Source organism: Chiloscyllium plagiosum, unplaced genomic scaffold (genome assembly GCF_037043375.1).
Source record: "Chiloscyllium plagiosum isolate Xiang-an unplaced genomic scaffold, Cpla_swu_hap1 HiC_scaffold_1, whole genome shotgun sequence".
In the NCBI taxonomy this organism is placed as follows: domain Eukaryota; kingdom Metazoa; phylum Chordata; class Chondrichthyes; order Orectolobiformes; family Hemiscylliidae; genus Chiloscyllium; species Chiloscyllium plagiosum.
Window position 1 is genome coordinate 168912969 of NW_028270139.1, and position 72089 is coordinate 168985057.

At 45.9% G+C, this 72089-nt stretch overlaps 2 pseudogenes; both read left to right on the forward strand.

Moving 5' to 3' along the window:
- The first annotated feature begins 5982 nt into the window (after window positions 1-5982).
- On the forward strand, window positions 5983-47491 carry LOC148152288 (uncharacterized; annotated as a pseudogene).
- Window positions 47492-61098: 13607 nt separating this feature from the next.
- Window positions 61099-62017, forward strand: LOC148152289 (uncharacterized; annotated as a pseudogene).
- The last annotated feature ends 10072 nt before the right edge of the window (window positions 62018-72089 follow it).

Below are 72089 nucleotides of genomic sequence, written 5' to 3' on the forward strand. Positions count from 1 at the left end.
GCATATAGTAAAAACCACTGACAATCTGTCATTTTATAACCTGAAGGTATAATACTACGAGCTCTGGCATGCTGATATGAAGTGTCAAGACTAAAGGTGCAAAATTGCACATCATGGGCTGGGACACGTGAAAGGAACAAGCTCAGGTCATCCAGTGGCTTCTGTGCAGACCGAGCGCCTTCAGCTGAACCTAATTTTGGAAATTGAAAGGAATTCAAGTGATGTAAGCAGTCTGTCCATACCTGTATGATTAAGGAAGTACCATGTACCATGCCTCCCTCCTTTGACTGCAACTGCCTGTGCGAGAGGTTCAGACCATCAGTGGAAGCACTAACCATGTTCACCACACTGCCATGGATGACCGCAAAGTAAGTGAGGTTCTTAGCAGTGATAGGCAGAATACTGAGATTGTTGTAGAGAGCAGAAGCACTGCTCTTAATCTGAATGCTCTTCTCCCTCTTGTACATCCTGCAATAACAATCGATAAAATCTTCCTTAGGATAATATAATTTCAAAGAATTCAAGATGAACAGGAAACCTTTTAGTTTATTCTTTCATCAAAACATCAGTAAACCCTTCCACCCCTCAAAACTGTCTTGCCATACAAGATTACACTAAGAGCACAAAGTAGAGGAGTAGAAGTAGAGTCAAGATTAGAGTGGTGCTGGAAAAGCACAGCAGGACAGGCAGCATCCGAGGAGCAGGAAAATCGATGTTTCGGGCAAACCAAAACTAGAGGGCATAGGTTTAGGGGGAGAGGAGAAAGGTATAAAAGAGACCAATGGGGCAACTTTTTCACGCAGAGGGTGGTGTGTGTGTGGAATGAGCTGCCAGAGGATGTGGTGGAGGCTGGTACAATTGCAACATTTAAAAGGCATCTGGATGGGTACATGAATAGGAAGGGTTTGGAGGGATATGGGCTGGGTGCTGGCAGGTGGGACTAGTTTGGGTTGGGTATCTGGTCGGTATGGACACGTGGGACCGAAGGGTCTGTTTCTGTGCTGTACATCTCTATGACTAAATGACTATAACTAGAAATAGTTACCAGTCACACTCACCAACCAGCTGCTTTATTTAGGCAAAAGTAACCTCTCTCCTCCTTCTACTGAATCCCTTGAAATACCAACCTCCAGGATTCTATCCTACTTACAGTATCAGGTGCTAAGTCACACACAGTTAGTGACTGCTTGCAGCATTCAACATAAAGGGACGAAATGGGAGCACCCAGTGGAAACCTGTGCAGACACAATGGGACTGTGTAAACTCCACACAGTTAGTCACCCAATGCTGGAAATGAACCAGAATCCCTGATGCTGAGAGGCAGCAGTGCTAATCACTATCCCACACTTTTCAACACAATACAGGCCCCCTCTATAAATAAACCCAAAAACAAAGAGATCCCTGTAATTGAACCCCGACACAGAGTCCCCCCCCGGCATAATTAAATCCTGATAGAGCACCCCTTAATTAAATCCCGACACAGAGCAGCCCCCCCGTAATTAAATGCCGATAGAGCCCCCTGTAATTAAACCCCAAGAGCCCCCGTAATTAAACCGCAACACAGAGCCCCTTTTAAATAAACCCTAAACACAGAGCTATGTATAACATGCATAATCCCATCTCCTTGTATCCATTAGTGCTCATATAGTTCTTGTAGTGAAAGGGATCGTAGGATATCGGGGGTGAGGGGGGGGGGGGGGGGGGGGAATTAGTGCATTAAACGCAATAATCAGCCATGATCGTACAGAATGGTGGAGCAGGCTCGGGTGGTCAAATGGCTACTCCTGCTCCTGCCTTTTCTCTTTCTCCATAAACCTGCTCAAATCTTGCAGCTACAGAATCTAAACTTTGGATTTCACTTCAATGCCAAACGTGAACTGAATTAGGAATAGGAATCAGTTCCGAAGACTGGTCACTGGACCAAAACATTAACTCTACTTCTCTCCACAGATACTGACAGACCTGCTGAGTTTCTCCAGCAATTCTATTTTTGTTTCTGATTACCAGCATCTGCAGTTCTTTAGTTATTTTTGTTCAGGCTAAATCAGGTTCCTACAAATTAAAGATTTAGATACTTCCTTAACAAACAAATACATAGACTCAGTCCAAACTGAGTGGAGAAGTTCTGATTTTCAGTTAGGCATAGACAGAGAAAATTGGCACAGGAGTAGGCAATTTGGGCCCTTCAAGACTGCACCACCATTCAATATGATCATGCAATCTCAATATCCCATTCCTGCTTTCTCTTCACATTCCTTGACCCCTTTTGCCGAAAGAACCACATCCAGCTTAAATATATCTAAAGAACTGGCCCCAACACCTTTCTGTGGGAGGGAATTCCACAGGTTCACAACTCTGAGTAAAGAAATTCTTCCTCAGAAATTCTTCCTCATCTCAGTCCTGGATGGCTTACACCCTTATTCTTAGACTGTGACACCTAGTTCTGGACTTCTCCAGTCTCTCTCTCTCTCTCCTCTCTCCCCCCGACTCTGGGAGGAGGGTCAGTCTCTCCCTCGCTCTCTCCAGGAGGGGGGTCAGTCTCTCCCTCGCTCTCTCTCTCTCTTTCTCACACATTCTAGGTGAGTGTCAATGTCTCTCTCTGTCTCTCAGGGGGTCAGTCTCTCTGGGAGGATGTCAAGCTCTCTCTGTCTCTCGGGGGTTCAGTCTCTCTCTCTCTCTCTGGCAGGGGGTCAGTCTCTCTCTCTCTCTGGGAGGGGGTCAGTTCTCTCTCTCTCTCTCTCTCTGGGAGGGGGTCAGTCTCTCTCTCTCTCTCTCTCTGGGGGGAATCAATCTCTCTCTTTATTGTCTCTGGGGAGGAAATCAGTCTCTCTCTCTGGGATGGGGGTCAGTCTCTCTCTCTCTCTCTCTCTCTCTCTGGGAGGGGGTCAGTCTCTCTCTCTCTGGGGGGAATCAATCTCTCTCTTTATTGTCTCTGGGGAGGAAATCAGTCTCTCTCTCTGGGATGGGTGTCAGTCTCTCTCTCTCTCTCTCACACACATTCTAGGTGAGTGTCAGTGTCTCTCTCTGTCTCTCGGGGGGTCAGTCTCTCTCTCTGGGAGGGGGTCAGTCTCTCTGTCTGTCTGTCTGTCTCTCTCTCTCTCTCTCTGGGAGGATGTCAAGCTCTCTCTGTCTCTCGGGGGTTCAGTCTCTCTCTCTCTCTGGGGGGGGTTCAGTCTCTCTCTCTCTCTGGGGGGGGTTCAGTCTCTCTCCCTCTCTGGGAGGGGGTCAGTCTCTCTCTCTCTCTCTGGGAGGGGGTCGGTCTCTCTCTCTCTCTCTCTGGGAGGGGGTCAGTCTCTCTCTCTCTCTCTGGGAGGGGGTCAGTCTCTCTCTCTCTCTCGGGGGAATCAATCTCTCTCTTTATTGTCTCTGGGGAGGAAATCAGTCTCTCCCTCTGGGAGGGGGGTCAGTCTCTCTCTCTCTCTGGGGGGGGGTTCAGTCTCTCTCCCTCTCTGGGAGGGGGTCAGTCTCTCTCTCTCTCTCTGGGAGGGGGTTGGTCTCTCTCTCTCTCTCTGGGAGGGGGTCAGTCTCTCTCTCTCTCTCTGGGAGGGGGTCAGTCTCTCTCTCTCTGGGGGGAATCAATCTCTCTCTTTATTGTCTCTGGGGAGGAAATCAGTCTCTCTCTCTGGGATGGGGGTCAGTCTCTCTCTCTCTCTTTCTCACTCTCTCTGTGTCTGGGGGAGTGGGGGGGGGGAATCAGTCTCTCTCTCTCTCTGTCTCTAAATGGGGTCAGTCTCTCTGTCTCTCTCTCCCTGTGTCTGGGGGGGTGGGGGTGGGTCTGCCTCTCTCTCTCTCTCTCTCTCTAGAAGGGGGTCAGTCTCTGTCTCTCACTCTGTGTCAGGGGGTGGGATGGGGGTGAGTGTGAGACGATCTCTCTCTCTCTCTAGAAAGGGGTCAGTCTCTCTCCCTGTGTCTGGGTGGGGTGGGGGTGGGGTGGGTCTGCTCTCTCTCTCTCTCTCTCTCTCTAGAAGGGGGTCAGTCTCTGTCTCTCACTCTGTGTCAGGGGGTGGGATGGGGGTGAGTGTGAGTCGGTCTCTCTCTCTAGAAAGGGGTCAAGTCTCTCTCCCTGTGTCTGGGTGGGGGTGGGTCTATCTCAGAAAGACAGAAAGGCTGTGGATGCTGTAAATCAGAGACAAACTGAAGTGCTCCCGTGGGTCTGAGAAGGGTCGCTCCACCCAAAACGTTAATCTGATTTCTCTCCAGCGTCTGAGGTTTTCCGCAAGGGTCGGTCACTCACTCACTCACTCACTCACTCACTCACTCACTCACTCACTCACTCACTCACACTACTCCTCCTCCCCCTCCTCCTCCCCACTCCCCACTCCCTCTCCCCTCTCCCCACTCCCCTCTCCCCACTCCCCACTCCCCTCTCCCCTCCTCCCCTCTCCCCTCTCCCCTCTCCCCACCTCCCCACTCCCCTCTCCCCACTCCCCTCTCCCCACTCCCACTCCCACTCCCCTCTCCCTCTCCCCTCTCCCCACTCCCCACTCCCACTTCCCACTCCCCACTCCCCTCTCCCCCTCCCCACTCCCCCTCCCCATCCCCTCTCCCCACTCCCCACTCCCCTCCCCACTCCCCACCTCCCATCTCCCCATCCTCCCCCCACTCCCCCCACTCCCCCCACTCCCCCCACTCCCCACACTCCCCCTCTCCCCACACTCCCCCCAGAGAGAGAGAGAGAGGGGATATACCCAAGAGAGAGGGGGTAAATACCCCAGAGAGATAGAGGGGGTATATATCCCAGAGAGAGAGAGAGAGGGGATATATACCCCAGAGAGAGGGGGTAAATACCCCAGAGAGATAGAGGGGGTATATACCCCAGAGAGAGGGGGTAAATACCCCAGAGAGAGAGAGAGTAAATACCCCAGAGAGAGAGAGTGTAAATACCCCAGAGAGAGAGAGAGAGGGGGGGGTAAATACCTCAGGGAGAGAGAGGGGTAATACCCCAGGGAGAGAGAGTGTAATTACCCCAGAGAGAGATGGGGGGGTAAATACCCCAGACAGAGAGAGGGGTAAATACCCCAGGGAGAGAGAGAGAAGGAGATAGAGGGTAAATACCCCAGACAGAGAGAGGTAGAGGGGGTAAGTACAAAGCTTATGAGAAGATTTGTAGCTCGGGTGCTCATTGTTGTGGTTCTGTTCACCGAGCTGGGAATTTGTGTTGCAGACGTTTTGTCCCCTGTCTAGGTGACATCCTCATTGCTTGGGAGCCTCCTGTGAAGCGTTTCTGTAATGTTTCCTCCGGCATTTGTAGTGGTTTGAATCTGTCGCTTCCAGTTGTCAGTTCCAGCTGTTCGCCGCAGTGGTCGGTATATTGGGTCCAGGTCGATGTATTTATTGATTGAATCTGTGGATGAGTGCCATGCCTCTAGGAATTCCTTGGCTGTCTCTGTTTGGCTTGTCCTATAATAGTAGTGTTGTCCCAGTCGAATTCATGTTGCTTGTCATCTGCGTGTGTGCCTACTAAGGATAGCTGGTCGTGTCGTTTCGTGGCTAGTTGGTGTTCATGGATATGGATCATTAGCTGTCTTCCTGTTTGTCCTATGTAGTGTTTTGTGCAGTCCTTGCATGGGATTTTGTATACTACGCTGGTTTTGCTCATGCTGGGTATCGGGTCCTTTGTCCTGGTGAGTTGTTGTCTGAGTGGCTGTTGGTTTGTGTGCTGTTATGAGTCCTAGTGGTCGCTGTCAGTTTGGAAATGCTCTTGATGTATGGTAGTGTGGCAAACAGGACAAACAGGAAGAAAGCTAACGATCCGTATCCATGAACACCAACTAGCCACGAAACGACATGACCAGCTATCCTTAGTGGCCACACATGCAGATGACAAGCAACATGAGTTCGACTGGGACAACATTACTATTATAGGATAAGCCAAACAGAGAACAGCCAGGGAATTCCTAGAGGCATGGCACTTATCCACAGATTCAATCAATAAGCACATCGACCTGGACCCAATATACCAGCCACTGCAGCGGACAGCTGGAACTGACAACCGGAAGCGGCAGGGACAGACCACTATAAATGCCGGAGGAAAGATCACAGAAGCGCTTCACAGGAGGCTCCCAAGCACTGAGGATGTCACCTAGACAGGGGACGAAACGTCTGCAACACAAATTCCCAGCTCGGCGAACAGAACCACAACAGGGGGTAAGTACCCCAGAGAGAGAGGTGGTAAATACTACACAGAGAGAGGGGTAAATACTCCAGAGAGAGAGAGAGAGAGAGGGGGTAAATACTGCAGAGAGAACAGGGTAAATACCCCAGAGAGAGATATAAGGAGATAGAGGGTAAATACCCCAAAGATAGAGGGGTAACTACCCCAGAGATAGGGAGAGAGGTTACTTACCAGAGGATAAATAACCCAGAGACAGAAAGAGGTATGGGTAAATGCCCCAGAGATGAAAGGTAAATACCCCAGAGATAGAGAGGGGTAAATACTCCAGAGGTAGGGGGGGGGGAGAGTAAATACCCCAGAGATAGAGGATAAATAACCCAGAGAGAAAGAAATGGTGGTAAATACTCCAGAGTTCTGGGGGTAAATACCCCACAGATAGAGGGGTAAATATCAACGAGGTAAAAACAATGACTGCAGATGCTGGAAACCAGATTCTGGATCAGTGGTGCTGGAGGAGCACAGCAATTCACTTTTCGGATGCTGCCTGAATTGCTGTGCTCTTCCAGCACCACTGATCCAGAATAGAGGGGTAAATACCCCAGAGATAGAGAGAGAGGTGGTAAATACCTCAGAGGATAAATAACCCAGATAGATAGAGATGGGGGGTAAATACCCCAGTGATACAGAGAGCGGGTAAATACACTAGAGAGGAAGGAAGTAAATACCCCAGAGATAGAAGATAAATAACCCAGAGAGTGAGAAAGAGATAGAGGGATAAATACCTCAGAGTGATGGGGGTAAATACCTCAGAGAGAGAGAGAGATAAGGAGATAGAGGGTAAATACCCCAGAAAGAGGGAAAGAGAGGACTAAATACCCCACATAAATAACCCAGAGAGAAAGAGAGAGGGGTAAATACCTGTGAGAGAGAGTTAAATACCCCAGAGAAAGAGAGAAGGTAAATACCCCAGAGAGAGAGGGGGTAATTACACCAGGGAAAGAGAGGCTAAATATTCCAGAGAGAGAGGAATAAAAAACCCTTATAGAGAGAGGGTAAATACTCCAGACTTAGAGGGTATCAATTCTCCAGATATTGGAGAGACAGGTAAAAAGCCCAGAGATAGAGAGGAGTAAAGTACTAATTATAGATGGAGAGTGGTAAATACTCCAGAGATAGCAAGGGGTAAATGTCCCAGAGTTACAGAGGGATAAATACACCCAAAGTTAAAGAGGGGTGTATCTACTCTTAATAGTGATGAGGGGTAAGTACACCAGAGATTGAGAGATGGGAGTAAATACCTCTTACAAATAGAGGGGTAAATATCCTGAGGCTTAAAGAGGGGTAAATACTCTCTTATAGATAGAGGGGTGTAAATACAACCATTGTGAACAGGAGAGGGGTTAATTACCCCCTTATTGATAGAGAGATGGAATATACTCCCACAGATAAAAAGGGCTAAATACCTCTTAGAGAGGTAAATATCCCCAGAGATAGAGGGGTAAGTGCCCTCTTGTAGAGACAGTGGTAAACACCCCCAGAGAGTGAGGGTGGTGTAAATACCACAAATAGATAGAGATGTAAATTCCCATCTCCCCCCCCCCCCACCCCGAAGAGAATAACTAACCCTCAGAGACAGTCACCCAAAGCTGGAGTCAAACCCTGGGATTGTGAGACAGCAGTGCTAACCACTGAGCCACCATGCCATCCATACCCCCTCAGATTGATTGACGGGTCAATTTTTTAAAGTTCATTTGTGGGCTGTGCATGTTGCTGGCTGAGCCAGCATTAATTCCTGTCTCTGGTTGCCCTTGAGAAGGTGGTGCTGAGCTGCCTTCTTGAACCCAGAGAGATAAATAGGTACATATCCCAGAGCTAGAGAGAGAGAGAGACCAAAGGGGTAGCCATGGGCACACGTATGGGCCCCAGCTATGCCTGTCTCTTTGTTGGCTACGTAGAGCAATTGATCTTCCGTAATTACACCGGCACCACTCCCCACCTCTTCCTCCGCTACATTGATGACTGCATTGGCGCCACCTCGTGCTCCCGCGAGGAGGTTGAGCAATTCATCAACTTCACCAACACGTTCCACCCTGACCTTAAATTTACCTGGACCATCTCTGACACCTCCCTCCCCTTCCTGGACCTCTCCATCTCCATTAATGACGACCGACTTGACACTGACAATTTTTACAAACCCACCGACTCCCACAGCTACCTGGATTACACCTCTTCCCACCCTACCTCTTGCAAAAATGCCATCCCGTATTCCCAATTCCTCCGCCTCCGCCGGATCTGCTCCCAGGAGGACCAGTCCACCACAGAACATACCAGATGGCATCCTTCTTTAGAGATCGCAATTTCCCTTCCCACGTGGTTAAAGATGCCCTTCAACGCATCTCGTCTACATCCCGCACCTCCGCCCTCAGATCCCACCCCTCCAACCATAACAAGGACAGAACGCCCCTGATGCTCACCTTCCACCCTACCAACCTTTGCATAAACCAAATCATCCGCCGACATTTCCGCCACCTCCAAACAGACCCCACCACCAGGGATACATTTCTCTCCCCACCCCTTTCCGCAAAGGCCGTTCCCTCCGTGACTACCTGGTCAGGTCCACGCCCCCCTACAACTCACCCTCCCATCCTGGCACTTTCTCCTGCACCGCAGGAACTGTAAAACCTGCGCCCACACCTCCTCCCTTACCTCTATCCAAAGGCCCTAAAGGAGCCTTCCACATCCATCAAAGTTTTACTTGCACATCCACTAATATCATTTATTGTATCCGTTGCTCCCGATGCAGTCTCCTCTGCATTGGGAAGACTGGGCGCCTCCTAGCAGAGCACTTTAGGGAACATCTCCGGGACACCCGCGCCAATCAACCACACTGCCCCGTGGCCCAACATTTCAACTCCCCCTCCCACTCTGCCGAGGACATACAGGTCCTGGGGTAGGGAGGGAAATATATCCCTGGTGGTGGGGTCTGTTTGGAGGTGACAGAAATGTTGGCGGAGGATGCGGTTAATGCGAAGGTTGGTAGGATGGAAGGTGAGGACCAAGGGGGTTCTGTCCTTGTTACGGTTGGAGGGGTGGGGTTTGAGGACGGAGGTGCGGGATGTGGATGAGATGCATTGGAGGGCATCTTTAACCACATAGGAAGGGAAATTGCAATCTGTAAAGAAGGAGGCCATCAGGTGTGTTCTGTGGTGGAACTGGTCCTCCTGGAAGCAGATACAGTGGAAGTGGAAGAATTGGGAATACGGGATAGCATTTTTGCAAGAGGTAGGGTGGGAAAAGGCGTAATCCAGGTAGCTGTGGGAGTCGGTGGGATGGTAAAAAAATGTCAGTATTAAGTCGGTCGTCGTTGTTGGAGGTGGAGAGGTCCAGGAAGGGGAGGGAGGTGTCAGAGGTGTCTATTACTCACTTCTCTCAAGGATATTTACCCTCTCTCTATCTCTGCGGTATGTACCACACTGTTTCTAAATAGAGAGAAAGAGAGTGAGAAGAGGGCCAATACAAGAGGGAGAGAAGAGGTGGGAAAAATACAAGCGTGAGAGAGAGAGCGGAGAGGGCAGTTCTTGGGGGTATAGGCTGGTGTGATGATGGGGCATTATCAATGAAGTGAGGGGCGGAAGGTGTGTGTGGTACGCACATGAGTACTCGCAGGGGGGCAACACCCACAGACACTGCAATTGGAGAAACTCAGCAGGTCTGGCAACATCTGAAATAAAGAACAGTAAAGCACAGGAATAGGCCCTCCAGACCACAAAATCTGCACCAACGTAGCACCTTTCTAAATTAAAAACCAAATGCCTCTACGTGGCCTGTATCCTGCTATGCCCAGTGGTGCTGGAAGAGCACAGCAATTCAGGCAGCATCCGAGGACAGGCAAAATCGACGTTTCGGGCAAAAGCCCTTCATCAGGAATAAAGGCAGAGAGCCTGAAGCTCTCTGCCTTTATTCCTGATGAAGGGCTTTTGCCCGAAACGTCGATTTTGCCTGTCCTCGGATGCTGCCTGAATTGCTGTGCTCTTCCAGCACCACTGATCCAGAATCTGGTTTCCAGCATCTGCAGTCATTGTTTTTACCTTGTTTTTACCTCCTGCTATGCCCAGCCTATTCATATATCTGTCAATATACCTCTTAAACATTGGATCAAATAATGCCCAAATCTGCAACCTATTTATATCCTGTTGTACTCTCTTTCAATCCATCCTCACTATCTGCAGCCACTCCCCCGCCGCACCCCAAGCATTGTGTTATATGGAAACTTTACATTTTCTTCTAAATGATGTATACATCATATAACAGGGATCCAGCACTGATTCATGAAAAACATCGCTGGTCACAGATCTCCTTCCACTGTTAATCTCTGACCAAGTTCTGTATTTATCTTACCAGTTCACTGTGGATCCCAGGTGACTTCACTTTCTGCATCAGCCTGCCGGGAGGGACCTTGTCAAAGGCCTTACTAAAATCCCTGTAGACGAGATCCACTACCGTGCTCTCATCAATCATCTTTGTTACATTTTCAAAAATCTCAATCAAGTTTAGGAGACACGACCTTCCCCATACAAAGCCATGCTACCTATTGCGAATAAGTCCATAATCTTCCAAACGTGAGTAAATCCTATCCCTAAGAATCTTGCCCAATAACATCCCTACCACTGATATAAGGCTCGTCAGCCTGTAACTTCAAGATTATCCCTGTCGCCCTTCTTTAAAAAAAGGAACACCATTGGCTAATCTCCAGTCCTCTGGCATCTCTCTTGTGATTTAAAGATTGCAAATATTTGACACAAAGCCTCAGCAATTTTCTCCCTAGCCTCCCTCAATATTCTGCGACAGATCCCATCAGGTCCTGGGGATGAGTCTACCTTAGTGTTTTTCAAAATACCCAACACTTTTTTTATTTTGATATGACCCAGTATATCCACATACCCCTCTTTAAAGTCACCATCCACCAAAGGGGCTGCACTGCTGCCTCACAGCACCAAGGACCCAGTGCGTGTATGGAATGAGCTGCCAGAGGAAGTAGTGGAGGCTGGTACAATTGCAACATTTAAGAGGCATCTGAGTGGGTATTTGAATAGCAAAGGTTTAGAGGAATATTGGCCAAGTGCTGGCAAATGGGACTAGATTAGGTTAGGATATCTGGTCAGCATGGACAGGTTGGACAGAAGGACAGAGGTTGGACAGATGCTGTACACCTCTATGATTCTCTAAGTTAAAATCAGCCACCTTAACAACCTGACTGAAAATAACAAATGCTGGAGATCACAGCGGGTCAGACAGCATCCGTGGAGAAAGAGCAAGCTAACATTTCAAATCAAGATGACTCTTCATCAGAGCTAAGTGGGCAGCATTTATCGTATATTTGATATGCTGTTTTTGCTGTATTTGGCGGGTGGGGTTGCGGAGTGTGGCAGTGGTTGATGTTGATAGTTCTGATTAAGTGATCAGAATGTGAGAATGGCAGAACACTGGTGTGTGGAAGTGCCAGACTGGAAAGAGAAGACAGTCCCACTGGGTTGGTGGGGAGCGGAGAGAGGACATGGTGACAAAGAATATAACAAGTAAAGCTAAAAGAATGGGAAGAAACGGGAGTGGGTTCACAACCTGAAGGTGTTGAACTCAGTATTAAGTCCAGAAGGCTGTAAAGTGCCTAGTCTGAAGATGAGATATTGTTCCTTCAGTTTGCACTGTGATTCACTGGAACACTGCAGCATGCTGAGGACAGACAAGTGTGTATGTGACTAGGACACTATGTTAAAATGACATAAATAGGAAGGTCAGGGTCCTGGTTGCACACAGACCAGAAGTGTTCTGCAAAGCCATCACCCAGTCTGTGTTTGGTTGCTCCAATGTAGAGTAGGCCACATTGGGTGCAGCAAATACAATACAGAAGATTAGAGGAGGTTCGGGTGAAACGCTGCTTCACCTGGAAAGACTGTTTAGGCCCTTGCAAAAGGGAGGAGGTGAAGGGTTGGGGAATTGGAAAGGAGACTGGTGGCGTTGGTGATTGTGGAATGGACTCAGGTGTCCCAGAGAGAATGATCCCTTCAAATGCAGACAGGGGGAGTGTGGGGAAAATGTGTTTGGTTGTGGCGGAATGCTGGAGCTGTCTGAAATGGTGGAGAATGATCCTTTGAATGTGGAGGCTGGTGGGGAGAAAAGTGAGGACAAGGGGTACCTGAGAGTGATGGGAAGGGGCAAAGAGTCCTACAGCATGGAGACAGAGCCTTTGGCCCAAACTGGTCCATGCCAACCAAAATATCCGTCCATGCTAACCTCATTTCCCTGCACTTGGCCCATATCCTTCTAATCCATGTATTTGTCTTTTAAATGTTGTTAATATACCCACCTCAACCACTTCTGCTAGCAGGTCATTCCATGTGCATACCACCCTCTGTTTAAAAACAATGCCCCTAAGGTTCGCTTTTATTCTTTTCTCTAACCTTAGACTGATGCCCTATATTCTGTGATTCCCAACCTTGGGAAAAAGATTGAGTGGATTCACTCTATCCATGCCTCTCATGATCTTATTCGCCTCTCTAAGGTCCCTCCTCAGTCTCCTATGCTGTAAAGAAAAAAGTCCTAACTTGTTCAACCTCTCCATTTAACTCAGGCCTTTGAGTCCAGGCAACATCCTTGAAAATTTCTTATGCACCCTTTTCCAGTTTAATAACATCCTTCTTATAACAAGGTCATCAAGGGCCGCCTCACCAATATCCTGTATAACTGTATCATAACTTCCCAACTTCTATACTCAATGCCCTGACTGATGAAGGCCAGTGTGTCAAAAGCCTCCTTCACTGCCCCGGTCACATGTAACTCCACTTGCAGAGAACTGTGAAACCTGAACTCCATGGTCCACTACACTACCTGTCTGTTCTTCCTCTTAGCCTTATTGAGCTTAGTCTCTAACATCTCAGTCGTTTCACTTGCTGACCTACAGCAGTGGTGGACTCTCCCTCTTTATGGGCATTTAAGCGGGCATTGGATAGGTATATGGAGGATAGTGGGTTAGTATAGGTTAGGTGGGCTTGGATCGGCGCAACATCGAGGGCCAAAGGGCCTGTACTGCGCTGTATTCTTCTATGTTCTATGTTCTATGTTCTATGTTCTATGCTCTGATTCCCATCCCCCCACCACAGCAGTTTAAACCCTTCTGAGTGACGCGAGCAAAGTTAACTTGAAAGAAAGCAGAGTTAACTTGAAACATTAAACATTAACTCTGCTTTCTTCCCTCAGATACTGCCAGAGCTGCTGAGTTTCTCCAGCAATTTCTGTTTTTGTTTGAGATGTTCAGCATCCGCAGTTCATTGGTTTGTAGGGACAACACCCAGTGGAGAGGAGGGTGCGCTTCCTGGGAGGGTGGTGGAGAAGAGTGAGCCAATACCAGTGAAAAGAAGGAACAATACTAGGTGGGGAGAGTGGGATCATACTCCATTGGCAAATTTGGGGGGCGAAGGTGCATTATCTGAATGAGAGTATGAGCAATTTCCCGGGAGAGAGGGGCAGAGAGTTGAGTAATACCTAGATGACTGCCAGAGGAAATGGTAGATGCAAGCAGTTACTGCCTTTAAAATACATTTGGACAGGTACATGAATAGGAAAGGTTCAGAGTGATATGGAACAAATGCAGGCAAATGGGACTAGTTGAGTTTATGAAAACTTGGTCAACATGGAGGATTTGGACCGAAGAGTCATACAGCTTGGAAACAGACCCTATGACAGTGGACAATACCTGGGGTAGAGAGAAGGTGATACTCCGGAGGGAAGCAATACCTGGGGTAGAGAGGGGCTCAGCAGTGACACAAGGACTGCACACTAAACCAAATCAACCTCATTGTTACTAGATTCGTAACACCAGCAGAAACCTGAACCAACATGCAGCTACAGAGAACAGTAACCTTCTAACTATACTGCCATATACTACAATTTCATTCATTTTTAATACAGACCCCACACCCCACACTGACTTGAATAAGATGCTTTGACCAGTTTGCTCATCCACCCTGCAAACCTTCCCTATGGGCATTGTGGATCTACCTACAGCATGTGGACTGCTGCAGTTCAAGAAGGCAGCTCACCACCACCTTCTCAAGGGCAACTAGGGATGGGTAATAAATGCTGGCCTAGTTAGCAACCACCACGTCCCACAATTGCTTATAAAGAAAATGCTCTCATTCACATAAATTACAAAGACATCAAAGGGAAATGGGCAAAGAGGGAAGACAAATGTAATGTTGGCTTTTATTTTAAGGGCAAAGCGTATAAAAATGTAGTTTTGCTAAAGCGATAGAAAGCACTAGAGTCATACAGCATGGGCACAGGCCCTTTGGTCCAACTCATCCATACCAATCAGGTTTCCTAAACTGAAGTAGTTACATTTGCCTATTCTTGTACCTATGCAAATGTCTTTTAAATAATGAAATTGTTCCTGTATCCACCATTCCCTCTGGCACCTTGTTCCACATACTCACCACCCTCTGCCTGAAAAAGTTGCCCCTACCCCTTCAGGTCTTTGTTAAATCTTGCCACTCTCATCTTAAACCTATACTGTCTCATTTTGGACCCACCGTTGGAATACTGTGAACAGTTTAGGATCCCATATTTAAGGAATGGTATACTAGCATTAGAGATGGAAATGTGTTGCTGGAAAAGCGCTGCAGGTCAGGCAGCATCTAGGGAACAGGAGAATCGACGTTTCGGGCATTAGCCCTTCTTCAGGGCTGCGCTTTTCCAGCAACACATTTCCATCTCTGATCTCCAGCATCTGCAGACCTCACTTTCTCCATACTAGCATTAGAGGCAGCCCAGAGAAGGTTCACTAGACTAATGTCACATATGGAGGGACTGTCAGAGTAGAAAGGTTTCCCCTTGTGGGACAGTCTAGGAGCAGAGGGTGTAATCTCAGAATAAGGAGTCACACAATGAAGACAGCAGGATTTCTTCTCTCAGAGGGGGAGTGAACCTGTGGAGTTCCTTGTTGCAGAGGGCTGTTGAAGTGGAGTCATTAAGCATATTCAAGGCTGAGCTGCAGGTAATTCTGGGATAACGCTTGTTTCGTCAGCGCGATTTGGCTATACCTTTACCGAAGAACTGGGAACGGTATTTTGGAGAATGCTTACCTCTGTTTGCAGTAGTGTGGTTCCAGAAGGGATTGGTTCACGAGCTTCATTGTGTGCAGCCTCTAATGTCAGCTGCCAACAGAGCAGCTTTCTGTGAGAGGTACTGTACAGAGAGCAGCTTTCTGAGATTTTTTAAAATGTACTATGTAAATTTACTTCTGTTTTGTTAATAAATATGATTTGAACCTTCATTCAGGCTGTGCTATACTTTGTGTTAGACTTTTGGGTGATTTTTGAGCGATCGTGAGAGTTTTGTTTTTGGTGGTCTGCCCCTAACCTTACTTTTCCCATGGGGCGCATTATTTCTATTCAGTGAGGTTTTGCTGGAACGCAACAACGGTTATTGGGGAAAAGCAGGATCTGAGCATTATCAGATCTCACTGAATAAATGGAAAAGTCGATGTGTGTGGACATTGAAGCATTCTTGGAGGTTTTTAAACAAATTTTTTATTCTTTCAAACAAAGGGAACGATGTCACGTTCTGCGGCACAGAGGTCTCGTCTAGAGAAAGGCCGGACCGTGTCAGCAGCTGTGAGCACTCCAGCGTCTGTGGTAGAAATCATACCTGGTCGCTTCACGGAAAATGACTGGCTCTCTATGGTTAGCACTGAAGATGCAGAATGTCAAATTGGGGACATCATCGATGACATTGTGAATCAAGTATTGGATGGTTGTTACAGAGTATACATTGAAAAACAGGTAAGGCTGATGGAGGCTAGGGTGAGCGCGGGTCACGGTGTTAATGTGCCTAATGGATAGTCCCTGTGGGATAATCTGCGAGGTGCAGGATGGTGTTAAGGGACTTGGTGGTATAGAAGGGGGTGTGGCGGTGATAGTGATTTGATGTTTGGAGGAACCCAGTGACTTTCAAACTAATGGAGAATGGTCCCAATGTTTGGCTGGGGAGTGAGGATATTCACAGTGCCTGTCTAGGGAGAGGGGATGGTTAGACCACGTGTTGATGAAGTGGGGATAGTCGCATTGGAGAGAGGAGACTGTCGCAATGTCTGTCCGGGGAGTGAGGATGGTCACAGTGTCTGTCAGGGATTGGGAATGGTTACAGTAACTGGGGAGAGGGGGATGGTCGCAGTGTCTTTCTGGGGAATGGAGGATGGTCACAGTGTCTGTCTGGGATTGGGAATGGTTGCAGTAACTGGGGAGAGGGGGATAGTCGCAGTGTCTGTCTGGGGAATGGAGGATGGTCACAGTGTCTGTCTGGGATTGGGAATGGTTGCAGTAACTGGGGAGAGGGGGATAGTCGCGGTGTCTGTCTGGGGAATGGGGAATGGTCACAGTGTCTTTCTGGGGAGAGGAAATGGTCGCAGTGGCTGTCTGGGAAGTGAGGATAGTCGCAGTGTCTGTCTGGGGAGAGGGGGATGGTCACAGTGTCTGTCTGGGGAGAGGGGATGGTCACAGTGTCTGTCTGGGGAGAGGGAATGGTCACAGTGTCTGTCTGGGGTGTGAGGACAGTCGCACTGTCTATGTGGGGAGAGGGGATGGTCACAGTGTCTGTCTGGGGAGAGAGGATGGTCACAGTGTCTGTCTGGGGAGAGGGAATGGTCACAGTGTCTGCCTGGGGTGTGAGGACAGTCGCACTGTCTGTCTGGGGAGAGGGGGATGGTCACAGTGTCTGTCTGGGGTGTGCGGACAGTCGCACTGTCTGTCTGGGGAGAGGGGATGGTCACAGTGTCTGTCTGGGGAGAGGGGATGGTCACAATGTCTGTCTGGAGAGAGGGGATGGTCACAGTGTCTGTCTGGGGAGAGGGAATGGTCACAGTGTCTGTCTGGGGAGAGGGGATGGTCACAGTGTCTGTCTGGGGTGTGAGGACAGTCGCACTGTCTGTCTGGGGAGAGGGGGATGGTCACAGTGTCTGTCTGGGGTGTGAGGACAGTCGCACTGTCTGTCTGGGGAGAGGGGATGGTCACAGTGTCTGTCTGGGGTGTGAGGATGGTCACACTGTCTGTCTGGGGAGTGAGGATGGTCACAGTGTCTGTCTGGGAAGTGAGGACAGTCGCACTGTCTGTCTGGGGTGTGAGGATGGTCACACTGTCTGTCTGGGGAGTGAGGATGGTCACAGTGTCTGTCTGGGAAGTGAGGACAGTCGCACTGTCTGTCTGGGGAGAGGGGATGGTCACAGTGTCTGTCTGGAGAGAGGGAATGGTCACAGTGTCTGTCTGGGGAGTGAGGATGGTCACAGTGTCTGTCTGGGGAGAGGGGGATGGTCACAGTGTCTGTCTGGGGAGAGGGGATGGTCACAGTGTCTGTCTGGGGAGAGGGAATGGTCACAGTGTCTGTCTGGGGAGTGAGGATGGTCACAGTGTCTGTCTGGGGTGTGAGGACAGTCGCACTGTCTGTCTGGGGAGTGAGGATGGTCACAGTGTCTGTCTGGGGAGAGGGAATGGTCACAGTGTCTGTCTGGGGAGTGAGGATGGTCACAGTGTCTGTCTGGGGAGAGGGAATGGTCACACTGTCTGTCTGGGGAGTGAGGATGGTCACAGTGTCTGTCTGGGGTGTGAGGACAGTCGCACTGTCTGTCTGGGGAGTGAGGATGGTCACAGTGTCTGTCTGGGGAGAGGGAATGGTCACACTGTCTGTCTGGGGAGTGAGGATGGTCACAGTGTCTGTCTGGAGAGAGGGGATGGTCACAGTGTCTGTCTGGGGAGTGAGGATGGTCACAGTGTCTGTCTGGGGTGTGAGGCTAGTCGCACTGTCTGTCTGGGGAGAGGGAATGGTCACACTGTCTGTCTGGGGAGTGAGGATGGTCACAGTGTCTGTCTGGGGTGTGAGGACAGTCGCACTGTCTGTCTGGGGAGTGAGGATGGTCACAGTGTCTGTCTGGGGAGAGGGAATGGTCACACTGTCTGTCTGGGGAGTGAGGATGGTCACAGTGTCTGTCTGGGGAGAGGAAATGGTCACACTGTCTGTCTGGGGAGTGAGGATGGTCACAGTGTCTGGGGAGAAGGAATGGTCACACTGTCTGTCTGGGGAGTGAGGATGGTCACAGTGTCTGTCTGGAGAGAGGGGATGGTCACAGTGTCTGTCTGGGGAGTGAGGATGGTCACAGTGTCTGGGGAGAAGGAATGGTCACACTGTCTGTCTGGGGAGTGAGGATGGTCACAGTGTCTGTCTGGAGAGAGGGGATGGTCACAGTGTCTGTCTGGAGAGAGGGGATGGTCACAGTGTCTGTCTGGGGAGTGAGGATGGTCACAGTGTCTGTCTGGGGTGTGAGGCTAGTCGCACTGTCTGTCTGGGGAGAGGAAATGGTCACAGTGTCTGGGGAGAGGCGATGGTCGCACTGTCTGTCTGGGGAGAGGGGATGGTTACAGTGTCTGTCTGGTGAGAGCGACCCCAGCGAGTTTGGAGGGCCGTTCAATTCAAGTGCTGTCCCCTTGTCTCACTGCCCCATTCATACCGATCCTTCTCATTTCCTTGTCCTTTCCTCAGCTGCTGCCATTCACCATCAGTCAGGCGAAGGATGCCATCCTGCGAATTATTGAGTGGCAGTGCCTGATGTATGATCCAGGAGAGCGAAACGTGGCACTGGATCCAAACTGGCAGGAAGATGATGAACCCGTTGCTTATCTCACCGATTCCTGGGCTCAGGGCTCAGTGCCAGTGGTGAGGAAAACTTCAACACCAACTCAGGTGGAACAGGTAGAATAGACCCAGATCAAAGTTGCTGTTCAACAACAATTACATCGTTGTTTTGTTCCTGAACTGACAATGCAAAGAATTTCAGTAAACATGAACATGGAGTTGTTGGGCTGTTGAAACCCAACTGGTTCATTGGTATCTTTTGAGATAGGAATCTCGTGGCTGAAACCTTTAGCTGGTCTGGGTCTATGTTATATGTGACTCCGTCCCGGCAGTGTGGTTAAATCTTTACTCTCCTCAGAAATGTTTCTGCAAGGCGTTTACTTGTATGCAAAACCAATACGAGATGTCAGCCATGTCAGTGAGATTTGTATGTGGTGTTTGACTTTCAAAGAATTCCCCTTGAGTTCAACCGATCGTGGAATTAAACTTTGATGTGCTGGAGACCAAAATTATAGCAGCCCATTGGTGGTGTAAGCTGCAGCAAGTTATAGAAGACCCTGCTTTCAGCACCTAGATCCTAATTTGGGAATTTTATCCAAACCCTCATTGCCTTCCTCCTTCTGTTTCTAATATTCCTGCTTCAACTTTTGAAGATCCTTGAACTGGTTTTGTATAATGCAGGCTGCTTAATATACACAGTCTCTCACATTGCAGGCTTAGCTCAGCATAGCTGATTGTCATTGCTTTTAAAAGACAATGGTCTGGCATGAGGTTTGACTTCAGAGTGAGGGTCCAATTGTGCAGTGTGCCCTGTTGTTTTGAGCATGTATGCAGTGACCTCTCAGTACCTGAAGTTATCATGAACTGGGACAGTTATAGATTCATAGAGTCATAAAGATGTTTAGCACAGAAACAGACCTTTCAAGTCCAACTCATCCATGCCAACCAGATATTCTAAATAAATCTAGTCCCATTTGCCAGCATTTGGCCCATATCCCTCTTAACCCTTCCTATTCATATACTCATCCAGATGCCTTTTAAATGTTTCACTTGTACCAGCCTCTACCACTTCCTCTGGCAGCTCACAGAGTTCAGACTGACCCACCATCCGTCACTCATCAGATCCCCACTCAGCAATATTAACTTCACCCTCTGTGACCCCCCTGCCCCAACTCTCCATGACTCCTTCTCTCCACCCTCAGAAAACTCTGCTCCTAACCTTCAGAACTCCATACACTGAATGCTGTCTTGAGACTCCTATCGACTCTCCAAGACTCCCTCAACTCTCAACGTGACTCCCTCTGTTCTCCCAGTAACTCCCTCTGCTGTTCCCATGACTCTCTCTGTGAGGGATAGGAAATATTTGCTGTGCCTTGCTAGGACTCCCTCAGTACTGAACCTCCGACAGTGCCGCACTCCCACAGTATTGACCCTTTGACAATGTAGCACTCCCTCAGTACTGACTCTCTGACAGTGCAGCACTCCCTCAGTACTGAACCTCCGACAGTGCCGCACTCCCACAGTATTGACCCTCTGACAGTGCAGCACTCCCTCAGTACTGACTCTCTGACAGTGAGGCACTCCATCAGTACTGACCCTCTGACAATGTAGCACTCCCTCAGTACTGACTCTCTGACAGTACGACACTCCCTCAGTACTGACCCTCTGACAATGTAGCACTCCCTCAGTACTGACTCTCTGACAGTACGACACTCCCTCAGTACTGACCCTCTGACAGTGCAGCACTCCTTCAGTACTGACCTTCTGACAGTGCGGCACTCCCTCAGTACTGACTCTCTGACAGTACGGCACTCCCTCAGTACTGACCCTCTGACAGTGCGGCACTCCCTCAGTACTGACCCTCTGACAGTACGGCACTCCCTCAGTACTGACCCACTGACAGTGCAGCACTCCTTCAGTACTGACTCTCTGACCCTCTACATTGCACCTTCTGTTCTGACGTGTCGATAATGGAACACTCCCTCAATATTGACCCTCTGACACTGAGACACTTCCTCGGTTCTGACCCAGTCCTGACCCTCTGACACTGAGACACTTCCTCGGTTCTGACCCAGTCCTGACCCTCTGACAGTGAGACACTCCCTCGGTTCTGACCTAGTCCTGACCCTCTGACAGTGAAGAGTTCCATTAGTACTGGTCCTCTAAGAGAGCATTGCTCCTCCAGTATTGACCCTCTGACAGTGTATCACTCCCACAGTACTGATCCTCTGACAGTGCGGCACTCCCTCAGAAACAGCCCCCTGACAGTGCACGGCTGCCTCAGTGTTGAACTTCCAACAATGCAGAATTCATTCAGTACTGACATTTGACAGTGTAGAACTCCCACCATCCTCCACTCTGACAGTACGGCACTCCATCAGGACTGACCCTCTGACAGTGCAGCACTCCCTCAGTACTGACCCTCTGACAGTGAGGCACTCCCTCAGTACTGACTCTCTGACAGTGCAGCACTCCCTCAGTACTGACCCTCTGACCGTGCAGCACTCCCTCAGTACTGACCCTCTGACAGTGAGGCACTCCCTCAGTACTGACCCTCTGACAGTGAGGCACTCCCTCAGTACTGACCCTCTGACAGTGCAGCACTCCCTCAGTACTGACTCTCTGACAGTACGGCACTCCATCAGTACTGACCCTCTGACAGTGCAGCACTTCCTCAGTACTGACCCTCTGATAGTGAGGCACTCCCTCAGTACTGACTCTCTGACAGTGCGGCACTCCCTCAGTACTGACCCTCTGACAGTACGGCACTCCATCAGTACTGACCCTCTGACAGTGCAGCACTCCCTCAGTACTGACCCTCTGACAGTGCAGCACTCCCTCAGTACTGACCCTCTGACAGTGAGGCACTCCCTCAGTACTGACTCTCTGACAGTGCGGCACTCCCTCAGTACTGGCCCTCTGACAGTGCAGCACTCCCTCAGCACTGACCCTCTGACAGTGCGGCACTCCCTCAGTACTGACCCTCTGACAGTGCGGCACTCCATCAGTACTGACCCTCTGACAGTGCAGCACTCCCTCAGTACTGACCCTCTGACAGTGAGGCACTCCCTCAGTACTGACTCTCTGACAGTGCGGCACTCCCTCAGTACTGACCCTCTGACAGTGCAGCACTCCCTCAGTACTGACTCTCTGACAGTGCGGCATTCCCTCAGTACTGACCGTCCGACAATGCATCACTCCTTCAGTACTGACCCTCTGACAGTGCAGCACTCCATCAGTACTGTCTCTCTGACAGTACGGCACTCCTTCAATACTGACCCTCCGACAGTACGGCACTCCCACAGTAGTGATCCTCCAATGGTGAGGCACTCCCTCAGTACTGACCCTCTGACAGTGAGGCACTCTCTCAGTACTGACCCTCTGTGTGGCACTCCCACAGTACTGATCCTCTGACAGTGCGGCACTCCCTCAGAAACAGCCCCCTGACAGTGCACGGCTCCCTCAGTGTTGAACTTCCAACAATGCAGAATTCATTCAGTACTGACATTTGACAGTGTAGAACTCCCACCATCCTCCACTCTGACAGTACGGCACTCCATCAGTACTGACCCTCTGACAGTGCAGCACTCCCTCAGTACTGACCCTCTGACAGTGAGGCACTCCCTCAGTACTGACTCTCTGACAGTGCAGCACTCCCTCAGTACTGACCCTCTGACCGTGCAGCACTCCCTCAGTACTGACCCTCTGACAGTGAGGCACTCCCTCAGTACTGACCCTCTGACAGTGAGGCACTCCCTCAGTACTGACCCTCTGACAGTGCAGCACTCCCTCAGTACTGACTCTCTGACAGTACGGCACTCCATCAGTACTGACCCTCTGACAGTGCAGCACTTCCTCAGTACTGACCCTCTGATAGTGAGGCACTCCCTCAGTACTGACTCTCTGACAGTGCGGCACTCCCTCAGTACTGACCCTCTGACAGTACGGCACTCCATCAGTACTGACCCTCTGACAGTGAGGCACTCCCTCAGTACTGACCCTCTGACAGTGCAGCACTCCCTCAGTACTGACCCTCTGACAGTGAGGCACTCCCTCAGTACTGACTCTCTGACAGTGCGGCACTCCCTCAGTACAGGCCCTCTGACAGTGCAGCACTCCCTCAGCACTGACCCTCTGACAGTGCGGCACTCCCTCAGTACTGACTCTCTGACAGTGCAGCACTCCCTCAGTACTGACTCTCTGACAGTACGGCACTCCCTCAGTACTGACTCTCTGACAGTGCGGCACTCCCTCAGTACTGACCCTCTGACAGTGCGGCACTAACTCAGTACTGACCCTCTGACAGTGAGGCAGTACCTCAATACTGACCCTCTGACAATGAGGCAGTCCCTCAGTAATGACCCTCTGACAGTGTGGCACTCCCTCAGTACTGACCCTCAGATAGTGAGGCACTCCCTCAGTACTAACCCTCTGACAGTGAGGCACTCCCTCAGTACTGACCCTCCAACAGTGCAGGACTCCCTCAGTACTGATCCTCTGATAGTGCAGCACTCCCTCAGTACTGTCTCTTGGACAGTGCAGCACACCGTCAGTACTGACCCTCCAACAGTGCAGCACTCCTTCCGTAATGACCCTCCAACAGTGTGGCAATCCTTCAGTACTGACCCTCCAACAATGCAGCACTCCCTCCGTAATGACCCTCCGACAGTGTGGCACTCCTTCAGTACTGATCCTCCGATAGTGCAGCTTACCTCAGTACTGATGCTTCGTGCTGTCTGCTCAAGAATAATGATTACTGATGGCAGTCATATGAAATGACTGGAATTGAGGCAGAGAGATGAAAGTATTTCAACGTCCATATTTGTTTTGAATTAGGAAATCTATGATGAGGCTTCTCGAGATACCATCTGTTTGGTTATGGAGGATCAAGGACACTCTTATGATCAGTTCTTTGGCCGCAATGCTAAATCGGAATGTGGGAGCACTCAGCAGGAACATGGCGGTGTGCAGCCTCTACCTTCAATCTGCAAAGAGCTAATGGGCTATCACCTGGATTCTGAAAAGGTAATCAAGTGCCAAAACAGAACTCTGTGCTAATTTGCACATTGGTACTGTCAATTCAGTCCTTAAGAATTTTTGACATACTACCTGAACAGTGTGCAAATTAGCATAGGATCAAACAGAGCAAGAATTGAATGCAATGCGCAGAGAGGTGAGCAGAACACTCAGTTCATGTGGCATTAGCATTAGCATCAGAGTGAAGAGAAGCTGTCGATGAGATCCAATTAACAATGTTGTGGGTGGTTTGTGGAGGGAAGGGGAATTTCATAAACCTCAAGTAAAAAGTTAACTCCATAGACTCCAAATGGTATAAAAACTATCAGAGGAAGAAACAAATCATCGAGGGCCGAAGGTACTGCGCTGTCATGTTCAAAGAAATTAACAGTAGTAGCCAGTCAGTGAATTGAGCTATCAGGGAAAATGGTAAAAACTTAAATTTAGTCTATAGAATCATCAGATGTTGGAGCAGAAGGAGGCCAATCAGCCCATTGAGTCTGTACCGCTATTCAGTGAAATCAAGGCTGGTCTGATCACCCTCAACTCCACTTTCCTGACTTTCCCCATAATACTTGATTCCATTCCTGATGAAAAATCTATTTATCGCAGCCTTGAATACACTTAACAAACCAGCCACAACACATCCATGCGGTCACGAATTACACAGCACCTATACATGACCTCACACTGAACTGTGAGCGCAGTAGTGACCTATACACGACCTCACACTGAACTGTGACCGCAATAGTGACCTATACACGACCTCACACTGAACTGTGACCCCACACTGACCTATACACGACTTCACACTGAACTGTGACCGCAATAGTGACCTTACACAACCTCACACTGAACTATGACCTATACATGACCTCACACTGAACTATGACTGCAATAGTGACCTATACACGACCTCACACTGAACTGTGACCGCAATAGTGACCTTACATGACCTCACACTGAACAATGACCTATACATGATCTCACACTGAACTGTGACCGCAATAGTGACCTATTTATGACCTCACACTGAACTGTGACTGCAAGTGACCTATACACGACCTCGCACTGAACTGTGACTGTCACACTGACCTATATACGACTTCACACTGAATTGTGTCCGCAATAGTGACCTATACACAACTTCACACTGAACTGTGACCACAATCGTGACCTTACACGACCTCCCACTGAACAGTGACCTATACAGGACTCACACTACATGACCTCACACTGAACTATGACCGCAATACTGACCTATACACGACCTCACACTGAACTGTGACCGCAATAGTGACCTTACATGACATCACACTGAACAATGACCTATACACGACTTCACACTGAACTGTGACTGCAATAGTGACCTTACACGACCTCACACTGAACAATGACCTATACATGACCTCACACTGAACTGTGACCGCAATAGTGACCTATTCATGACCTCACACTAAACTGTGACTGCAACAGTGACCTATACACGACCTCACACTGAAATGTGACTGTAACACTGACCTATATACGACTTCACACTGAACTGTGACCGCAATAGTGACCTATACACGACTTCACACTGAACTGTGACCACAACATTGACCTATACACGACTTCACACTCAACTGTGACTGCAATAGTGACCTATACACAACCTCACACTGAACTGTGTCCGCAATAGTGACCTATACACAACCTCACACTGAACTGTGACCGCAATAGTGACCTATACACAACCACACACTGAACTGTAACCGCAATAGTGACCTATACACAACCACACACTGAACTGTGACCGCAATAGTGACCTATACACAACCACACACTGAACTGTAACCGCAATAGTGACCTATACACAACCACACACTGAACTGTGACCGCAATAGTGACCTATACACAACCACACACTGAACTGTGTCCGCAATAGTGACCTATACACAACCACACACTGAACTGTAACCGCAACAGTGACCTATACACAACCTCACACTGAACTGTAACCGCAACAGTGACCTATACACAACCTCACACTGAACTGTGACCGCAACAGTGACCTATACACAACCTCACACTGAACTGTGACCGCAATAGTGACCTGTACACAACCGCACACTGAACTGTGTCCGCAACAGTGACCTATACACAACCGCACACTGAACTGTAACCGCAATAGTGACCTATACACAACCTCACACTGAACTGTGTCCGCAACAGTGACCTGTACACAACCTCACACTGAACTGTGACCGCAACAGTGACCTGTACACAACCTCACACTGAACTGTGACCGCAACAGTGACCTGTACACAACCTCACACTGAACTGTGACCGCAACAGTGACCTATACACAACCTCACACTGAACTGTGACCGCAACAGTGACCTGTACACAACCTCACACTGAACTGTGACCGCAACAGTGACCTGTACACAACCTCACACTGAACTGTGACCGCAACAGTGACCTATACACAACCTCACACTGAACTGTGACCGCAATAGTGACCTATACACAACCTCACACTGAACTGTGACCGCAATAGTGACCTATACACAACCACACACTGAACTGTAACCGCAACAGTGACCTATACACAACCTCACACTGAACTGTGTCCGCAATAGTGACCTATACACAACCTCACACTGAACTGTGTCCGCAACAGTGACCTATACGTGACCTCACACTGAACTGTGGCCGCAACAGTGACCTGTACACGACTTCACACTGAACTGTGACTGCAACACTGACCAATACACGACCTCACACTGAACTGTAACCGCAACACTGACCTATACATGACCTCAGACTGAACTGTGACCGCAACAGTGACCTATACACGACTTCACAATAAACTATGACAGCAACAGTGACCTATACACAACTGCACACTGAACTATCAGTAAATGTTGATATTGCCCAGACTGTGAAGCTAGAGGTGGTTTTACAGACTTGGAGAGGTGGTGCAAAAGTCCCCTGACGACAATGCACTTACCAATGCATATGCCCCAATGATTTAACCAATGGAATACCTGGTCCCAGTGATCTCTTTGTTTGCCACATCCATCACCTCAGCACAACGGCTGCTGCTTGCTCTGACGCCTTACATCATTGTTGTTCTGCTAGCTTCCTCCTCAAAGGACAGAATTCATGGTGCCTGATGATGTCTGGCTGGTTGACCTGAATCCTAACATATTGAAGATACTATAATCATTCCAAAGATTTCGGAAAAGCAGTTGATATTCGGAGGAAATGGACCAGAAGCCAAGCTGAAGGAAACCCCAGGAGCAGGGTCTGTCCCTAATGGGAAATAGGGAGTGTGAGAAACCATCGAGAGAGCTGGGACCCACAGGAATGGCCAGAGCAGTGTCGGCAGTGCCTCTGGGCTTGGAGGCCCGACGTGTGGACTCCTGAAGTGGCAGCGAGGTTTCGGCTGTAGTAACGGTGGTGAGGGGACTCTTGGCTACAGTAGGCCTGGATGTGGACTCTTTCGGCAGCAGCAGGTCACTGAGTGCAACCGTATCAGTGCCTGGAACAGGCGTCCCAACTGCGGTTGGCCCAGAGCGGGCATCTTGCAGAATTCCTAGATGTGAGAGGTAATTTCGGTTTAAACTTTAAGATGTGCCTGGACCACAGACTGATCTATAATAAAAGACAAAACTTTTGTTTCTTTTCTAACAACCATTTTATATACTCAAAAGTAGAATAGTTTAAATTGTGCAGAATGCTGACAATTTGTGAGTGATAGTAAAAACAAGCAGGCTCTTGATTGATGAAGCCATTCACACAGCAGGGAAGGATAAGACTCCAGGATGGGAGAACGACTTGAGACATCTGTTTCAGATTAAAGCCTTTGACTGATAAGACTACAGGGTGAGAAAAACAACAAACTTTGGAGACTCTGGAGCCTTTTGTTGCAGACTTTGTGATAAAAATAATGATGTTTTTAAGAATGTGAACCTCATGGCTTGTTGGAGCCAAGGAGAGGAGGGACTTGTGCTATATATAATGGAGACTTTGTAAGCCTCAGCGCGCCTTTTCTTTAAGGGTGCCCGACTCTGCAGACTTGACTTGTTAATAAAACTTTGTTTTCCTGAATTTGTCTAGAGCGATTATTGAGAAGCGATTTTCGTTTCTAACAACTTGGGGGCTCGTCATCCGGGATCAACACTCCGGCCGCAAGGGGAGTTGAGGAAGGATATCGGAGAAGGTGCACCCTGCTGAGTTCAGCAGTCCCCGATTCCTTGCTTGTCGCCCCGCGCGGTTTGAGCGAGTGATATCCGGGAGGCTCAGGAAAACAAAGGAGGGGTGTACCCGAGGCAGTGGGGACGGTTAACGATCGAGTAATTTCGGTGCACCGAACCCAGGTAAGAAAAAACTTGCGGGGACCGTGTTTCCGGAGGACTGGGTACCTACGGGGTGCCTGTGGATTTTTTCTACAGAGACGTGGGACTCAGGAATCTAGAGACCGGGGCTCGCCTGTGAGGGATTTTGCAGAGACCGTGTTTGAGGAGGAACGTGTACCTACGGGGTGCCTGTGATTTGTGTCACAGAGACGTAGGACACAGGAATCCAAAGACCGGGGGTGCCTGCAAAGGAACCTGGGCGATCACGGGACTGAAGGTCCGGGAATTGGCTACATTGTGATAGATTATCACGGGAAAAATATGAAGTCCTCGGAAATGGGAAATAAGGGATCTAAGGTGATTAAGGGAAAGGTAGGCTTAAACAGGGACAATGACACATACCCCGGGGTACCTGACGATAGTCCGTTAGGGAAAATGCTAAATAATTGGGATCAGGGTGGAAGAAAGGGAAAATCTAAAAGGAAGATGGTAAAATACTGTCAAAAGTGGTCCCAGAAACCTATTCAGGGCGACTCAGTGTGGTGGCCTAGATTCGGTACTGACGAAGACTGGGTCCGGCAAGCCGTCATTTTATATGTCAATTCAAAACCTGATGTTAATCTGGAAGAAAGTGATTATGCCCTTTGTTGGCTGCCGGTTACGATATCTTGCCAAATGCAGGTAACTAATAAAGACTCGAAAGGGCAGAAAGAATGGGACCCTTTAGATCACTTACCGCCGCCCTACGTGACCCCGTCTGCCCCACAGAATGTTCCTTCAGGTGACGACGATTCAGGGGAAGGGGAAGAAAATGGGGAGGAACCACCAGGTGCCTCAGGAGTACAGACTAGATCTCAAGCTGAAAAGAGTCACAGACGGAACTCTGTCCCGATTGCAAGAATGAATCCACTCCGGGAAGTGCCCATGGGAGGCGAGGAAGGAAGGACGGGATATGTGAACGTTCCCTTGACGAGTACTGAAGTACGGAATTTCAGGAGGGAGATGAAGGGTCTACTAGAGGACCCCATGGGACTTGCTGAACAATTGGATCAGTTCCTGGGTCCGAATACTTACACGTGGGAAGAGATGTGTTCCATCATGAAAACATTGTTCTCTAGCCAGGAGCGTCAGATGATACGACAAGCTGCGCTCTTGGTCTGGGAGAGAGAGGGGGGAGAAGGAGGGGAGCAGAAGTTTCCCCTCACCGACCCCGAGTGGGATAAGAACACGGAGGGAGGACGGCGCAACATGAGAGACATGCGGGAATATTGGATAAAAGGAATAAGACACGCAGCCCCGAAGGGGCACAATTTTACCAAGGCCTTTGGTAATCATCAAAACCCGGAGGAAACCCCTACGGACTTCCTAGACAGGATTAGGAAGTTTGCAGCAGTTTGCTGGGGTGGACCCTGAGACGGACGTGGGGCAACAACTCATACGGGTAGAGTTTGTATCAAAAGCCTGGCCGGACATTGCCCTATTGAGGATACGTACGGCACCTCGCCGAGATGTCGGGGTTTCCCCCTATGAAATGCTGTTCGGATTACCGTATTGGAGTAAGGTTGATGGATGTCCCACTCTACAAGGGGGGGGATGTATTTATCCGAACCTATTTACTGGCCTTATCCCGTTCTTTTGCAGAACTCCGGAGGAAAGGTCTCCTGGCTCAGACTCCGCCGCTCGACTTCCTCCTGCATAAGGTGGAGCCCGGAGATTGGATACTTGTTAAAACCAGGAAGGCCGAAAAGCTCCAGCCGCGGTGGGAAGGACCGTTCCTGGTTCTGTTAACAACTGAAGCAGCTGTTCGGACGAAAGAAAAAGGGTGGGTCCACGCATCAAGGATAAAGGGGCCTGTTCCGCCTGAAGAAGAAAGCACCTGGACATGCGAGCAAGGGGACAAGCCGTTGTCGGTAAAACTGAAAAGACAGCAATAATGAACTCTACTTGGACTGTATTGGTGGGGATATTGATCAGTTTACTCCTGTATGTGGGGGAGGGTGAGGGGAGATGTGACAAATGTCGAACTACAGTAAGACTTGGGACTCGAATCTATTCGGGATCATTTGTGTCCCATTCCTATGTGGACGATAGGTGTTACGATGTGAGTGCACGCCATGAATGTTGGGAGGATGGGAGACCCTATTATCAGGTATATAATAAAGGATACGGTGGCAAAATCCATGGATGCCCTATAAATGACCGCTGGGTGTGTATTAGCAAAACTGGGAGGTGGGACCTATCCTCCGTGTTGCTCAGGGAGCAGGTTGACAGAGTCAAGGAGACCAAGATACAGATCCCTGATCGGGGGTTGGGGAAAGAGCAAGACCGTCAGGGAACGGTCGTGCTCCCTAAAGTGCCATCTGTATACGAAGAGGTAGAAGGACAGATTGAACTCCCTGATGTTACACAAAACCTGTTTATTGATCTCACCTCTAGAATTAGCCACTGTTTTAAATGTTAGCATTGCTGGGTCTGTGGGGGGCCGCATATGTCGGAACAATGGCCGTGGACTGGTCAAAGCTTAGACATAGGGGAATTGCTGCAAACCACTTGGACTCATGACAACGACAGAAAAAGCCAGGGGTGGAGACTGACAAACAGCCCTGAGGGCCAGTTCTGTATTGAAGGCAAGGGGACCGTGAAGGTAGGGATTAGCCCCTGTCAGAATATATTGGATGCAACCACGCGAGTATGGTGGCCTGAGAATATTGCTTGGTACATTGCACACCGAGATCATCAAAATTGCATTCGGTTGCGTTCTGATTCCTCCTCTTACGAGCTAAGTGCTGACCCTTCCGATGGCATGAAAAGAGTGTGGAGCGGTGGTTGTCAGGGGAATCAATGCTGGAATAATCCTGTCCAGACTCTGCCACGGGGTCAACAATCCGAATACTGGAATTGCAGTGGTCCCGGTCCTTATGAGGGCGTCCCTGGGGTAAAGGAGTTGTGGGATGACGTTGTGAGGCAGGGAGGGCCTGCTCCAGATGGCCTATTTTGGATATGCGATAATCAGGCATACTCCAAACTGCCCATGGGATGGGCTGGGGTATGCTTCCTGGGTCTAATACGACCTGCGTTCTTCCTATTACCGCGGGAGGAAGGCGATGATTTGGGAGTTAAACTCTTTGACTCCCTGCGTAGGTCGCCAAGGGAGATCCAAGTCTGTGATTGGGGGGATGAGTGGCCACCGGCCCGGATTATTGAATACTATGGGCCGGCTACTTGGGCACAGGACGGATCATGGGGATATCGCACTCCTATCTATATGCTAAATCGAATTATCAGGCTCCAAGCAGTCGTAGAGGTCATTACTAACCGGACTGCCCTGGCCCTAGAGCTGTTGGCTCAGCAGCAGGATCAGATGAGGGCTGCTATATATCAAAACCGACTTGCCTTGGATTATCTGTTGGCCTCGGAGGGGGGTGTGTGCGGGAAATTTAACCTGACAAACTGCTGTCTAGAAATTGACGATAATGGTAAAGCGGTTTTGAAAATTTCCGATGAAATTCGGAGATTGGCCCATGTGCCAGTACAATCTTGGCGTCCTCTTAGTGGCATCGGATGGTGGGATGGTCTCCTAGGTGGTAGCTGGTGGCGCACGGCGTTGCTGGTGGTTGGGGGAGGCATGATTCTTCTTCTCGTATTACCCTGCCTAACTCCCTGTATTCAGTTTTTAATTCAGAAAAATATTTCCCGACTCCAGGCAGTGGTGGTTCCACAACATGGGACACGGGAACTTAAAGTGATGTTGCTGCGAAAGACCAAGGATTTCCCGGGCCCTTGAGGGAAGGGGGGGCTTATCTTGGTCAGGCACATCTTAAAGAAAGAAAAGGGTGGAATTGTGAGAGGTAATTTCGGTTTAAACTTTAAGATGTGCCTGGACCACAGACTGATCTATAATAGAAGACAAAACTTTTGTTTCTTTTCTAACAACCATTTTATATACTCAAAAGTAGAATAGTTTAAATTGTGCAGAATGCTGACAATTTGTGAGCGATAGTAAAAACAAGCAGGCTCTTGATTGATGAAGCCATTCACATAGCAGGGAAGGATAAGTCCTTGACTGATAAGACTCCAGGATGGGAGAACGACTTGAGACATCTGTTTCAGATTAAAGCCTTTGACTGATAAGACTACAGGGTGAGAAAAACAACAAACTTTGGAGACTCTGGAGCCTTTTGTTGCAGACTTTGTGATAAAAATAATGATGTTTTTAAGAATGTGAACCTCATGGCTTGTTGGAGCCAAGGAGAGGAGGGACTTGTGCTATATATAATGGAGACTTTGTAAGCCTCAGCGCGCCTTTTCTTTAAGGGTGCCCGACTCTGCAGACTTGACTTGTTAATAAAACTTTGTTTTCCTGAATTTGTCTAGAGCGATTATTGAGAAGCGATTTTCATTTCTAACACGAGAGCTGTGTTGGGGACCCAGACCAAGGAAGCTGAACTCTATTTAAGCACTTTACTTTTATTCTTTTGTGAGAAACAAAGCTCATGTATCAATAAGTTTCAGTCCGAGTCAAATGCTGAAGCAGCAAACTTTTATTGAAAAGTTCTTGCAAGACCGGTCTAACAAGTAGGCACACCGATCCAAAAATTACTCCACAATTTATACAATTTAATTGAGCCTCTCTTGGTACTTCCCCGTTTACTTAATTGGCCTAGCATATTACGTGTCAAACCTATCACTATTCCTTATTGTGTTCTGCCCCTGCCTAGCTGCGCTCCGCCCTTGTTTACTTCTCCCACTACTTTAAGCCTGGCGACCCTTACTCTTATTTGTTTTATCCCTTATTTGCAGCTAACTTGGCTCGTTCTGATGCCTACGTGGAGGCAATATGCCAAGGTGGCATAATTCAATGTTCTTTCCCTCCTTACCTATTTGTCTGTAACATATTCCATTGTTTGCATGCACGTTTTAGCTAACTCAGCTCTTGGCTGAAAAAAATTATACAATTGGGTAAGTTAGTTCATTACCTTGCAGAAGCAATTATGTATTCCCTTTATATAGTTTCATCTTTGTATGCACGTTTTAGCTAACTCAGCTTTTGGCTGAAGCAATTATACAATGGTGTAGGTTAGTTCATCACCTTGCAGAAGCAATTATGGCTGCAGAAACAACACTGCTTTACCTATATCCCACAATTTCATACCTCAAAATTGTGCATCACTTTTCGCTGTTATCTCTCTCAATATACGTGACAAATCATTCATTCAGATTCATTGCCATCTGAGAGGAGAAATTCTTCCTCATCTCTGTGTTTAATGGGCGAAACCATAATTCTGAGTTTATACCCCCTCGTCCTAAATTCTCAAAATGGGAAATGACCTCTCTCCACAGCTCCCTGTCGAGCCTCCGGAGAATCTTAAATAGAAGCCAGGGGCAGGATTATGCCATTCAGCCCCTCAAGCATGCTCCACCCTCCACCAGGATCATGGCTGATCCTCGATCTCAATGCCCACTTTCTCCTTTGATGCCTTTAATATTTAAAGATGTATCTATCTCTCGTTTGAATATTCTCAGTGACCTGGCCTCCTTTAGTAACAAATTCAATAGGTTCATTACCCATTAATTGAAAACATGTTCTCTCTTCTCAGTCCTAAATAGTCTACCCTGTATCCTGAGACTGTGTCCCTGGTTATGGACTTCCCTACAACGGTCTACTCTATCTAGTCCTGTTGGTATTTTCTTCATTTCAATCAAATCCCTTCACATAGTTTTAAACTCTAGTGAATATCGACCCTGTCAAAACAATTTCTCCTCATAAGATGGTCCTGCCATCAGTCTAGTGAACCTCCACTGCCCTCCCTCTAGTACACATGTCATTCAGTCATAGAGATGTACAGCACGGGAACAGACCCTTTGGTCTAATTCATCCATGCCATCTTGATATCCTAAATTAATCTAGTCCCATTTGCCAGCATTTGATCCAAATCCCTCTAACCCTTCCTATTCATACACCCATCCAGATGCCTTTTAAATATTGTAATTATACCAGCCTCCACCACTTCCTCTCACAGCTCATTCTGTACATGCACCACCCTCTGCATGGAAAAGTTGCCACTTTACGTCCCTTTTAAATCTTTCTCCTCTCACCCTAAACCTATGCTCTCTAGTTTTGGACTCGCCTACACTGGGAAAAAAAGACCTTGACTATTCACCCTATCCATGCCCCTCATGATTTTATAAATCTCTATAACGTCATCCCTCAGCCTCCGATGTTCCAGGGAAAACAGTCCCAGCCTATTCAGACTCTCCCTATAGTTCAAACCCTCCAACCCTGGCAACATACTTGTAAATCAAGTTTCACATCTTTCCGAAAGCAGGGAGACCATAACTGAATGCAGTGTTCCATAAGTGGCCTAACCAATGTTTGGTATAGCCACAAGATGACCTCCCAACTCCTATATTCAATTCACTCACCATTGAAGGCAAGCATACCAAATGCCTTTTTCACTGTCCTGTCTACCTGTGACTCTACATTCAAGGAGCTATGAACCTGCACTTCAAGGTCTCTTTGTTCAACAACACTCCTCAGGACCTTACCATTAAGTGGATAAGTCCTGTTCTGATTTGCCTTTCCAAAATGCAGCACCTCACATTTAGAACAAAGAACAAAGAAAATTTACAGCCCAGGAACAGGCCCTTTGGCCCTCCAAGCCTGAGCCAATCCAAATGTGCTGTCTAAACCTGCCGCCCAATTTCTAAGCATCTTGTATCCCTCTGCTCCCCACCTACTCATGCATCTGTCCAGATACATCTTAAATGAATCTACCGTGCCTGCCTCTATCACCTCTGCTGGAAATGCATTCCAGACACCCACCACCCTCTGTGTGAAGTATTTATCTCAGTTAAACTCCATCTGTCACTCCTCGGTCCATCTGATAAAGGTCCCATTGTACTCTGAGATAACCTTGTTCACTGATCACTGTACCACCAATTTTTGGTGCCATCTGCAAACTTACTAACTATACCTTCTATATTCACATCCAAATCCTTGCGGTACACGACTGGTCACAGGCCTCCAGTCTGAATCCTCCCACCACCACTCTTTATCTGCTACCTGCTAGCCAATTTTGTGTCCAAACGCCTAGCTCTCCCTGGATTCCATGTGATCTAACCTTGTTAACCAGGCTACATTGCAGAACCTTGTGAATGCCTTACTGAAGTCCATAGAGGTCACATCAACCTCTCTGCCCTCGTCAATAACCTTTGTCACTTCAAAAAACTGAATCAAGTTAGTGTGACATGATTTCCCACACACAAAGCCATGTTGACTATCACTCATCATTTAACCTTTAGAGAATCCTTAACTAGGATTCCCAAGTTCCTTTGTGCTTCAGATTTCAGAAGCCTTTCCTCATTTAGAAAATATTCTCCGCCTCTATTTTTCCTACCAAAATGCATAACCCCACACTTTCTCACGTTGTATTGCCTCTGCCACTTCATTGCCCCCTCACCTAGCATGTCCAAGTCCTTCTGCAGCCTCTCTGTTTCCTCAACACTACTTGTCCCTCAACCAATCTTTAAACCATCTGCAAACTCATCAACAATGGCCCTCAGTTCCTTTGTCCATATTGTTATTGTTAAAAGTTGTAGGCCCAACACTGATCCCTGCAGAACTCCAGTAGTCACTGGCTGCAGCCCAAAAAAGACCCCTTTATTCCCACTCTCTGCCTTCTGCCAGGCAGTCAATCCTCTATTCACACCAGTATCTTGTTCCTAACACAATTAGCTCTTACCTTGTTTTGCAGTCTGCTGTGTAGCATCTTGTCAAAGCACTCCACATAGATCACACCCACTGGCTCTTTTGTCTAAATTGCTCATTACCTCCTCAAAGAATTCGAATGGATTTTTCAGGCGTGACTTCCTCTTGATGAAGCCATGCTGACTCCTCCCTATTTTACCATGTAATTCCAAGTACTCTGCACTCTCATTCTTAATGATGGACTCCAAAATCTTACTAACCAGTGGATAGTTTCCTGTCTTCTGCCTCCCCCCACTTCTTAAACAGGGATGTTATATTCTTTCCAGTCACTTTCCAGTCCTCTGCGACCCTCCCTGACTCCAGTGATTTTTTTGAAAAATCACCACCAATGATGCCTCTGCAATCTCCTCAACTGGCTCCTTCAACTTTGGGCTGTAGTCCATCTGGTCTGGGTATTTATCTGCCTTCAGATCTTTCAGTTTCCTCAGCACCTTCTCTTTAGTGATAGCCAGTGCACTCCCTTCTGCCTCCTGACTCTCCACCATTTCTTTGTTCTCTATTGCTACTTTATCCAGCCTCATTTTCCGTGGTCCAATGTCCACTTTTGCCTCTCTTAACTTTTAGATATCTAAAAAAAACCTCTTGTAATATTTTTATTACTAGCTAGCTTACTCTCATTTCATTTTCTACCCCAGTATTGATTTTTTTTAGTTCTCCTCTGCTGGCTTTTAAAGACTTCCCAATCCTCTGATTTCCCACTAAACTTCACCACATTGTTTTGCTTTTACTTTTACCTTTGTGAGGTCCCCGGCCTCCCTTTTCAGTTACTTCATCCACCCTTAGTCTGCTTTTTCCTTCCTTGGGATGAATTTCTGCTGTGCCTCCCAAATTACTTTCAGAAACCTCTGCTATTGCTGCTCCACATCATCCCTGCTAGGTGGCCAGCTCCTTCCCAACGACTTTGTAGTTATCTTCACTTAATTGTAATACCGTTACATCTGATTCACTCTTCTCTCTCAGTGCAGGGTGAGTAGTATCATTTCATAGTCACTGCCCCCTTGGGGTTCCTTCACCTCCAGGTCCCTAATCAAGTCTGCCTCATTACACATCATGACATCCAGAATTACCTGTTCCCTACTGGGTCTACCACAAGCTGCTCCACAATAACATCTTATAGACTTTTCATAAGTTCCTTTTCTTGATATCCTCTACCAACCTGATTTTCCCAGTCCACCTGCGTATTGAAGTCCCTCATGTTTTTTGTAATTGTGCCTTTCTTATATACCTTTTCTATCTCCTGATTTATTTTTCTGCCCCACATCCTGAGGACTTTTAGGACGCCTGTACACAACTCCCACCAGGGCCTTCTCATTAGTTCCTCAACTCTGCCTAAACAGATTCTATACCTTCCAGCTCTATATCATTTCTTGCTATTGATTTAATTTAATTTCTTACTGACAAGATAACTCATCTCCTCTATCCATGTGCCTGTCCTCTCGATAGGATGTGGATCCTTGGATATGCAGTTCCCATCCAGAATCCCGTTGCAGCTATGTCTCTGTAATACAACATCAATTTCAGTCTGCACTATAAGCTCATTTACCTTGTTTCATGTGCATTTAAGTACAACACTATCAGTCTTGTGTTGACTGTCCCTTTCTCATTTTTGTCCCTTATCTGCTGTGCCTGAAGGTAGATTCTATTGAGAGATGGGGAACTTCTTCAACCCAACCCAATCTAGACCCACCTGCCAGCACCCGACCCATATCCCTCCAAACCCTTCCTATTCATATACCCATCCAAATGCCTTTCAAATGTTGCAATTGTACCAGCCTCCACAACATCCTCTGGCAGCTCATTCCATACACATACCACACTCTGTGTGAAAAAGTTGCCCCTTAGGTCTCTTTTATATCTTTCCCCTCTCACCCTAAACCTATGCCCTCTAGTTCTGGACTCCCTGACGCCAGAGAAAAGACTTTGTCTATTTACCCTATCCATGCCCCTCATAATTTTGCAAACCTCTATAAGGTCACCCCCCAGCCTCTGATGCTCCAGGGAAAACAGCCCCAGCCTATTCAGCCTCTCTCTATAGCTCAAATCCTCCAACCTTGGCAACATCCTTGTAAGTCTTTTCTGAACCCTTTCAAGTTTCACAACATCTTTCCGATATAAAGGAGACCAATGTCCTGTACAGCCGCAATATGACTCCCAACTCAATACTCTAACCGATAAAAGAAACTATACCAAACGCCTTCTTCACTATCCTATCTACCTGGAACTCCACTTTCAAGGAGCTATGAACCTGCACTCCAAGGTCTCTTTGTTCAGCAACACTCCCTAGGACCTTACCATTAAGTGTATAAGTCCTGCTAAGATTTGTTTTCCCAAAATGCAGCACCTCGCATTTATCTGAATTAAACTCCATCTGCCACTTCTCAGCCCATTGGCTCATCTGGTCCAGATTCTGTTGTAATCTGAGGTAACCCTCTTCGCTGTCCACTACACCTCCAATTTTGGTGTCATCTGCAAACTTACTAACTGTACCTCTTATCCTCGCATCCAAATCATTTATGTAAATGACAAAAAGTAGAGGACCCAGCATCGATCCTTGTGGCACTCCACTGGTCACAGGCCTCCAGTCTAAAGAACAACCCTCCACCACCACCCTCTGTCTTCTACCTTTGAGTCAGTTGTGTATCCAAATGGCTAGTTCTCCCTGTATTCCATGAGATCTAACCTTGCTAATCAGTCTCCCATGGGGAACCTAGTTGAATGCCTTACTGAAGTCCATATATATATCACGTCTACCGCTCTACCCTTATCAATCCTCTTTGTTACTTGTTCAAAAAACTCAGTCAAGTTTACGAGACATGATTTCCCACACACAAAGCCATGTTGACTATCCCTAATCAGTCCTTGCCTTTCCAAATACATGTACATCCTGTCCCTCAGGATTCCCTCCAACAAGTTGCCCACCACCGACATCAGGTTCACTGGTCTATAGTTCCCTGGATTGTCCTTACCACCTTTCTTAAATAGTGGCACCACGTTAGCCAATCTCCAGTTTTCCGGCACCTCACCTGTGACTATCGATTATACAAATATCTCAGCAGGAGGTCCAGCAATCACTTCTCTAGCTTCCCACAGAGTCCTAGGGTACACCTGATCAGGTCCTGGGGATTTATCCACCTTTAACCGTTTCAAGATATCCAGCACTTTCTCCTCTGTAATCTGGACATTTTGCAAAATGTCACCATCTATTTCTTTACATTCTATATCTTCCATGCCCTTTTCCACAGTAAATACTGATGCAAAATACTCAGTATCTCCCCCATTTTCTGTGGCTCCACACAAAGGCTGCATTGCTGACCTTTGAGGGGCCCTATTCTCTCCCTAGTTACCCCTTTATCCTTAACGTGTTTGTAAAAACCGTTTGGAATCTCCTTAATTCTATTTGCTAAAGCTATCTCATGTCCCCTTTTTGCCCTCGTGATTTCCCTCTTAAGTATACTCCTACTGCCTTTATACTCTTCTAAGGATTCAGTCGGTCTATCCTGTCTATACCTTATAAATGCTTCCTTCTTTTTCTCAATTTCTTTAGTCATCCAGCATTCCCTACACCTACCAGCCTTTGCTTTCACCCTGACAGGAATATACTTTCCCTGGACTCTAGTTATCTCATTTCTGAAGGCTTCCCATTTTCCAGCTGTCCCCTTTACCTTTGAACATCTGCACCCAATCAGCTTTTGAAAGTTCTTGCCTAATACCGTCAAAATTGGCCTGTCTCAAATTCAGAACTTCAACTTTTAGATCTGGTCTATCCTTTTCCATCACTATTTTAACTCTAATAGAATTATGGTCGCTGGCCCCAAAGTGCTCCCCCACCTCAGTCACCTGCCCTGCCTTATTTCCCAAGAGTAGGTCAAGTTTTGCACCTTCTCTAGTAGGTACATCCACATTCTGAATCAGAAAATTTTCTAGTAGGAACTTAACAAATTCCATCTAAACCCTTAACACTATGGCAGTCCCAGTCTATGTTTGGAAAGTTAGAATCCCCTACCATAGCCACCCTAGTATTCATACACATAGCTGAGATCTCCTTACAAGTTTGTTTCTCAATTTCCCTCTGGCTATTATGGGGTCTATAATACCATCCCAATAAGGCAATCATCCCTTTCTTATTTCTCAGTTCCATCCAAATAACATCGCTGGATTTATTTCGGGGAATATCCTCCCTCAGTACAGCTGTAATGCTATCCCTTATCAAAAACGCCACTCCCCCTCCTCTCTTGCTTCCCTTTCTATCCTTCCTGTAGCATTTGCATCCTGGAACATTAAGCTGCCAGTCCTGCCCATCCCTGAGCCATGTTTCTGTAATTGCTATGATATCCCAGTCCCATGTTCCTAACCATGCCCTGAGTTCATCTGCCTTCCCTGTTCGGCCTCTTACATTGAAATAAATGCAGTTTAATTTATTAGTCCTACGTTGTCCCTGCCTGCCCTGACTGTTTGACTCGCTTGTGTTCTTAACTGTACCACTCTCAGATTGATCTCTTTCCTCACTACCTCCCTGTATCCCTCGTTGCATTAGAGCCAGTCTCAATACCAGAAACTTGGCTATTTGTGCTACGTTCCCCTTCGAATCCATCACCCCCTACATTTTCCAAAATAGCATACTTTTTTGAGGGTATAGCCACACTCCTGCACTAGCTGCCTACCTCTCTTACCTTTTCTGCATTAACCCATCTATGTGACTGTGTCTGAGACTTTCCCTCCTTCTTATAACTGCCATCCATCTATTGCTGTTTCAAATTCCTCATTGCTTCTGTCTCTCCAACTGATCCATTCAATCTGATAAGATTCACAACCAACAGCATTTATTGCAGATATAATCCACAGTCACCCGTTTTAAACTCCCACATCTGACAAGAAGCACATATCACTCTAATAAAGGCCATTTAGGCTCCTTCACAATCTACAGACCCAGAAAGTAACACCGTCTTATTCCTCTACAAAACACTGCCCCAGGTTAAATTAATAGTTTTGGCTTATATTTTAAGTTTAATCAAGAGACATATCTCAAAAAACATATAATCAAGAAAGAACCCACTCTACTCACTACTGCAGTCTTTCTGTAGGCCACACTTAAAACAATTCACTTATCTGATTCTGTGCTGTGAACTTCATCCAAATAGTTCCTTCAAGATCAGTTGTGAATTTCACTGTTTGTTAATTTTCCCAGACGCACTCCAATGTCCAGCGATACGTGAATTCAAAGAGCAAAGGCAGTAACTGTGCAGGTACATTGTGATGTCAGTTTCTTTCTCTCTCTGTCTCCTGCACTGACCTCATGCTGTGCTTCCTTTGTCTCTTCTTCTCTTCTTCTCCCTTTTAAAACTGCTGTTGTTTTGACTTTTTTTTACAAAGTTACAAAACAATGCAACAGCATATAAAATAGTAATTGCTGCTCCTGGAATTCGAGGAAATCACCTCCACCTAAAATACCTCAAAAAAGGAGCAGCTGTTACATCCAGAAAGTTTTCCTGTCCTCCATCTTGGATTACCCAGAATCCTCTTTCTTTGTAGATCTTTGTACAGAGAGGAGGAGAACTTCTTCAAGGTAGGCATCTTTGGAAGAGGCTTCGCAGTAAGGTTGAAATCAACTGGGAGACAGTGCAGATGCTGGAGATCAGAGGTGAGAGTGTCTTGCTGGAAAAGTACAGCAGGTCAGGCAGCAGCTGAGGAGCAGGAGAATCGATGTTTCAGGCCAGAGCCCTTCATCAGGAATGATGAAGCCACCCCCTTCATTCCTGATGAAGGACTCTGGCCCGCAGTGTTGATTTTCCTGCTCCTCGAATGCTGCCTGACCTGCTGTGCTTTTCCAGCAACACACTCTCACCTCTGATCTCCAGCATCTGCAGACCTCACTGTCTCCTAGTTGATTTCAACCTTACTGTGTAGCCTTTTCCAAGGTTCCTACCTTGAAGACGTTCCCCATCTCTCTATACAAAGATCTCAGTGAGTCCCTCTCCTCTGCCCTGAAGCTCTTCAGCCACTCCCTCACCACCCGACTCCTGGAGGATGAACACCTTACCTTCTGCCTTGGAACCCTTCAACCCCAGGGCATCACTGTGGACTTCACTAATTTCCTCATTTCCCCTCTCCCCACCTTTCCCCAGTTCCAACCTTCCAGCTCAGCACCATCCTCATGACCTGTCCCATCTGTCCATCTTCCTTCCCAGCTATCCGCTCCACCCTCCTCTCTGACCTATCACCTTTACCCCCACCTCCATCCGACTATTACACTCTCAGCTACCTTCTCCCCAGCCCCACCCCCTCCCATTTATCTCTCCACCCCAGAGATTCCCAGCCTCATTCCTGATGATGGGCTCTGGCCCGAAACGTCGATTTTCCTGCCCCTCGGATGCTGCCTGACCTGCTGTACTTTTCCAGCATCCCACTGTCAACTCTGATCTCCAGCATCTGCAGACCTCACTGTCTCCCTGTAAGCTAAGATTGTTATATTTGGAGCAGAGAAGATTGTGAGGGGTATGATGGATAGAAAGCAGCTGTTCCCCTTAGTTACAGTATCAATAATGAGAGGGAAAATTTTTCAGATCAAGGGCGGGAGGTTTAGAAAGGATTTAAGAAGATGAATTTTCACCCCAGAGGGTGGTGGTCTGGAATACACTACCTGGGGAAGGTAGCTGAGGTGAGAAACCTCACAACCTTTAAAAAGTCCTTTGATGAATGCTTAAAATGCCATAACATTCAAGGCTACAGGACAAGTGCTGGAGAGTGGGATTAGTGATCATAGGTCAGTACAGATTCAAAGGGCTGAAGGGCCATTGTACTGTGAGATCTTCTGACTCTTTGTGTTCCAATCTCATGCTAATAAGTTTTTCGTTTCCTTTGAGTCGAGTGAGAAAAGACAGTGAGTTTGCTTGTGTCTGTGTGTCTCAGAAAAGTAAGGAGTGAATCACATCCAGTGAATGGGTGAAAGTTGCCGAACAGAAACATTTGTGACCTGGTCACTTAAGTAAGAGGTTGAGTGTAATATGTTACCATGGGTTAAGGAATGGTTAATGGAGAGAAAACAGATAATGATTAAACATTTTTTTTTAGGGTTACTAGCTGGGTAACGCAAAGATCAGTGCCAAGCTCTCAGCTATTAATGGCTTGGAAGGAGGAACTGGGTGTAATATATCCAATTTGCTGTCTATACAAAACTAGATGGAGCTCTAAGCTGTGAGGTGGAGGACTAAGAGGCTACAATGGGACAAAGATACATTGCGTGAATGGGCCAAAGATAGCAGATCGATCATAATGTGGGAGAAAATGAGATTGTTTTTCTATTACTCCTACCCAAGCAAATAATGTCAGAACTGTCAAATGTTGATGTTCAGAGGAATTTGTTCTGCAAACCTGCAGCTACAACAATCCTGAGAGTACACAAACCTGCGTGTAGATAAACCTGTGAGTACACAAACCTACGGGTACACAATCCTGCAGGTACACAAAACTGCAGGTACACAAAACTGCGGGTATACAAACCTGCGGGTACGCAAACCTGTGAGTAAAGAAACCTGCACGTACACAAACCCATGGGTATGCAAACCTGTGAGTGAGCAAACCTGCGCGTACACAAACCTGCAAGTACACAGACCTGCAGGTACACAAACCTGCGCGTTCACAAACCTGTGCATACACAAACCTGCGCGTTCACAAACCTGTGCGTACACAAACTTGCAGGTACACAAATCGGCACGCACTAAAATCTGCGGGGACACAAACCTGCGAGTACGCAACCTTGCATGTACACGAACCCATGGGTACACAAAACTGTGGGTACAACAAACAAAATTGAAAATGTAAACAGTATTTGGCCCTTTGTTGTAATTGGGTTAGATTATGAGTAAGAAAGCCTTGCTCTACTCAGGACTTTGGTGATTACTGCTTAGCTTTTTTTTCTCCTCACCAAAAGAATGCTGCACTTTCTTTTGAGAGATGATTAGGTTGACGCTAAACCTACTGAACTCAGGAATCAGAGTGAAAGATTAATTCACTGGAGTTTAGGAGAGGTGAAACATGGTTTTGAGAGACCTTCGAGGAGAAAGTGAGGACTGCAGATGCTGGAGATCAGAGCTGAAAATGTGTTGCTGGAAAAGCGCAGCAGGTCAGGCAGCATCCAAGGAGCAGGAGAATCGACGTTTCGGGCATGAGCCCTTCTTCAGTCTGAAGAAGGGCTCATGCCCGAAACGTCGATTCTCCTGCTCCTTGGATGCTGCCTGACCTGCTGCGCTTTTCCAGCAACACATTTTCAGTTTTGAGAGACCTTAGCAGGGTAGGGGCTGTGGAGAGTCTGGAACAAAAACATATTGTCTCACAGTAAGGAGCAAGATATTTCAGACTGAAGTGAGATGAAATATCTTCACTCAGAGGCTAAGTGTGATTATCTGGAACCTTGTAGCTCAGTTATCAGCAATAATGTGGAGCGGGCTGGAGGCACTGACTGTCTATGTTTTTAATGCTTTTCTGATATCTGATGGGCAGGCATACAGACTTACAAAACAGGAGCAGAAATACACCATTTGGCACCTCGAACCTACTCTATCAGTCATTGTGCCTCTGTTTGAGTTTCAAATTCCACATTCCTAGCTACCTCTGGTTACTCTTCATTCCACAGCATAATATGAATCTGTCCATCCCCAATCTAAACAATATCCTTTGAACCCCATCTTCACAACTTTCTAAGGCAAAGTTCCAATATTGCATAACCCCCTCAGAGAAAAAACATTCTCCTCAGTTCTGTCCTATTTCTGGACTGACGTGTAAGATGAAAAGTCCTTTACACATCCACCGTGTTTAGACTATTCTGAGTGTTCAAACAAGTCACCCCTCCCCCCCCACCCTCCTAAATTCAAGTGAAAACAAGGCCAACCTTTCCCCATAAGACAACCCACTCATTCAGAGAATCAATTTAGAAAACCTCCTCTGACCCCTTTCCTCACTTCTTTCCTTTAAAATGAAGGTGAGGAGGAATGACCTCTCTCAAAAGGTCATGCATCTGTGAAATTCTCTAACCCGGGGAGACCAATCTTCAGCCAAGACTTCTGTAGGACTGTTCAAAACTCAAAATGAAACTTTTTAAAAATCTCCTCCTTTAAGCTATGGATGCTTAAAATAAAATTCCAGAACCTTGCAGGATTGCAAAACAATCTACAAACCGACAAACAAATATCTATTAGTGGTGCCCACAAAGAAACATTAATTCTAAAGGTGAGTCCAAACACTTTAAAAGTTGGTATCACTTGTTTGCAGGAAGCACAAGCTGACTGGTTTATATTTATAAAGGTCTATGATTTATTAAAAGTTCACCCTAACTGCTGAAGAAGCTATTAACTGGTTTTCTTCAAGTTAAGAGAACAGAGAGAGTTCCTGAGCTTGTGGAGATCTTATGTCTTCTCCCTAACCCGTTTGCAGCTGCAAGCTGTTTACCGACCTGGGAACCAATCAGGTGGGCAGAAGGCCTTTGTCATCGATAACTATTCACTGGCACACAGACCAATCAGCTAGGTTTGCCAGCTCAATCTCCATTTGTACACATCCCTCGGTTCCAATGCATCTGCAAATCCTCAACTACTGCTCGAACCAACAGCTGTTCGGTCTGTCTCCTCTTTAGATTTATTCAATGTCCTGATGTTCACTACACTCTGGGATAGAGACTTTCACAGATTCATGACCTTTTGAACGAAGTTACTCAGCTTTGTTTAAAAATCCCTTGATGACAGTCAGGTTACCTGCTGACCACAAAGTGTCGCAATCCTTCAGCAATCTTTGGTTTTTCGAATTATGCTTTTCCTATTCAGTCCACAATTAAAAATACAGAAGAAGAGAATGACTCGGTACGAGACTAATCCCATTTACGGGCTCTCGGTCCATAGCCTACTATGGACCCTGACATTCTAAGTGCTCATCCAGATGGTTCTACCAGCCTCTGGGTGAAAAATATTCTTTCTTAGATTACCTCAAAATCTCTTCCTCCTCACATATGGCCTCTAGTTCACTCTAATTACATCCGTTCGGTCTATCCTATTTGTCTATAATGTGGAGGAGCCAATGGGTGGACAAAGTTAAAATTCACACAACACCAGGTTATAGTCCAACGGGTTTATTTGGAAGCACTAGCTTTCGGAGCGCTGCTCCTTCACCAGGTAGCATCTGCATAATGAAGGAGCAGCGCTCCGAAAGCTAGTGCTTCCAAATAAACCTGTTGAATTATAACCTGGTGTCGAGAGTGTGTTGCTGGAAAAGCACAGCAGGTCAGGCAGGAATTCCTGATGAAGGGCTCCCACCCAAAATGTCGATTTTCCTGCTCTTCAGACGCTGCCTGACCTGCTGTGCTTTTCCAGCAACACACTCTCAACTCTGATATCTCCATCATCTGCAGACCTCGCTTTCTCCTATAACTTGGTGTGTCTGTTTGTCTACATAACTGTGAACTGCACCCGCCCCATTCTTTCCAAAGCTTTCATATCCTTTTATTTATTATGAACCAGTTTTCTAATTGATGTGTTCAGGAGGATATTATTACACATCTCTGGTGTAGGTAGGACTTGAACCCGGGTCTCCTGAGACACCGTGTCTTCATATCATTCCAAAGGCATGGTGACATATTTGACTACAATTTGGATTGTGTAGTTGATTATTATTTTAAAAAAAGTGAGTAACCTGTCCATTTCTGGTAACCATTTTGTTCTTGTGTTTTCCCATCAGAAACCTGATGAAGTTATTGAAGCTGAGAAACCCGAGGAATTGGCAATACCAGATGAACCACAAACACAGCCCAAAGTCCTGAAGAAAAGACACAGATATAAGCCCCATCGGGGAGCTCTCAGTTCAGCCAAGCTGAAGGACATTACCAAGTCTTTGGCTGAGACAGAAAAGGATTTGTTCCAACAATTCGACTCTCCACCCTGTATTGAAGAGCTCCCTCCCCCTCCCTGTGAGATTTACAGAATGACATCCTATTTCCAGAATGTTCTCAAAATCCAGCACAGTCGACTACCGTTAAACAACAGCGTGACCTTTGATGAGTTTGGGAATGTCATTTCCATTCAAAGGTTGAAGCCGAGCCAATTCCCCAGGAAACAGCTCAGGCCAGTCTTCCAACTGCTCGACGTGGATCTGGAGCTGGAGACACACAGACCATTTGTGAGAGAAGCCCTGAGACCTTTGGTGTTTTGAAGTGGCAACTTTGGGAAGAAGTTCATCCCCGTCAGGTACAAGACGAGGAGAATCTTGCAGAAAATTCCCGGGAATGACAAGAAATTGAGCCTGGGACAGACAGAAGATAGGAGGGTAAAGCTTCACAGCTCGAACAGTGACAGACCAATTGGCAGAGGTGCTGCAGCCCAGCGGCTGCGATTGAGAGAGCCATGTGTTATCTCCACCACTCCAGAGTTCATTGAGTTCATCCCCGATGGGACCTAGGACAGAAACTGTTCAAACTGTGGCCAAAATCCTGAATACGATGAGGAACAGTTAAGCAGATTAAGACCTATCTGCAACAGCCTGGCCAAACCCCCATTCCTGGTTGACAACCTATCCAAAAGCATTTTACAGTAACTCCCTCGGGCGAATTGTTGAACACAGCCCCTTCCTTCTGTGAACATTCTCTACTCAACATGTCCTCTATGGCTGCCTCTACCTACTGGGTACATTACCCCAGTTGCCTTGATGTTTTGCATGACATAAAATCTGTACCTCTAGCCAATAAAAAAATAAGAATTATGGACAAGATACCTGAATCCCTTCTTGGAATTCTCACAGACAGACAGAGCCGTTCAGGGAACAATCTGCTAACAGTCAGCATCATCACACTATGTAATAGTTACTGTTCTGGTAATGACACCACACTCATTACCAATCCTTTCCTGCTATCACTCTCAACCCATCCCTGGCTCCTTACATTTGTCCATGGATCAGCATAGTGGAGCTTCTCTACACTGAATCGACACTTCTGCAAATCCAGGACTTTGGAAACAAGCACCCAAACTCTAAAAGTCCCTGGATTGTGGGCCATCATATCCACAGTGTTTCTGAATCTCTGAGTAATAAATTAATCCAACACAGCCCTCATGTGGAGAGCTGATGCCTGAGCTTTCCAATCAGTTTGTCTCTTGCAGCAGTTCGACTCTGGATTGATCACTGTGGTGAGGAGAGGCCAAGGTTTCAGTCTCCACTGCTAATTTATACAGGCCCCCGTCCAAATCCCTGGAGCCTGGGAGACTGTTCCTCCCACTGCATCCCAATACTTGAGATGAATTCATGATTATGAAATTGGAGGTCACCAGGTGCTATGGAATCAAGCGATTTCTTTCTTTAGTATTCTGTCTCAAATACAGCATGGGGTTCGTTACACCATAAAGCTATCTCTACACTGTCCACATTAAACACTCAAAGGACAGGTACAGCACAAGGTTAGATACAGAGTAAAGCTACCTCTACTGTTTTAAACTGAATTGCTACCTCTAAACTGTACCCATCAAACACTCCTGAGACTGGTACAGTTAAATACAGAGTAAAGATCTCACAGGGTTAGATACAGAGTAAAGCTCCCTCTACATTGTCCCCATCAAACACTCCCAGGACAGGGACAGCACGGGGTTAGATACAGAGTAAAGCTCCCTCTACACTGTCCCCATCAAACACTCCCAGGACAGGAACAGTAAAAGGTTAGATACAGAGTAAAGCTCCCTCTCCACTGCCCCCATCAAACATTCCCAGGACAGGGACAGCATGGGGTTACATACAGAGTAAAGCACCTTGTACTCTTTAGACTGAAAGTAAAGCTTCCTTGACACTGTCATCACAGTACTCCTAGAACATGGGGTTAGATACAGAGTAAAGCTCCCACTACACTGTCCCCATCAAACACTCCCAGACAGGGATAGCATGGGGTTAGATACATATCCACTGTTAATTTCCCCCGCCTTGTTCCCCCGCCTTGCCCTGCACTTTCCTCTTCAGTTGCTAGTGAATGAAAAAGGGGTAAATTGGTTGGTGGCAGATTAGTGTCAAGAAGTGTAATGGGATTAATTTTGGAAGATGAAACCAGAAAGACAATTAAAAAAAGATACAATTCGGTACGGGGATGCAGGAGCAGAGGGCCTTGGCTGTATAATGTCACCAACATTAAAGGTGGTTTCAGTCCTTAAACCAGGACAGGTGAGCAAACAATATCCTGGGCCTTAACAATAGAGTATCAGAGAAAGAAGAGGATATGGAACCTATATGGGAGAATGAATTGTGCAAACTGAAATATTTGGCTGACTGTTGTAGGGAGCTGCTAGAGTAGTGGTATTGTCGCCAATTAGTAACCAAGAGCTCCAAGTTAATGTCCTGTCAGCATAGGTTCAAATCCCACAACAGTATGTGCTGAGGTTTGAATTCAATGAAGTACTGAATTAAAAATCTGTGATCATGAGACTACTGTTGTTAAAAACCTTTTCATTCAATAATGCTTTATAGAATAAGAGAAATCCACCCTGCGTTAATTGCTGATGGCACTAATTGCCTCTGTCAGAGTTAGTACAGGGCCTGATGTCCATCTTCAGGAAGGTTACCAATTGGTGAATCAGCTCACCTCACGTTCTATCCTCTGCCAAGTGACACACACATGACTTGGAAAAGCATAGCTTGATTAGAGATAATCAGCATGGCTTTGTGAGGGGCAGGTCATGCCTCACAAGCCTTATTGAATTCTTTGAGGATGTGACAAAACACATTGATGAAGGTGAATGTGGTGTATATGGACTTTAGCAAGGCATTTGATAAGGTTCCCTACGGTAGTCTCATTCAGAAAGTAAGAAGGCATGGAATACAGGGAAATCTGGCTGTCTGGATACTTAATTGGCTGGCCCATAGAAAACAGAATAGTTGATGGAAAGTGTTCAGCCTAGAGCTCAGTGACCAGTGGTGTTCTGTAGGGATCAGTTCTGGGACCTCTGCCCATTGTGATTTTTATAAATGACTTGGATGAGGAAGTGTAAGGGTGAGTTAGTAAGTTTGTTGATGACACTAAGGTTGGTGGAATTGTGGGTAGTGTGGAGGGCTGTTGTAGGTTGCAACGGGACATTGACAGGATGCAGAGCTGGGCTGAGAAGTGACAGATGGCATTCAACCTGGAAAAGTGTGAAGTAATTCATTTTGGAAGGTCAAATTTGAATGCAGCTTACAGGGTTAAAGGCAGGATTCTTGGCAGTGTGGAGAAATAGAGGGATGGTGGGTTCCACATCCATAGATCCTTGACAGTTGCCACTCAAGTTGATAGGGTTATTAAGCAGGCATATCATGTGCTAGCTTTCATTAGCAGGGGGACTGAGTTTAAGAGCTGTGAGATTATATTGCAGCTGTATATAGCCCTGGTTAGACCACATTTGGAATATTGTGTACGGTTCTGATTACTGGTCCCCCATAGAAAAGATGTGAAAGCTTCAGAGAGGGTGCAGAAGAGATTTACCAGGATGCTGCCTGGACTGGAGGGCATGTCTTATGAAGAAAGGTTGAGGGAGCTAGGGCTTTCCTCATTGGAGCGAAGAAGGATGAGAGGTGACTTGAAGGAGGTGTACAAAATGATGAGGCAGAGAGAGAGTGGATAGCCAGAGACTTTTTCAAAGACAGAAATAGTTATTACAAGGGGGCATCATTTTAAGGTGATTGGAGGAAGGTTTAGGGGAAATATCGAGGGCCGAAGGGCCTGTACTGCGCTGTAATGTCAGAGGTAGGTCTTTACACAGAGAGTGGTGGGTGTGTGGAATGCAATGCCAGCTGTAGTAGTAGAGTCAGAGACATTGGTGACATTTAAGCTACTCCTGGATAGGCACATGGAAGATAGGAGAAAAGGAGGACTGCAGGTAGTACAATGTAGGTTCGTTTCATCTTAAAGTAGGATGAAAGGCTGGCACAGCATCGCGGGCCGAAGGGCCTGTACTGTGCTGCACTCTTCTATGTTCCATGAGAGCCAGCATTGTCAATTAAGCACAAAGGCTCAGGTATTTCATTCGGCTGCAGGCGCTAGTTGTTTGGGCTCTCAGCCAAAAATACCTCATTCAGTTCTGAACTACTGCCAGACCTGCTGAGTTTCTCTTGCACGTTCTGTTTTGATTTCAGCTCTCCACAGTATTTTCATTAGAATATATTAAGGAGTTTGGCTGAGAGCCCAGACAGCTATGAGGTGAACGTATTTAGACAAAGCAGCACTTTGGTCTTGTCTGTCAGGCAATGTATATGTTTTGTAAATAGCATCTAAAATTACCAAGTTAACCGACTTGAACTGATTCAAGCTAATATACTAAAACTATTCCTGATGAAGGGCTTTTGCCCGAAACGTCAATTTCGCTGCTCCTTGGATGCTGCCTGAACTGCTGTGCTCTTCCAGCACCACTAATCCAGAATCTGGTTTCCAGCATCTGCAGTCATTGTTTTTACCTACAAGGCTGTGGTCAGGCCACATTTGGAATGTTGTACACAGTTTTGGGCCCCATATCTTAGGAAGGCTGTACTGGCCCTGGAGTTCAGAGGAGGTTCACAAGAATGGTTCCAGAAATGAACAATTTAACATATGAGGAACTTTTGAGAACTCTGGGTCTATACTCGATGGAGTTGAGAAGGATGGGGGTCATCTAATTGGAACTTACAGAATACTGAACAGCCTGGACAGAGTAGATGTTGAGAAGATATTTCCATTGGCAGGAAAGACTAGGACCCGAGTGCACAGCCTTAGAGTAAAGGGAAGACCCTCTAGAATGGAGATAAGGAGAAACGTCTTCAGCCAGAGAGTGGGGAGTCTGTGGAAATCACTGCCACAGAAGGCTGTGGAGGCCAGGTCATTGAGTATATTTAAGACAGAGATTAGATTAGATTACTTACAGTGTGGAAACAGGCCCTTCGGCCCAACAAGTCCACACCGACCCGCCGAAGCGTAACCCACCCATACCCCTATATTTACCCCTTTACCTAACACTATGGGCAATTTAGCATGGCCAATTCACCTGACTTGCACATCTTTGGAGTGTGGGAGGAAACCGGAGCACCCGGAGGAAACCCACACAGACACGGGGAGAATGTGCAAACTCCACACAGTCAGTCGCCTGAGGCGAGATAGATAGGTCCTTGATTATCAAGGGGATAAAGGGTAATGAGGAGAATGGGTTTGAGAAACTTATCAGCCATGATTGGCAGAGCAGACTTGATGGGCTGAATGGCCTAATTTCTGCTCCTACGTCTTATGGTCTTCTGGTAACCCACGTCTGCTTACACTTCACTGGGGTAAGGCTGCAGAGCTATATTATGATGTCCTTATTGAGTTCCAACTTGCATTCAGAACCTAATCACAACTTGGGGGCTGCTTTTAAATGTAGAACGGGGTGTCTGTTTGTACTGGTGAGAAACGAACAGAGCAGAAGAAGAGTTCTGACAGAGATTCATACAGCAGTTGAAATGTTATCTCTGTTTCTGTCTGTACAGATGCTGACAGACCAGTCGAGTTTCTCCAGCACTTTGTGATTTGTTTTACATCTCCAGCATTGGCACAGTATTTTGAAGAGGTTTTCCATTGTCTTTGAAAGGTCTCTGACTTATCCAATTCACAACTTACAGCCTCTGCTAAAGAAAGTGGAAGCTGTTTTTCTCAGCTTTGAAGTGGATTACTGCAAATAATTGTGTGACAATACTACAGCTTTTAAAGGTGTACTTTGTCCCTTTTTTATGAAGAAGGGTTGAGACAGAGGTGCTGTGTGATCTGCTCACAGCCAATAAAGTAAACACCTTGTGAGGCCATGCATTTTTAAAAGCTGGAATAATAGAAGCAGCCTGAATGGGTGTGGTCATGCTCCCAGAGAACCAGGATTTTTAGTTTTAGCTTTCAGCAGTTGCTGGGGTCTTGAAGCTGGATGTGGAAGCTCTTACACCTGTCTGTTACAGCTAAAAGCTGGGATTCTCTGGCTGCTGCTCGAGACAATCTATTTTACTGAATTTGCCTTTGCTAAGGGTGTGTTTATAGGATTTACTATATTGGAACAGTTAATTATTAGGAGTTAGTATATATACTACTTTGTTAAACATTTCAATAGAGTTACAGTTAAGTCAGTTCTATTATTTTGTCTATATTTTAACGGTCGTGTAAAAATAAAGTGTGTTTTGCTTGACATCGAGTAGTTTGACCAATCGAATTGCAGCTGGACCACAGCACCTGACCCTCACCTTTAAAATAAGGAAAAGTTAGGGTCTAGGCTATCTTCTTAATATATTTTAAGGGAGTTTGGTCTGGTCTTGAGAGCGAGTTGTTTGGGTGATGCAGACCTGCGGTTTTCTCTCTGTTGTGGAGGTGTCAGTGTTGGACTGGGGTGGACAAAGTTAAAAGTCACACAACACCAGGTTATAGTCCAACAGGTTTATTTGGAAGCACTAGCTTTTGGAGCGCTGCTTCTTCATCAGGTAGCTGTGGGACAGGATCATAAGACACAGAATTTATAGCAAAAGATTACAGTGTCATGCAACTGAAATGATATATTGAGCAAACCTTGATTGATGTTAAGTCTTTACCTTTTAAAATGGGTTGCAGGTTTCGGTTCATTAACATGTCATTCCCAAAACTTCTTTTAAGTCACATTCTCGAGATAAGTTAAGGTTTTATTAAAAAAAAGGTAACGTCTCAGCTCAGGCAATGCATTAAAGGTGTAAGGTTAGAGTCTGTGTGTGTCCCAATCTTAGTCAGACTGGTTCTATTTCCCAAGTAAGAATTTATAAAATGTTTTATATGGATTGACTGCTTGCACGTTATGTGCTTTTTGAGCAAAATAGAATGTATCTGCAAATATAATTCTGTAAATGCAAATTCACCATATAGATTTATATGTGTGTGTGTGCATGAGAGAGAGTGTGAGTGTGTGCGAGTGTGCATGAGACAGTGTGTGTTTTGCATGTGTGCATGCTTGGTAGAGTGTGTATGTGTGAGTGTGATGAAGTATAAGCCTGTAAAAGGTGTGTGCATGGGAGTGAGTCTGGGGGCTGTATGTGTGTGTGTGTGTGTGTGTGTGAGAGAGGATGTGCGTGAGTGTGTGAGTATGTAAGAGTGTGTGTGTGTGAGAGAGGATGTGTGTGAGTGTGTGAGTATGTAAGAGTGTGTGTGTGTGTGTGTATGAGAGAGGATGTGTGTGAGTGTGTGAGTATGTAAGAGTGTGTGTGTGTGTATGAGAGAGGATGTGCGTGAGTGTGTGAGTATGTAAGAGTGTGTGTGTGTGTGAGAGGATGTGCGTGAGTGTGTGAGTATGTAAGAGTGTGTGTGTGTATGAGAGAGTGTACAGTGTAGTGGGGTCACCTGTAATGTGACATAACCCAAGGTCCCCATTGAGGCCATTCTGTGTGTTATGATCCTGTCACACGGCTACCTGATGAAGGAGCAGTGCTCCGTACGCTAGTGCTTCCAAATAAAACTTGGACTATAATCTGGTGTTGTATGATTTTTAATGTTTTCTCTCTAGTTTGACCTGAGTTCTCTCTGTCCTGTTCAGAGCCCAAGATCTTCAGCTACCTAACAGCCATTAACAGATTTATGAATGGGCAGAGATCCTAGTTCAAAAACCAATCAGCTTCACTTGTAAACCATCCCTTGGCTCCAGTTCATCTGGGAATTCAAAGCAACACAAGCAAGATCTCTGAAGGGTATCAAATTCCTTCCTTTTAAAATGTGCACGTCTGAAACAGCTCTTTCTCAATTCAGTTCACAGTTTTAAAATGGACAAAAGTTAAAACATGGTCTGGGTGCTGATGTATCTGGTCATATGACCTTTATTCACTTTTCCATTTTTTTCTCAAACCAAATCCTTACATTTTCTTTCAACATGGGGTTATGCAATATCAAATCAAATATGGTTGTCTTATTATGTCTGAGATGGCGCTCATGCTTACTGAGGTATACCTGTGTTAGACTCTGAGTAAACAAAGAACATGAACAATACAGCACAGGAACAGACTCTTCTGCCCTCCAAACCTGGAATGATCCAGCTATTATTGACTTGATAACAGTGACAAGGTTCATGTAGTCATTTATCTGAGGTGATGTTTTTTCTGTAAATCTCTGCAGAGGGAGTGAGAATAATTTGATAAGTCCTTGGAAAATCCATCACATCGCTGAGGAGTTGAATAACACCTAATTCAGTGATGTTTGTGTGTAATTGGAGACTCTAATCCTTGCACCAAGCTTCCAGGTGGTCAGGAATGGACAGACACACGAGACCTGGGCTTAGCCAATCAGTAGTTTTATTTTCCTGAGACAGATAGGCTGTACAGAATTTGACTAAGCTATGTTTCCCTGCACTTCTCAATAAATTAGCAGCAGCTGACATTATGCTAAGAAGACTGAGTTGCCACCAGAGTGAAAATGGAGGAAGATGGGGATTAGTTTATTCATTCATGCCGTAGTGATTCCTCCTGAGAAGGTGGGGGTGAGTTGCCTTCTCGAACTGCTGCAGTCCATGTGCTTTGGGTTGACCCATAATGCCCTTAGAGAGGGAATTCCAGCATTTTAACCCAGCAACATTGAAGGAACGGTGATATATTTCCAAGTCAGGATGGTGAGTGGCTTGGAGGAGAACATGCAGGGAGTGGTATTCCCATGTATCTGCTGCCCTTGACCTTCTCGGTGGAAGTGGTCGTGTGTTTGGAAGGTGGTGTCTTGAGAATCTTTGATGAATTTCTGCAGTGCATCTTGTAGATAGTACACACTGAGTGTCAGTGGCGGAGAGTGTAGATGTTTGTAGATGCAGGGCTAATCAAGCGGGCTACTTTGTCCTGGATGGTATCAAGCTTCTTGAGTGTTGTTAGGGCTCCACCCATCCAGGCAACTGGGGAGTATTCCATCACACTCCTGACCTGTGCCTTGGAGAGTCAGGAGGTGAGTTACTCACTGCAGGATTCCTGGCCTCTGACCATTTTTAAAAATTCATTCTCAGGATGTGTGCATCACTGGCCAGGTCAGCATTTTTTGTTCCTCCCTAATTGCCCCACAGGGCAGCTAAACGTCAATCACATTGCTGTGGGTCTGGATTCACATGTAGGTCAGACCACATAAGGATGGCAGTTTCTGTCTCTGAAGGACAGTAGTGAACCAGGCCGGTTTTTATGACAATTGCCGATGGATTCATGGTCATTATTAGTCTGTTAATTCCAGATTTTTATTGAATTTATGGCAGGACTTGAACTGGGTCCCCAGAACATTACATGCATCTCTGGGTTAATAGTTCAGCGATAATAACACTCGGTCATTGTCTCACACGGCCTGCTCTTGTAGCCATTGTATTTATATAGCAAGTCCAATTCAGATTCTTGATGTTGATTTGGTGGAAACGGTAACACCACTGAAGGTCAAGGGATGATGGTTAAACTCTGTCTTGTTCAAAATGAAATTAAAAATCACACAACACCAGGTTATAGTCGAACAGGTTTGTTTGGAAGCACTAGCTTTCAGAGCGCTGCTCCTTCATCAGGTGATTGTGGAGTATAAGATCAAAAGACACAAAATTTATAACAAAAGATTATAGTGTCAAAAGATTATAGAAGTCAAAATGATATATTGAACAAACCTGGATTGTTAAGTTTTCATCTTTGAGAATGTGTTGCAAGTTTCGGTTCATTAATATGTAAATCCCAGAACTTGCTTTAATTCACATTCTCAAGATAACTTAAGGTTTTATAAACTAAAAGGTAACTTCTCAGACAATGCATTAAAGGTGTGAGGTTAGAGTTTGTCTGTTTCCCAATCTTGAGTCAGAGTGGTTCTATTCCCAAAGTAGGGGTTTTTAAAATGTTATATGGATTGACTGCCTGCAGGTTGTGTGCTTTCTGAGCAAAATATTCTGCAAATGGAATTTCACCCCACAGACGCTCTTTGTCTCTCAGACACACACACTACACCCTCACACTCACACCCATGCACACACCCTCTCACAGGCTTATACTTCGTCACACTCTACCAAGTACGCACACACACAAACACACACTCTCTCACATCCTCTCAGACTCACACACACATACACACAAATGCACATATAAGTCTATGGGGTGAATTTGCACAAAAGCGCACAACCTGCAGGCAGTCAATCCATATAACATTTTATAAATTCCTACTTTGGAAATAGAACCAGTCTGACTCAAGATTGAGATACAGACAGACTCTAACCTCACACCTTTAATGCATTGTCTGACTGAGATGTGACCTTTTTTTATAAAACCATAAGTTATCTTGAGAAAGTGACTTAAAAGAAATTTTGAGATTTACATCTGAATGAACCAAAACCTGCAACCCATTATAAAAGATTGTTATGACACAGGGTAAACCCTTCTGTTAATTTAAACCAGACACAGAAAAGCTCACCTCGCTCATAATCTGTAAAACTGAGTGACAAAGAACTACCAAATCCCACTATTTAAAAAAATTAACAATTTATTATTTAACTACAAGAAAAAGAAAACATTAAACAACAACTATCTTTACTGTAAACCTCCTTTGACTTAATGATTTATCTACCTCCCACTCTACAACAATATACTGATCCGATAAAACACCTGATGAAGATTTACAAAAAATTCAAATTTCTAAACCAGTCAGCTGTGTCGATTCTCCTCTGAATGTTCCACTGCAGATTTTTCTCGGTCTTCGGTCTTCTGCTACACAGATTTCATATGAACAGGTACCTTTCAGAGAGCGATTCTGCAATCCGACTGTGTTTGTGTGTGCTCTTTGCTGCTCTGGCTAACTGCTCAAAATGCCCGATTTTTATATCCCAAGACATTCGATCGTCTCATTGGTTTGATGTCATCAAAACAATAAAATTCAAATTTGTTTCGACTTTGGTATCTTTAGGCATAATTTAAACCGATTGGTCAAATTCGAATTTGTTGTGTACCAGAGTAACAGCTCAGCTATTTGTTTCACTGCCAAATGTTACATTTTTAATTTTTTTAGCACACTCTGTGCTTGTTAAGTCCTTGCCAGCTTTCACTCTCTCTTAAAGGTAGAGTACACCTACTACTTCATAACAAGATGAAAGACTTAACAGCAATCTAGGTTTGCTCAATATATTGTTTTAATTGCATGACACTGTGATCGTTTGCTATAAATTCTGTGCCTTATGATCCTGCCCCACTAGTTACCTGATGAAAGCTAGTAATTCCAAATAAACCTGTTGGACTACAACCTGGTGTTGTGTGATTTATAACTTTGATAGGAATGGTCATTGTGTGGCACCTATGTGGCATGAATATTAATTGTCCATTTGTCAGCTCAAGGCTAGACAGTGCCCTGGTCTTGCTGCAAAGAGAAGGAATGGAGGGCAGGAGACAGGAGGATTTTGGAGAAATGGAGATTTCTGACAGTGGGGTTAATGCCTGAGGAGATACCTGGAGGAATCATTCACATTGCATTAACTTGACTCTTGTCATTTGCAAGGCCAGTGAATGACTCACTGACTTCCCACAGCTTTTTAGCTAAAGCTTGGTCTTGTGCTGATGGACTGGGCAGAGTGAGGGAGCAGTCACTATCGATGTACTTTCCAGAGACACCATCCATTTCCTTTGATACAGCACAGTAGATGGGACTCACAGCTCCTTCCTCTGAAGACTGGAACAGAAGATCATTTCAGAATGGCAAGCAACAGAAGATCAACAAACCAAATTGCTCAAATATTGAATTCCAAACATCTTTGAGAATAGAAGTATGTATATGAGAATGGAAAGCTATATAGAGCCAAAGATCATACAGCATGGAAACAGACCCTTTGGCCCAACCAGTCCATGCCGACTATGTTTCCCAAACTGAACTAGTCCCATTTGTCAGCATTTGGCTCATATTCCTCTAAAACTTTCCTATTCATTCCCCGTCCAAATATATTTTAAATGTTGTAATTGTATTTACCTCCACCAAAACAGGAGCAGAAATACACCATTTGGCACCTCGAACCTACTCTATCAGTCATTGTGCCTCTGTTTGAGTTTCAAATTCCACATTCCTAGCTACCTCTGGTTACTCTTCATTCCACAGCATAATATGAATCTGTCCATCCCCAATCTAAAAAATATCCTTTGAACCCCATCTTCACAACCTGCTAAGGCAAAGTTCCAATATTGCATAACCCCCTCAGAGAAAAAACATTCTCCTCAGTTCTGTCCTATTTCTGGACTGACGTGTAAGATGAAAAGTCCTTTGCACATCCACCGTGTTTAGACTATTCTGAGTGTTCAAACAAGTCACCCCTCCCCCCCCCCCCCCCCCCACCCTCCTAAATTCAAGTGAAAACAAGGCCAACCTTTCCCCATAAGACAACCCACTCATTCAGAGAATCAATTTAGAAAACCTCCTCTGACCCCTTTCCTCACTTCTTTCCTTTAAAATGAAGGTGAGGAGGAATGACCTCTCTCAAAGGGTCATGCATCTGTGAAATTCTCCAACCCGGGGAGACCAATCTTCAGCCAAGACTTCTGTAGGACTGTTCAAAACTCAAAATGAAACTTTTTAAAAATCTCCTTCTTTAAGCTATGGATGCTTAAAATAAAATTCCAGAACCTTGCAGGATTGCAAAACAATCTGCAAACCGACAAACAAAAATCTATTAGTGGTGCCCACACAGAAACATTAATTCTAAAGGTGAATCACAAACACTTTAAAAGTTGGTATCACTTGTTTGCAGGAAGCACAAGCTGACTGGTTTATATTTATAAAGGTCTATGATTTATTAAAAATTCACCCTAACTGCTGAAGAAGCTATTAACTGGTTTTCTTCAAGTTAAGAGAACAGAGAGAGTTCCTGAGCTTGTGGAGATCTTATGTCTTCTCCCTAACCCGTTTGCAGCTGCAAGTGTTTACCTACCTGGGAACCAATCAGGTGGGCAGAAGGCCTTTGTCATCGATAACTGTTCACTGGCACACAGACCAATCAGCTAGGTTTGCCAGCTCAATCTCCATTTGTACACATCCCTTGGTTCCAATGCATCTGCAAATCCTCAACTACTGCTCGAACCAACAGCTGTTCGGTCTGTCTCCTCTTTAGATTTATTCAATGTCCTGATGTTCACTACACTCTGGGATAGAGACTTTCACAGATTCATGACCTTTTGAAAGAAGTTACTCAGCTTTGTTTAAAAATCACTTGATGACAGTCAGGTTATCTGCTGTCCACAAAGTGTCGCAATCCTTCAGCAATCTTTGGTTTTACGAACTATTCTTTTGCTATTCAGTCCACAATTAAAAATACAGAAGAAGAGAATGACTCGGTACTATACTAATCCCATTTACGGGCTCTCAGTCCATAGCCTACTATGGACCCTGACATTCTAAGTGCTCATCCAGATGGTTCTTAAATGTTGTGAGTGTAGCCGCCTCCACCACACTGTCAGGCAGCGAGTTCCATATTTCTACCAGCCTCTGGGTGAAAAATATTCTTTCTTAGATTACCTCAAAATCTCTTCCTCCTCACATATGGCCTCTAGTTCACTCTAATTACATCCGTTCGGTCTATCCTATTTGTCTATGATGCGGAGGGGTCCACTGGGTGGACAAAGTTAAAATTCACACAACACCAGGTTATAGTCCAACGGGTTTATTTGGAAGCACTAGCTTTCGGAGCGCTGCTCCTTCACCAGGTAGCATCTGCATAACGAAGGAGCAGCGCTCCGAAAGCTAGTGCTTCCAAATAAACCTGTTGGATTATAACCTGGTGTCGAGAGTGTGTTGCTAGAAAAGCACAGCAGGTCAGGCAGGAATTCCTGATGAAGAGCTCCCACCCGAAATGTCGATTTTCCTGCTCTTCAGACGCTGCCTGACCTGCTGTGCTTTTCCAGCAACACACTCTCAAATCTGATATCTCCAGCATCTGCAGACCTCGCTTTCTCCTATAACTTGGTGTGTCTGTTTGTCTACACTACTGTGAACTGCACCCGCCCCATTCTTTCCAAAGCTTTCATATCCTTTTATTTATTATGAACCAGTTTTCTAATCGATGTGTTCAGGAGGATATTATTACACATCTCTGGTGAAGGTAGGACTTGAACCCGGGTCTCCTGAGACACCGTGTCTTCATATCATTCCTAAAGCATGGTGACATATTTGACTACAATTTGGATTGTGTAGTTGAGTATTATTTAAAAAAAGTGAGTAACCTGTCATTTCTGGTAACCATTTTGTTCTTGTGTTTTCCCATCAGAAACCTGATGAAGTTATTGAAGCTGAGAAACCCGAGGAATTGGCAATACCAGATGAACCACAAACACAGCCCAAAGTCCTGAAGAAAAGACACAGATATAAGCCCCATCGGGGAGCTCTCAGTTCAGCCAAGCTGAAGGACATTACCAAGTCTTTGGCTGAGACAGAAAAGGATTTGTTCCAACAATTCGACTCTCCACCCTGTATTGAAGAGCTCCCTCCCCCTCCCTGTGAGATTTACAGAATGACATCCTATTTCCAGAATGTTCTCAAAATCCAGCACAGTCGACTACCGTTAAACAACAGCGTGACCTTTGATGAGTTTGGGAATGTTACTTCCATTCAAAGGTTGAAGCCGAGCCAATTCCCCAGGAAACAGCTCAGGCCAGTCTTCCAACTGCTCGACGTGGATCTGGAGCTGGAGACACACAGACCATTTGTGAGAGAAGCCCTGAGACCTTTGGTGTTTCGAAGTGGCAACTTTGGGAAGAAGTTCATCCCCGTCAGGTACAAGACGAGGAGAATTTTGCAGAAAATTCCCGGGAATGACAAGGAATTGAGGAGCCTGGGACAGACAGAAGATAGGAGGGTAAAGCTTCACAGCTCGAACAGTGACAGACCAATTGGCAGAGGTGCTGCAGCCCAGCGGCTGCGATTGAGAGAGCCATGTGTTATCTCCACCACTCCAGAGTTCATTGAGTTCATCCCCGATGGGACCTAGGACAGAAACTGTTCAAACTGTGGCCAAAATCCTGAATACGATGAGGAACAGTTAAGCAGATTAAGACCCATCTGCAACAGCCTGGCCAAACCCCCATTCCTGGTTGACAACCTATCCAAAAGCATTTTACAGTAACTCCCTCGGGCGAATTGTTGAACACAGCCCCTTCCTTCTGTGAACATTCTCTACTCAACATGTCCTCTATGGCTGCCTCTACCTACTGGGTACATTACCCCAGTTGCCTTGATGTTTTGCATGACATAAAATCTGTACCTCTAGCCAATAAAAAAATAAGAATTATGGACAAGATACCTGAATCCCTTCTTGGAATTCTCACAGACAGACAGAGCCGTTCAGGGAACAATCTGCTAACAGTCAGCATCATCACACTATGTAATAGTTACTGTTCTGGTAATGACACCACACTCATTACCAATCCTTTCCTGCTATCACTCTCAACCCATCCCTGGCTCCTTACATTTGTCCATGGATCAGCATAGTGGAGCTTCTCTACACTGAATCGACACTTCTGCAAATCCAGGACTTTGGAAACAAGCACCCAAACTCTAAAAGTCCCTGGATTGTGGGCCATCATATCCACAGTGTTTCTGAATCTCTGAGTCATAAATTAATCCAACACAGCCCTCATGTGGAGAGCTGATGCCTGAGCTTTCCAATCAGTTTGTCTCTTGCAGCAGTTCGACTCTGGATTGATCACTGTGGTGAGGAGAGGCCAAGGTTTCAGTCTCCACTGCTAATTTATACAGGCCCCCGTCCAAATCCCTGGAGCCTGGGAGACTGTTCCTCCCACTGCATCCCAATACTTGAGATGAATTCATGATTATGAAATTGGAGGTCACCAGGTGCTATGGAATCAAGCGATTTCTTTCTTTAGTATTCTGTCTCAAATACAGCATGGGGTTCGTTACACCATAAAGCTATCTCTACACTGTCCACATTAAACACTCAAAGGACAGGTACAGCACAAGGTTAGATACAGAGTAAAGCTACCTCTACTGTTTTAAACTGAATTGCTACCTCTAAACTGTACCCATCAAACACTCCTGAGACTGGTACAGTAAAATACAGAGTAAAGATCTCACGGGGTTAGATACAGAGTAAAGCTCCCTCTACACTGTCCCCATCAAACACTCCCAGGACAGGAACAGTAAAGGGTTAGATACAGAGTAAAGCTCCCTCTCCACTGCCCCCATCAAACATTCCCAGGACAGGGACAGCATGGGGTTACATACAGAGTAAAGCACCTTGTACTCTTTAAACTGAGAGTAAAGCTTCCTTGACACTGTCATCACAGTACTCCTAGAACATGGGGTTAGATACAGAGTAAAGCTCCCACTACACTGTCCCCATCAAACACACCCAGACAGGGATAGCATGGGGTTAGATACATATCCACTGTTAATTTCCCCCGCCTTGCCCTGCACTTTCCTCTTCAGTTGCGAGTGAATGAAAAAGGGGTAAATTGGTTGGTGGCAGATTAGTGTCAAGAAGTGTAATGGGATTAATTTTGGAAGATGAAACCAGAAAGACAATTAAAAAAAGATACAATTCAGTACGGGGATGCAGGGCAGAGGGCCTTGGCTGTATAATGTCACCAACATTAAAGGTGGTTTCAGTCCTTAAACCAGGACAGGTGAGCAAACAATATCCTGGGCCTTAACAATAGAGTATCAGAGAAAGAAGAGGATATGGAACCTATATAGGAGAATGAATTGTGCAAACTGAAATATTTGGCTGACTGTTGTAGGGAGCTGCTCGAGTGGTGGTATTGTCGCCAATTAGTAACCGAGAGCTCCAAGTTAATGTCCTGTCAGCATAGGTTCAAATCCCACAACAGTATGTGCTGAGGTTTGAATTCAATGAAGTACTGAATTAAAAATCTGTGATCATGAGACTACTGTTGTTAAAAACCTTTTCATTCAATAATGCTTTATAGAATAAGAGAAATCCACCCTGCGTTAATTGCTGATGGCACTAATTGCCTCTGTCAGAGTTAGTACAGGGCCTGATGTCCATCTTCAGGAAGGTTACCAATTGGTGAATCAGCTCACCTCACGTTCTATCCTCTGCCAAGTGACACACACATGACTTGGAAAAGCATAGCTTGATTAGAGATAATCAGCATGGCTTTGTGAGGGGCAGGTCATGCCTCACAAGCCTTACTGAATTCTTTGAGGATGTGACAAAACACATTGATGAAGGTGAATGTGGTGTATATGGACTTTAGCAAGGCATTTGATAAGGTTCCCTACGGTAGTCTCATTCAGAAAGTAAGAAGGCATGGGATACAGGGAAATCTGGCTGTCTGGATACTTAATTGGCTGGCCCATAGAAAACAGAATAGTTGATGGAAAGTGTTCAGCCTAGAGCTCAGTGACCAGTGGTGTTCTGTAGGGATCAGTTCTGGGACCTCTGCTCATTGTGATTTTTATAAATGACTTGGATGAGGAAGTGTAAGGGTGAATTAGTAAGTTTGTTGATGACACTAAGATTGGTGGAATTGTGGGTAGTGTGGAGGGCTGTTGTAGGTTGCAACGGGACATTGACAGGATGCAGAGCTGGGCTGAGAAGTGGCAGATGGCATTCAACCTGGAAAAGTGTGAAGTAATTCATTTTGGAAGGTCAAATTTGAATGCAGCTTACAGGGTTAAAGGCAGGATTCTTGGCAGTGTGGAGAAATAGAGGGATGGTGGGTTCCACATCCATAGATCCTTGACAGTTGCCACTCAAGTTGATAGGGTTATTAAGCAGGCATATCATGTGTTAGCTTTCACTAGCAGGGGGACTGAGTTTAAGAGCTGTGAGATTATATTGCAGCTGTATATAGCCCTGGTTAGACCACATTTGGAATATTGTGTACGGTTCTGATTACTGGTCCCCCATAGAAAAGATGTGGAAGCTTCAGAGAGGGTGCAGAAGAGATTTACCAGGATGCTGCCTGGACTGGAGGGCATGTCTTATGAAGAAAGGTTGAGGGAGCTAGGGCTTTCCTCATTGGAGCGAAGAAGGATGAGAGGTGACTTGAAGGAGGTGTACAAAATGATGAGGCAGAGAGAGAGTGGATAGCCAGAGACTTTTTCAAAGACAGAAATAGTTATTACAAGGGGGCATCATTTTAAGGTGATTGGAGGAAGGTTTAGGGGAAATATCGAGGGCCGAAGGGCCTGTACTGCGCTGTAATGTCAGAGGTAGGTCCTTACACAGAGAGTGGTGGGTGTGTGGAATGCAATGCCAGCAGTAGTAGTAGAGTCAGAGACATTGGTGACATTTAAGCTACTCTTGGATAGGCACATGGAAGATAGGAGAAAAGGAGGACTGCAGGCAGTACAATGTAGGTTCGTTTCATCTTAAAGTAGGATGAAAGGCTGGCACAGCATCTATAAAGCATTATTGAATGAAAAGGTTTTTAACAACAGTAGTCTCATGATCACAGATTTTTAATTCAGTACTTCATTGAATTCAAACCTCAGCACATACTGTTGTGGGATTTGAACCTATGCTGACAGGACATTAACTTGGAGCTCTCGGTTACTAATTGCGACAATACCACTACTCGAGCAGCTCCCTACAACAGTCAGCCAAATATTTCAGTTTGCACAATTCATTCTCCTATATAGGTTCCATATCCTCTTCCACAGCATCGAGGGCCGAAGGGCCTGTACTGTGCTGCACTCTTCTATGTTCCATGAGAGCCAGCATTGTCAATTAAGCACAAAGGCTCAGGTATTTCATTCGGCTGCAGGCGCTAGTTGTTTGGGCTCTCAGCCAAAAATACCTCATTCAGTTCTGAACTACTGCCAGACCTGCTGAGTTTCTCTTGCACGTTCTGTTTTGGTTTCAGCTCTCCACAGTATTTTCATTAGAATATATTAAGGAGTTTGGCTGAGAGCCCAGACAGCTATGAGGTGAACGTATTTAGACAAAGCAGCACTTTGGTCTTGTCTGTCAGGCAATGTATATGTTTTGTAAATAGCATCTAAAATTACCAAGTTAACCGACTTGAACTGATTCAAGCTAATATACTAAAACTATTCCTGATGAAGGGCTTTTGCCCGAAACGTCGATTTCGCTGCTCCTTGGATGCTGCCTGAACTGCTGTGCTCTTCCAGCACCACTAATCCAGAATCTGGTTTCCAGCATCTGCAGTCATTGTTTTTACCTACAAGGCTGTGGTCAGGCCACATTTGGAATGTTGTACACAGTTTTGGGCCCCATATCTTAGGAAGGCTGTACTGGCCCTGGAGTTCAGAGGAGGTTCACAAGAATGGTTCCAGAAATGAACAATTTAACATATGAGGAACTTTTGAGAACTCTGGGTCTATACTCGATGGAGTTGAGAAGGATGGGGGTCATCTAATTGGAACTTACAGAATACTGAACAGCCTGGACAGAGTAGATGTTGAGAAGATATTTCCATTGGCAGGAAAGACTAGGACCCGAGTGCACAGCCTTAGACTAAAGGGAAGACCCTCTAGAATGGAGATAAGGAGAAACGTCTTCAGCCAGAGAGTGGGGAGTCTGTGGAAATCACTGCCACAGAAGGCTGTGGAGGCCAGGTCATTGAGTATATTTAAGACAGAGATAGATAGGTCCTTGATTATCAAGGGGATAAAGGGTAATGAGGAGAATGGGTTTGAGAAACTTATCAGCCATGATTGGCAGAGCAGACTTGATGGGCTGAATGGCCTAATTTCTGCTCCTATGTCTTATGGTCTTCTGGTAACCCACGTCAGCTTACACTTCACTGGGGTAAGGCTGCAGAGCTATATTATGATGTCCTTATTGAGTTCCAACTTGCATACAGAACCTAATCACAACTTGGGGGCTGCTTTTAAATGTAGAACGGGGTGTCTGTTTGTACTGGTGAGAAACGAACAGAGCAGAAGAAGAGTTCTGACAGAGATTCATACAGCAGTTGAAATGTTATCTCTGTTTCTGTCTGTACAGATGCTGACAGACCAGTCGAGTTTCTCCAGCACTTTGTGATTTGTTTTACATCTCCAGCATTGGCACAGTATTTTGAAGGGGGTTTCCATTGTCTTTGAAAGGTCTCTGACTTATCCAATTCACAACTTACAGCCTCTGTTAAAAAAAGTGGAAGCTGTTTTTCTCAGCTTTGAAGTGGATTACTGCAAATAATTGTGTGACAATACTACAACTTTTAAAGGCGTACTTTGTCCCTTTTTTATGAAGAAGGGTTGAGACAGAGGTGATGTGTGATCTACTCACAGCCAATAAAGTAAACAGCTTGTGAGGCTATGCATTATTTAAATGCTGGAACAATAGAAGCAGCCTGAATGGGTGTGGTCATGCACCCACAGAACCAGGATTTTTAGTTTTGCTTTCAGCTGTTGCTGGGGTCTTGAAGCTGGATGTGGAAGCTCTTACACCTGTCTGTTACAGCTAAAAGCTGGGATTCTCTGGCTGCTGCTAGAATTATATATGAGACAATCTATTTTACTGAATTTGCCTTTGCTAAGGGTGTGTTTATAGGATTTACTTTATTGGAACAGTTAATTATTAGGAGTTAGTATATATACTACTTTGTTAAACATTTCAATAGAGTTACAGTTAAGTCTGTTCTTTTATTTTGTCTATATTTTAACGGTCGTGTAAAAATAAAGTGTGTTTTGCTTGACATCGAGTAGTTTGACCAATCGAATTGCTGCTGGACCACAGCACCTGACACTCACCTTTAAAATAAGGAAAAGTTAGGGTCTAGGCTATCTTCTTAATATATTTTAAGGGAGTTTGGTCTGGTCTTGAGAGCGAGTTGTTTGGATGATGCAGACCTGCGGTTTTCTCTCTGTTGTGGAGGTGTCAGTGTTGGACTGGGGTGGACAAAGTTAAAAGTCACACAACACCAGGTTATAGTCCAACAGGTTTATTTGGAAGCACTAGCTTTTGGAGCGCTGCTTCTTCATCAGGTAGCTGTGGGACAGGATCATAAGACACAGAATTTATCGCAAAAGATTACAGTGTCATGCAACTGAAATGATATATTGAGCAAACCTTGATTGATGTTAAGTCTTTACCTTTTAAAATGGGTTGCAGGTTTCGGTTCATTAACATGTAATTCCCAAAACTTCTTTTAAGTCACATTCTTGAGATAACTTAAGGTTTTATTAAAAAAAAGGTGACCTCTCAGCTCAGGCAATGCATTAAAGGTGTACGGTTAGAGTCTGTCTGTGTCCCAATCTTAGTCAGACTGGTTCTATTTCCCAAGTAAGAATTTATAAAATGTTTTATATGGATTGACTGCTTGCACGTTATGTGCTTTTTGAGCAAAATAGATTGTATCTGCAAATATAATTCTGTAAATGCAAATTCACCATATAGATTTATATGTGTGTGTGCATGAGAGAGAGTGTGAGTGTGTGTGAGTGTGCATGAGACAGTGTGTGTTTTGCATGTGTGCATGAGACAGTGTGTGTTTTGCATGTGTGCATGCTTGGTAGAGTGTGTATGTGTGAGTGTGATGAAGTATAAGCCTGTAAAAGGTGTGTGCATGGGAGTGAGTCTGGGGGCTGTATGTGTGTGTGTGTGTGTGTGTGTGTGAGAGGATGTGTGTGAGTGTGTGAGTATGTAAGAGTGTGTGTGTGTATGAGAGAGGATGTGTGTGAGTGTGTGAGTATGTAAGAGTGTGTGTGTGTATGAGAGAGGATGTGTGTGAGTGTGTGAGTATGTAAGAGTGTGTGTGTGTATGAGAGAGGATGTGCCTGAGTGTATGAGTATGTAAGAGTGTGTGTGTGTATGAGAGAGGATGTGCCTGAGTGTGTGAGTATGTAAGAGTGTGTGTGTGTATGAGAGAGGATGTGCCTGAGTGTGTGAGTATGTAAGAGTGTGTGTGTGTATGAGAGAGGATGTGCGTGAGTGTGTGAGTATGTAAGAGTGTGTGATTGTGTATGTGAGAGAGGATGTGCGTGAGTGTATGTAAGACTGTGTGTGTATATGAGAGAGTGTACAGTGTAGTGGGGTCACCTGTAATGTGACGTAACCCAAGGTCCCCATTGAGGCCATTCTGTGTGTTATGATCCTGTCACACAGCTACCTGATGAAGGAGCAGTGCTCCGTACGCTAGTGCTTCCAAATAAAACTTGGACTATAATCTGGTGTTGTATGATTTTTAATGTTTTCTCTCTAGTTTGACCTGAGTTCTCTCTGTCCTGTTCAGAGCCCAAGATCTTCAGCTACCTAACAGCCATTAACAGATTTATGAATGGGCAGAGATCCTAGTTCACAAACCAATCAGCTTCACTTGTAAACCATCCCTTGGCTCCAGTTCATCTGGGAATTCAAAGCAACACAAGCAAGATCTCTGAAGGGTATCAAATTCCTTCCTTTTAAAATGTGCACATCTGAAACAGCTCTTTCTTAATTCAGTTCACAGTTTTAAAATGGACAAAAGTTAAAAGATGGTCTGGGTGCTGATGTATCTGGTCATATGACCTTTACTCACTTTTCCATTTTTTTCTCAAACCGAATCCTTACATTTTCTTTCAACATGGGGTTATGCAATATCAAATCAAATATGGTTGTCTTGTTATGTCTGAGATGGCGCTCATGCTTACTGAGCTATACCTGTGTTAGACTCTGAGTAAACAAAGAACATGAACAATACAGCACAGGAACAGACTCTTCTGCCCTCCAAACCTGGAATGATCCAGCTATTATTGACTTGATAACAGTGACAAGGTTCATGTAGTCATTTATCTGAGGTGATGTTTTTTTCTGGAAATCTCTGCAGAGGGAGTGAGAATAATTTGATAGGTCCTTGGAAAATCCATCACATCGCTGAGGAGTTGAATAACACCTAATTCAGTGATGTTTGTGTGTAATTGGAGACTCTAATCCTTGCACCAAGCTTCCAGGTGGTCAGGAATGGACAGACACACGAGACCTGGGCTTAGCCAATCAGTAGTTTTATTTTCCTGAGACAGATCGGCTGTACAGAATTTAACTGAGCTATGTTTCCCTGCACTTCTCAATAAATTAGCAGCAGCTGACATTATGCTAAGAAGACTGAGTTGCCACCAGAGTGAAAATGGAGGAAGATGGGGATTAGTTTATTCATTCATGCCGCAGTGATTCCTCCTGAGAAGGTGGGGGTGAGTTGCCTTCTTGAACTGCTGCAGTCCATGTGCTTTGGGTTGACCCATAATGCCCTTAGAGAGGGAATTCCAGCATTTTAACCCAGCAACATTGAAGGAACGGTGATATATTTCCAAGTCAGGATGGTGAGTGGCTTGGAGGAGAACATGCAGGGAGTGGTATTCCCATGTATCTGCTGCCCTTGTCCTTCTAGGTGGAAGTGGTCGTGTGTTTGGAAGGTGGTGTCTTGAGAATCTTTGGTGAATTTCTGCAGTGCATCTTGTAGATAGTACACACTGAGTGTCAGTGGCGGAGAGTGTAGATGTTTGTAGATGCAGGGCTAATCAAGCGGGCTACTTTGTCCTGGATGGTATCAAGCTTCTTGAGTGTTGTTAGGGCTACACCCATCCAGGCAACTGGGGAGTATTCCATCACACTCCTGACCTGTGCCTTGGAGAGTCAGGAGGTGAGTTACTCACTGCAGGATTCCTGGCCTCTGACCATTTTTAAAAATTCATTCTCAGGATGTGTGCATTACTGGCCAGATCAGCATTTTTTGTTCCTCCCTAATTGCCCCACAGGGCAGTTAAACGTCAATCACATTGCTGTGGGTCTGGATTCACATGTAGGTCAGACCACATAAGGATGGCAGTTTCTGTCTCTGAAGGACAGTAGTGAACCAGGCCGGTTTTTATGACAATTGCCAATGGATTCATGGTCATTATTAGTCTGTTCATTCCAGATTTTTATTGAATTTATGGCAGGACTTGAACTGGGTTCCCAGAACATTACATGCATCTCTGGGTTAATAGTTCAGCGATAATAACACTCGGTCATTGTCTCACAGGGCCTGCTCTTGCAGCCATTGTATTTATATAGCAAGTCCAATTCAGTTTCTTGATGTTGATTTGGTGGAAACGGTAACACCACTGAAGGTCAAGGGATGATGGTTGAACTCTGTCTTGTTCAAAATGAAATTAAAAATCACACAACATCAGGTTATAGTCGAACAGGTTTTAATTAGATTAGATTAGATTACTTACAGTGTGGAAACAGGCCCTTCGGCCCAACAAGTCCACACCGACCCGCCGAAGTGCAACCCACCCATACCCCTACATTTACCCCTTACCTAACACTAGGGGCAATTTAGCATGGTCAATTCACCTGACCTGCACATCTTTGGACTGTGGGAGGAAACCGGAGCACCCGGAGGAAACCCACGCAGACACTGGGAGAACGTGCAAACTCCACACAGTCAGTCGCCTGAGGTGGGAATTGAACCCAGGTCTCTGGCGCTGTGAGGCAGCAGTGCTAACCACTGTGCCACTGTGCCGCCCAAATTCTTTGAGGAGGTGACCAAGCATGTGGATGAGGGTAGAGCAGTGGATGTAGTATATGGATTTTAGTAAGGCATTTGATAAGGTTCCCCATGGTAGGCTTATGCGGAAAGTCAGGAGGCATGGGATAGAGGGAAATTTGGCCAATTGGATAGAAAACTGGCTAACCGGTCGAAGTCAGAGAGTGGTGGTAGATGGCAAATATTCAGCCTGGAGCCCAGTTACAAGTGGAGTTCCGCAGGGATCAGTTCTGGGTCCTCTGCTGTTTGTAATTTTTATTAATGACTTGGAAGAGGGAGTCGAAGGGTGGGTCAGTAAATTTGCAGATGATACGAAGATGGGTGGAGCTGTGGATAGTGAGGAGGGCTGTTGTCGGCTGCAAAGAGACTTAGATATGATGCAGAGCTGGGCTGAGGAGTGGCAGATGGAGTTCAACCCTGCCAAGTGTGAGGTTGTCCATTTTGGAAGGACAAATAAGAATGCGGAATACAGGGTTAACGGTAGGGTTCTTAGTGAGGTGGAGGAACAGAGAGATCTTGGGGTCTATGTTCATAGATCTTTGAAAGTTGCCACTCAGGTGGATAGAGCTTGTAAGAAGGCCTATGGTATATTAGCGTTCATTAGCAGAGGGATTGAATTCAAGAGTCGTGAAGTGATGTTGCAACTGCACAGGACTTTGGTTAGGCCACATTTGGAGTACTGTGTGCAGTTCTGGTCGCCTCACTTTAGGAAAGATGTGGAAGCTTTGGAGAGGGTGCAGAGAAGATTTACCAGGATGTTGCCTGGAATGGAGAATAG